The sequence below is a fragment of the Schistocerca serialis genome, chromosome 1 (assembly GCF_023864345.2).
Source record: "Schistocerca serialis cubense isolate TAMUIC-IGC-003099 chromosome 1, iqSchSeri2.2, whole genome shotgun sequence".
NCBI lineage: Eukaryota > Metazoa > Arthropoda > Insecta > Orthoptera > Acrididae > Schistocerca > Schistocerca serialis.
This window is the reverse complement of record NC_064638.1, coordinates 332,745,144-332,817,232: the sequence shown is the minus strand read 5'-3', so window position 1 is coordinate 332,817,232 and position 72,089 is coordinate 332,745,144. Positions and strand designations below refer to the sequence as shown.

Sequence of the window (72,089 nt, the reverse complement as noted above, 5' to 3'; positions counted from 1 at the left end):
TACTAGAGACTATGAGTGAACTCGTGGCTAGTGTAATGTAACATCTGTAACTGTTCGGTTGCTGTGCTGACAACAATGGATTTTACTCTTAGAGTTTTCACCACAGTTAAAATTTTTTGCAAACTCCAGAATTCGTACGAAACTTACGCTTCTTTACAAGGAATCTTAGGTTAGGTGAACAAACTTTTATTTCAAAGGAAATAGACAGAAACGAATACAAACCATGCATGCTTTACGCCGTCAGTCCAAACAGTTACGAAACTGAATTAATAAAATATAGAGAAACGTTAAAATGGTGATTTCAGTGCGTCTTGTTTTCTATATAGTAGCCTTGAGCTTTAGAAAAGGCCATAATACGTCCACAAAATCATATGAAACAGTAAGAAAAGTCCTTCTTTTGTATGTTATTCAACTCTTGCTTCTCATTGCATTGAATGTCGGTTATGTCGTCAGTGTTGACCTTTCATTCGAATTTCTGAAGTACTTTTTTGCAGTAGGTTCGCCTAGATAACACCAAGTCTCGTCACCTGCGATGATTATTTTCCAGAAAATAATTGTAGGCGTTTTCTATTTCCATCATATGGCAGTAGGCATCCGCGTTTCGTTATTCTTGCTCGAGAAACAAGGTGTGCGGGACAAATTTTGGACACACTTTCCTCTTCTTAAAAACATTCTGGAGAATGTCTTGAATATTTGACTTAGAAATGTTGTTCCACTGCTATTTGTAACGCAACAACGTTGACACTTAAAGATCGCACGTCCATTGCTTAACATTGCTCACAACTGACTGGTCGAATGCACATCAGCTACATCTACAACTACAGTCTGCAAGCCATTGTGAAGTGCATGCATTTCTCCAGTTATTAGTGATTTTTCCCGTTTCATTCGCGTATGGACGGGTGTGGGGGTGGGGGGGGGGGGGGAGAATTACTGTTTAAATGGTTCCGTCCGTGCTGTAGTTAATCTAATCATGTCCTCACGATCCAAACAGCGGCGACATGTAGGGGGTTGTTGTATACTCCTAGAGTTTTTTACAGTTGTCATCTCAAGTAACCATCGTAGTTACTGCTCTGACGTCGCTTGTACTCTAGAAGAAAAATCATATACTGAATTTTATGGACGGGCGGTGTAAGACGATGTAAGATGAAGCCTCCAGTTACAATTTAACGTTTTGTTGATTTGCTAAAGGTGTCATACAGTACACTGAGTTTATGTTAGGTTAGGGAATATAAACGAACCTGAGTTTCTACAGAAATGGTTTCGGCATTCGCCTTGATGAGTTCGGAGCTTCTGCAGACAGGATGTTCTTACTGTCGAGGTTCGAACCCCATCGTCCTAAATTGGAGACAGTGCTCCATCATTGCGCTCGTCTGTCACGGATACATCTGCTCTCTTTCAAAAGCTAGAAATGCCATTTCTTTTTAGTGTGATTATACTCTTTATTCAAAGACCACCTAAAACATGCACCACCGAGCGATGTGGAGCAGTGGTTACCATACTGGACTTACCTTCGGGAGGACGACGGTTCAATCCCGCGCCGGGCATCCTGAGTTAGCTTTTCCGTGATTACCCTAAATCGCTTCAGGCAAATACCGGGATGGTTCCTTTGACAGGGCGCGGCCGACTTCCTTCCACATCCTTCCCTAATCCAATGAGACCGATTACCTCGCTGTTTGGTCTCATCCCCCAAATTAATCCAATCCAATCTTGCTGCTGAGCACATAACAATATTTTGAATGAATTCGATTTGGATTGGTTTCATTTTGCTACTGTGGGTTTATGTAATTTTACAGCTACATTGCTTTTGATAGTTCCCAGTTGCTGTTACTGTGAAATACCTAGTATATCTTATATTATCTTAGGATAACGATAAATTTCCAGTAATGTTAAGCTGACAGGAAACCTTTCCCGACTTTGGTTCTCATAAAGAGACTGAAACTAAAGAACTACACTTATTTTGTTAAAATTGGTATTACTGTGATACATTTACCCACTTCTATATACAAAAAGGCGTCACGCATTTGTATAAGTAAACTTATTAAGTGGCAGGACATTCTTAGTATAAAACGACATTTAAAGCAACTTCGACTGAAAAGGATTCCTATAAACTAAAACTGAATGCCTGCATTCTATGGTGTCAAGCACTAATTTGATACATTATTATTCATTGCTTAGTGTGCGTCATACATTGGCGTTTATGATAAGAGAGTTAAATAATTACAATTATTTATTGCTTACGTCTAACTAAGCTCAACAGTGCTATTTTATGTCTGCAGATTTTAACAACCAATTTTGTCCTTTCCATTGCGAATTTTGTGACTGAACGGTAAAGACAGAACAATTGTAACAGTAACAGCAACCAGTCGTCTTGAAATGTTAGTTTTATTGAAGCAATCTTTCAGTCATCAACCTGTCATAATGCGTTGATTGAAAAACTACACACTAAAAGCAAACTGTGCTGCAGATACCGTCATCAAAGAATAGTTCTCATGCGACCAAAACAGCGAATGTGCTGTAAATGTCCCATTGTGGCGATAAACCTGCTAAGATCTGAACTCTAGCTTACGGACAATAAAAGTTTCTAGATATTGCATCACGACAAGTAGTTATCTCTGTTACAATTCCTTCTGTGTATTACAACATACTGCATTAAAAAGTTGTATGGTTAGTTCTAAATCCACTTAATTGGTGGAGAAGTAAGTGCGCATATACCTCTTGCCCTAGTACAGTATTAGTCGTCTTCTCGTACGCCGACTCCATGTTCGCTGCTCCATATTTACAATTTATAGATTTTTTTCGTACCACTTGTGCAGGCAGCATTGAATTGCTCTCTTCTATAGTCGCAAAACGTTTACACGACGATTGACTGTTAATAAATTTGGAACATTGTTGTATTACTGTAACTCGTTGCTGTTTTCCTTCCATTACATTTTAAACTTAATGTCGAGACCTATGATATTTCTCATCTTCTTCAGTTTATGTGGCAGACTTAATTCCACTGCATTTTCGCAAATAATTTATCATGGGTATGCATCTAAAACTGAATTTCCCCACCACTCATTCATGTAATTGATTCACCTCGTTGGGCTATGAATCCACAACCTTCAATGCAAATTAACATGTACCGTACATTTGATTTCCAGCGTGAATCTAAAATTAGCGATCATGGAGTGCATGGACAGGGACTGTGGGTGAGCTGGGAGTCAGCCAGGGAGCGTGCCGCGATACTTGTTGGATTTGCGATAAACACTATGTCCTATTGGAGCAGTGGTTCAACCAACTGCCTAATAAGCATCAGATCCAGATTTCGAGATCCGGTCCAACACACATTTTCACTGTTGGCGCTGATTCCACACGCGGCTCATGTTATTAGTTCCTTCCCTTTCCTCCCATCTCCCCCTTCCATCTACAGCTGGCATAATACGTATCACAGCTGCGGATTCCGCGCGGTGTCTGTTCTTTTGGACATGACTGAAAGAACACACACCATTCATTCATATAAACTGGCACCAAGGTAAAATTTTAATTACGATGCGTTACTTAAATCTGACCTCAAGTTTCAAGCTTCATCCACACAGAAACTGTGCTCTTGTGAAATCGTGTGCATCTTTCGGAAACTGCCTGTGCTACAATACCTCAGTTGGTTATCGAATCGGTACTTGCTCGTCCTGCAGTCCGTTCCTGAACACTGTACAAATATACAGGGTACAACGAGTATAACTGCCGATATATCTATATGTGGTGCCTTAAGATGTACACACATCATTGTGATGGTTGCTTTTTCTCTGCGTCCAACTGTCTACACACAAACACGTCACAGACTTTACGACTGCTATTTTCTGCATAATCGTCACTGCGCCACTAGGTGGGCAACGCGTATCGGGGATACACTAACGGTTTTGTGCCCATGCGTCCTCACTGTAATACCTGAGCCGCTGCCCAGGGGAAAATAAGCATTAATGGCTTGCTCTTGCCCCGTGTACTTGGAGGTACTAATCAGCCTAAAAACATACAATTTGCAATACCTACAATTATTAGTCTGCAAATGATTTAAATACTGTTGTGTTGTTATTCAGCACGCTATCCTCCACCTATAAAAAAATCTGCACTTACACCAGATACATCTTGCGTGTGAGTAAGAAATGTGTAGAATACCTAATTGGTCGTTAAACAGCAGAAATTCATTGCTAGAAGCCCATGCGACATACGAGAAGGTCGTGGCTACATGTAAGCTTGTGTGCGCTCAATTGGAGTTTGTTTACAGAAACACAAACGGAAAAATACTTGGAAGAATGTTGGTACTGAGTCATGCTATATTATTGATTTTGTCTTTTCATCCACGTCATGAAGTTCTCTCTTGGTTAACGATTTCAGTAAGAGATGACGTGATAATGATAATGGAACACAATGTAATATAGATCCGGAACTGTAGCTAGCAAATGTTTCCGTTGAATAAACTTCGACAGTCACCCAACAACTGACTGCAGCGCAATGTAAGTATGAAGGCCTAAAAGTCGCATTACTCCAGTCAGTGTCACTGGAGGTACACGAAAAAGCGTTACCTATCAGAATGCTATATATTTCTAGCACTGGAACACTGCATGGACACAAGAATTCACTGCAGCTGCAATCCAGACTTACACTGACGGTAAAAACATCGCAAAATTAAGGATTTGTGCGAAGTAAACGACAGTTTGTACGCATGTTACTAGATCTCGAACATGATGGCAACAGTAGCGCCACTGTAAGGATGCAAATCAAGTCTACTTTAAATACAAGCTATAGCGCTCATGCGAGTTAGTTACCTGGTATGTTAATATTAATGAACGACGCCTTTAAGGCCACAAACACGCCAGTATCACCACCTGACTGAGTTTGAACGAGGTCATGTAACAGGGCTACGAAAAGCTGGATGTTCCTTCTGCGATACTGCAGAGGGGCTTGACAGGAATGTAGCCATGTGATTGTTGGCAGCGATGGTTACGAGAATGTACGGTCGCAAGAACACCTGTCTCCGGACGGTCACCTGGTACTACCGAGAGGGAAGACCATCGTGGTCGGTGTATGGCTCTGGTGCATCGTACTGCATCTGCAGCAATTCGACCAAGAGTTGGCACCACAGTGACACAACGAAGTTTTACAAATCGGTTACTTTGAGGAAAGCTCCTAACCAGACACCCTGTAGCGTCCATTCCGTTGACCCCAAACCATCCCCATTTGCTACTTCATTGGTGTCAAGCGAGAGCTCATCGAAGGACAGGTCGGAGATCTGTTGCGTTTGCTGATGAAATCTGGTTCTGTATCTGTGTCAGTGATGGCTACGTGTTGGTTGAGAAGGAAGCTAGTTGAGGACTTGTAACCAATTTGTTTGCGTGCTAGACACACCGGAACTACACCTGGAGTTACGGCCTGGGGTGCGATTTTTTATGAAAGCAGGAGCACTCTCGTGGTAATACCATGCAGCCTGACTGAAAATTTGTGCGTCAGTCTGGTGATTCGACTAGCTGTGCTCCTGTTCATGAATAGAATTCAAGGTGGTGTTTTCCAACAGGATAACGCTCTCCCACATTTAACTGTTGTAACCCAACATGCTCTGCAGAGTGTCGACTTGTTGTCCTGGCCTGTTCGATCACCTGGAGTTACGGCCTGGGGTGCGATTTTTTATGAAAGCAGGAGCACTCTCGTGGTAATACCATGCAGCCTGACTGAAAATTTGTGCGTCAGTCTGGTGATTCGACTAGCTGTGCTCCTGTTCATGAATAGAATTCAAGGTGGTGTTTTCCAACAGGATAACGCTCTCCCACATTTAACTGTTGTAACCCAACATGCTCTGCAGAGTGTCGACTTGTTGTCCTGGCCTGTTCGATCACCTGGAGTTACGGCCTGGGGTGCGATTTTTTATGAAAGCAGGAGCACTCTCGTGGTAATACCATGCAGCCTGACTGAAAATTTGTGCGTCAGTCTGGTGATTCGACTAGCTGTGCTCCTGTTCATGAATAGAATTCAAGGTGGTGTTTTCCAACAGGATAACGCTCGCCCACATATAACTGTTGTAACCCAGCATGCTCTGCAGAGTGTCGACTTGTTGTCCTGGCCTGTTCGATCACCTGGAGTTACGGCCTGGGGTGCGATTTTTTATGAAAGCAGGAGCACTCTCGTGGTAATACCATGCAGCCTGACTGAAAATTTGTGCGTCAGTCTGGTGATTCGACTAGCTGTGCTCCTGTTCATGAAGAGAATTCAAGGTGGTGTTTTCCAACAGGATAACGCTCGCCCACATATAACTGTTGTAACCCAACATGCTCTGCAGAGTGTCGACTTGTTGTCCTGGCCTGTTCGATCACCTGGAGTTACGGCCTGGGGTGCGATTTTTTATGAAAGCAGGAGCACTCTCGTGGTAATACCATGCAGCCTGACTGAAAATTTGTGCGTCAGTCTGGTGATTCGACTAGCTGTGCTCCCGTTCATGAATAGAATTCAAGGTGGTGTTTTCCAACAGGATAACGCTCGCCCACATATAACTGTTGTAACCCAACATGCTCTGCAGAGTGTCGACTTGTTGTCCTGGCCTGTTCGATCACCTGGAGTTACGGCCTGGGGTGCGATTTTTTATGAAAGCAGGAGCACTCTCGTGGTAATACCATGCAGCCTGACTGAAAATTTGTGCGTCAGTCTGGTGATTCGACTAGCTGTGCTCCCGTTCATGAATAGAATTCAAGGTGGTGTTTTCCAACAGGATAACGCTCGCCCACATATAACTGTTGTAACCCAACATGCTCTGCAGAGTGTCGACTTGTTGTCCTGGCCTGTTCGATCACCTGGAGTTACGGCCTGGGGTGCGATTTTTTATGAAAGCAGGAGCACTCTCGTGGTAATACCATGCAGCCTGACTGAAAATTTGTGCGTCAGTCTGGTGATTCGACTAGCTGTGCTCCTGTTCATGAATAGAATTCAAGGCGGTGTTTTCCAACAGGATAACGCTCGCCCACATATAACTGTTGTAACCCAGCATGCTCTGCAGAGTGTCGACTTGTTGTCCTGGCCTGTTCGATCACCTGGAGTTACGGCCTGGGGTGCGATTTTTTATGAAAGCAGGAGCACTCTCGTGGTAATACCATGCAGCCTGACTGAAAATTTGTGCGTCAGTCTGGTGATTCGACTAGCTGTGCTCCTGTTCATGAAGAGAATTCAAGGTGGTGTTTTCCAACAGGATAACGCTCGCCCACATATAACTGTTGTAACCCAACATGCTCTGCAGAGTGTCGACTTGTTGTCCTGGCCTGTTCGATCACCTGGAGTTACGGCCTGGGGTGCGATTTTTTATGAAAGCAGGAGCACTCTCGTGGTAATACCATGCAGCCTGACTGAAAATTTGTGCGTCAGTCTGGTGATTCGACTAGCTGTGCTCCCGTTCATGAATAGAATTCAAGGTGGTGTTTTCCAACAGGATAACGCTCGCCCACATATAACTGTTGTAACCCAACATGCTCTGCAGAGTGTCGACTTGTTGTCCTGGCCTGTTCGATCACCTGGAGTTACGGCCTGGGGTGCGATTTTTTATGAAAGCAGGAGCACTCTCGTGGTAATACCATGCAGCCTGACTGAAAATTTGTGCGTCAGTCTGGTGATTCGACTAGCTGTGCTCCTGTTCATGAATAGAATTCAAGGTGGTGTTTTCCAACAGGATAACGCTCGCCCACATATAACTGTTGTAACCCAACATGCTCTGCAGAGTGTCGACTTGTTGTCCTGGCCTGTTCGATCACCTGGAGTTACGGCCTGGGGTGCGATTTTTTGTGAAAGCAGGAGCACTCTCGTGGTAATACCATGCAGCCTGACTGAAAATTTGTGCGTCAGTCTGGTGATTCGACTAGCTGTGCTCCTGTTCATGAATAGAATTCAAGGTGGTGTTTTCCAACAGGATAACGCTCGCCCACATATAACTGTTGTAACCCAACATGCTCTGCAGAGTGTCGACTTGTTGTCCTGGCCTGTTCGATCACCTGGAGTTACGGCCTAGATGCGATTTTTTGTGAAAGCAGGAGCACTCTCGTGGTAATACCATGCAGCCTGACTGAAAATTTGTGCGTCAGTCTGGTGATTCGACTAGCTGTGCTCCTGTTCATGAATAGAATTCAAGGTGGTGTTTTCCAACAGGATAACGCTCGCCCACATATAACTGTTGTAACCCAACATGCTCTGCAGAGTGTCGACTTGTTGTCCTGGCCTGTTCGACCACCAGATCTGTCTCCAGTCGAGCACATATGGGACATCATCGGACGTCAACTCCAGCGTCATCCACAAATAGCAACAATCGTCTCTTTACGGACCAACCAAGTGCGACAGGCATGGAACTCTATCCCACAGACTGACATCTGGCGCTTGTACAACATAATGACGCACATTTGTTTATTTGCATTCAACATTCTGGTTGTTACACCGATTATTAATGTACCAGAATTTCCCATTTACAGTTGCTTATCTCTCGTTTGCATTATCCTGCGATCTTGCACTGTTAATAATGTAAATGCATCCCGAAATTCCATTGTTCTACATTTATTAGTTTTAGGTGTTTTGGTTTTTTCTATCTTTGTATTTCATTTCGTTGGTACACTTTCGGTAGTAACGAATATAGAGTGCCAGTTTATCTACGGAAATGTTTTATTGAAAGGTGGTGGCCACTCCATTTCATCTGGCGGAAAGATGGTGTCTCTTGTTTCCCATGATGCAAATGAAATTGTGAGCATTGATTGATTTCTTATTGCTAACAAAATAACTTCAAAATGTCTTGTTAGCCTTTAGCAACGATATAATGAAAAAATACTTGAGAACAATGCAGGTAATGAATGAAACAAGTCATTTTATAGCACGAAGGCGAATCAGGTAAACACAGGCACTTTAAATACGGATTTTTTGAACATTCATACTTGACATCAGAACTCGTGCTATTTGAAGTCCGCCTACATCCACATTTAAAGTCGTTTGTGTGACAGGTATGTTTAGAGCTCGCTGAAGAAGTTAGAGCGTCCAGAGGTGGGTAGCTCGCAGACCACCCACGTGTGAGCGAAGGAATCTGAGCACTGGGGAGGCACTGCACATAGTACGCTAAAGGAGGGGGTGCCGATGAATTTGTGCATGTCTTAATAATAATAATAGTAATAATAATAATTACAGGCAGTAAAAGCAACGTTGTCCCTAATTGTGCCACGAGCGCCCAAAACGATACTTATCTTTGTAAGTACTGGTTATAACACAATGACTTGTACACCTTTCAAGGAAGAAAATTAAAATGTTGACATCCAAAATTTCAATACTCCCCACTTTTTTATCAGAGCATTTTAGCAGTCTAAATCTTTTCCGTCTCCAGCCTCACGTAAAATCTGGGTACTTGGTTACTCTGTTTGCAGAGATTACGCAGAGCGTTGGTGTTCTGCGCAGCCGACATCATGCGAACCATCCCTGCTGTGCTGTTGCTGTTTCTGGCAGGGAACACCGCCGCCATGCCAACCAAGCAGCAAGGCTCCTTCCTAGGTATGCCGCTGTAACGTACGTTACCTAATTGCTGATTATATCTTGTTCTGTTTCATAATGTTTCGTCTTTCAGAACATATCACGCGCAGTCAATTATGAATTACACATTTCAGTATCACACCTTCACGGGGAATGAGGTGGTTCATTTAGTAGATAACGGTACCTTTCATTTAGAAGCGGCACTCGTTGCAGAATGAATCGGAAATTATCGTGTACATCCTGGAAACCAAATACATTCTAATTGAAATTATTCTATGGATCCATTATATGAAAAAAGTAGCTGTTTTTTTAATGCTAACTTACTCCCGTAATGTGTAGAGTTCTATTTTTACACAATTGTAAATCACTGAAATTATGTCCACAAAACAATTTTTTTAATGAACATGCTGTGTTTTTGTTCGAGACCTGATAAGATGAAATGTGGCGTCTCGGAAAGCAAATCCATTTTAGTGAATCGAAATTCTTCAGATATTGCAATATGCTTCAATTTTTTCATAGATCCAATCTATGAAACGAAGTAGCTCCTTTTTAATGCTAACTTATTCCTGTAATTTGTAGAGTTCTATTTTTACAGAATTATAAATCATTGAAAGTATCTCCTCAAAATAATTTTTGTAATGAAATTGCTATGTTTCTGTTCGAGATCTGGTAAGATGAAATGTGGCGTCTCAGAAAGTTAACACTTACAGTGAATCTAAATTCTTCAAGCATTGCATACTTTTCATCTAAGTGATGATAAATGTCTTTAGCACAGGTCGCAAGCCATTAACGTTAAATAATGTTTATTTGAAACAGATCAGTAATTTGTTCATGAGTAAAGCTAACTGCACTTCGTGAAAGTAGACGTTCTCGTTGCAAAGATCCGAATCAATGGTATAATTATAAGTTTTGTCCAAATCTCCCGTTTTTTAAAACTTATGTATTCAGTTTTTGCGTTTTAAATATAGTATCAGATTCAAAGTATTGAATTTAATGCCATGTGAGGATACAGTCTTCTATTTATATGGTAAGTATAGGTTAAACAACACAGAAGGGTTTTTTAAATCGTAAATAGAGTTGTTGCATACGAATGTGAACGGAATCCTGTGACGTAGGTTTTCCTAAATCTGCCACCGTCCCATTTCGGTAGTTTCATTAAACCATGCGATAGAAAACAAGTTCTTAACTGGTAGTTTACATGCAAACACCAACACACTTGTCTGTTACTGCTTCCTTATAAATTTATTATTGTCACCCTACGTCCAGATTAAATAGTGTTCTTTTCACCCCATGTTATCACTCTCGTTGGTTGTTAGTGAAGACCTCGGAACATTTACATTTAGAGCAATATAAATGACTATACGGCTTGAGTTTCGGCAATTTCACTCATAGTATCACGTTGGACTTCTGTTCGCAGCTATTGAAGAGCCCTTGAAGACAGCTCTGAAGAGTGCTGAGCCGCGCTTTAACGCTCACATTATTGACGTAAGTGCTATTGTCTCTTATGTATACACTTAAAATACAGAAATAGTCATGATTGAAATATTCATATTACTTAGATTCATTTAGTAACATCGTTGTTGAAGAATTCTTGCAGAAGTAGTCATTCCACTTGGCTTCACTAGTATTACTAGACAGAATACTGAATACCTGTACTAGTACAATGGATATCCGTCAAATAGTTTGTCTCATAGGTTCAGCAAGAGCAAATAAAAAAAAACGCTTTATTTTAAAACTGAAACCAGTTTAAATTTTGATGCATTCTAGAGAAATGTATTTCCTTATTGTCCATTTTGTGTGGGTAAAAATAGATAAAACAAGTTGTCGATCTGTATGAACAATAATACTGCACTACGTAACACATATTTTATTTCTCTGGTTACTTAGTCAGAAAATTCATGGTAATAAGTAGAAAATGTTTCGATTAACATCATGATTAGTGAGGTGTTTTCACTTCTTGAGGTGGGACAATGACAGGTTTTTGTTTCTGTATTTACTACAGGCGTCCAAGACTATGCCACCCGTGCCCGCCTTTAGATCCCTGCAGGCTATCCTCAAGGACATCTTCTTCCAGCCTACTAAGGAAACGTCGGTGTAAGTAGCTGCTAAATATATGAATACTTTAGATTTCACAAATGTCCTATTTCAGTTCGTTGTTGGTTACATTCCTTGACGCTCTTGTGGTCAGCTTGTTCCCGCTCCACTCATTGTTATAAATCCTGATCATGACCTTTATGAACAGTACGTAATTACATAAAAATATTGAATGAATCTTCAACAAGTCTGGCTCAACCACATACAACACCAACACACAATTTTTTGCGTAGCAGAAGAAATAAGTGTCTTCAGCATCATAAATATGTTAGTACAATAACTGTATTTCCGGGAGGGTATTGACGCACTTTCACCTAATCATAGATAAAATCAAAATTAAAATCAATATTGCGTTTAGTAAAGGTGTTTCTCATGTTAAAAGCTAGTATTCATCGTCAGAGGTGTTGCTATAAAGGTCATGTTAGCTTCATTCCACATTATCAAATTTCTGATTTCCTTGTAAATTGTCAGACTATGTGCCAAGAAAGGGAGGGCACTACTCTGAGAATGTTATCAGTTTCTGTACGTTAGCCATAAACTGTAATATTAGCTATTCAGATCCTTATATAGCTTAATATGAGGTAAAAGAATGCCTGTGACTATTACACAATTACATTAACACTGCTTCAGGTCGCTAAGTAACAAGAGTTCACATGTTGTAAAAACTTAGGCGACGCTCTTCAGGAAAAACCATTATCAGAATATCTGTCAAACGGAAGATTAGTCCACTCGGGGTAGCCGCGCGGTCTTGGGCGTACTGTCACGGTTCGCGCGGCTCTCCCAGTCGGACGTTCGAGTCCTCCCTCGGATATGGGTGCGTGTGTTGTCCTTAGCGTAAGTAAGTTTAAGCTAGATTACGTAGTGTGACAGATTAGGGACCAATGGCCTCAGTAATTTGGTCCCATAGGATCTTACCACAAACTTCCAATTTCCAGAAGTTTACAATTGTAATGCAAGCACAAATTACATGTCCATATTAAGTACAAACCTACTCAAATTCATAGACAACCAAATTTATGCATCAAAAACAAAATTATTACAAAGTATCATTTCAACTGAATGTGTATAAGTGGAGTTATCACTTGACAAGTTTCAAATGGTTCAAATGGCTCTGAGCACTATGGGACTTAACATCTGTGGTCATCAGTCCCCTAGAACTTAGAACTACTTAAACCTAACTAACCTAAGGACATCACTGCCGGAGGCAGGATTCGAACCTGCGACCGTAGCAGTCGCGCGGTTCCGGACTGAGCGCCTAGAACCGCTAGACCACCGCGGCCGGCACTTGACAAGGTACTGTGTATTGTATTGGTTTCTTGGTACGTCAACTTGGATGTCTATGAACATGTCTAGGTTTGTATTTAAAATGTCATTTGTAATTTGTGCTTTTGACAACTGTGCCGGCCGCTTTGGCCGAGCGGTTCTAGGCGCTTCAGTCCGGGACCGAGCTGCGGTCACAGGTTCGAATCCTGACTAGGACATGGATGTGTGTGATGCCCTTAGGTTATTTAGGTTTAAAGGTTTAAGTAGTTCTAAGTCTAGGGGACTGATGACCTCAGATGTTAAGTCATATAATGCTTAGAGTCATTTTGACAACTGTCGTGTAGTTTTTGACATGCATACTGGAGATGAGCCATGCCTGAAACGCGACAACATGGTTTTGATAACAAGTGCATAGGTAATGGAACATGCGCTAGACCCCTCACTAGACTTTCGCTCAGCTTTCTTCGCGATGTCTGCTGCAGAGACCATCCTGTTTCAGGGAGCTGAACGGTATTGAGATCATATCGACACCAATTCTCAACGTGACGTCGTGCAAAGTGGACCTGCCGTTCCTCAACATGGTCGTCGAGGGCAGCATCGGCACCATCGCCATCGCGGGCAACTACTCCATTGTGTCGCACCCCATCCTCAGGATGCTGCCTGCCTTCAGCCGCGGGACTTTCGGGTAGAGTGCCTCCTTCCTTTTTTCCCGCTAATGAATGCGCCCACAGAAAATCACGCTTGTTTCAAAGTAATTCACATTGTCTTATGTTTCAAACAACGGTGAAATTATTACGATGGACTAACTGGCAAGCAATACTTGTTATCTTACCATTATTTTGATAAATCATAACGTTTACGGTCTAAGTGGAACCACCAGTCTTTCGACGTAAATATTAAGAATCGAAAATAAACACAAACGAGGTTATGTCATCGTTTGTGGTAAGTTAAAACTGTATGTCGGTCAGGACTCGAGCCCAGACACTTGCCTTTAGAGGCCATACTCTTCCAGATGCTAGTATGGAGCATCCTCATTGGCCTACAACAAGCTGAGCTCTCGAGTGACTTAAATAGTAGAGCAAAGTCCACTGAAGGCAAAGGCAGCTGTGCACATTCGAGTCCTCTGCCGACACACAGTTTTAGCTTATCGCAAATGATCGCAAGGTCGCAAAATGTGCCAGTAGTAAAACATTTTCTGTGCAAATGAGGTTCCTGGGCAACACAAAAACCAAACACATGTTATGCTACCCACCTACCACTGAAAATTTAAATGAATCTAGATGACATTCTGCAAAAGAAGCGTTCTTCGCAAAATGAACACATACTTAAATTCTGTGTACATAAAGTGATCGGAAAAGTTTATTCTTTTTTCATTGGAAAAGTATTTGAATTTGAAAGAAGTTATTTGATTAACAGACTGAGAAACGTGTTTCACCTGATTGATTAAATAACTTGCCAAATCTTCTTCACTAATCTGCGCGTATTAGAACATAAAAAACGATAAGTGGCATTGATATCTGAGATCATTTCATTTCGGATTTCATCTGGTGACGTCGACTTTCGGTTAGACCACCGGATCGATTGTCACAAAGAGTTCCCGTTTGCTCCCAAATATCGCAAATGAATTTACGCTAGGAAGTCAAGTGTACGCAGATAAAAGATTGGCAGTCAACACACTACGGTTGAAACTGTACTTTGCGAATGAGTACACCCACGTGAAATGCATAGACGTAGCACACTAATGCAACGAAGGTGACTAATAGGAGTGCTTCTAGCAACCCAAGAAATTACCATGTAGAAAGTTAGGAAGCTCTGTAACATGGTCACTGATCAATTGAAAAAAGAAATGACTACTCAAGCAAATCACATCGTTGACAGCAACAGCACAGTTTTCCTTCCAGGACGGCGGCATCTGTTGATTTTCGTACTCTGATGTCATACTGCGTCTTCGTGGAGACTAGTAACCATTCTACAAAGCGTTAGGAAAGCTGCGGATTATCTCAATACCACAGACATTGAGAGCGACAGTGATGCTTGTCAAAAGAACACGATATTACTGTGATTTTGAGAACACGACTTTAAATTCCAGTGCTTGCCGTAGTCCTAAAACTTGCGGAATATGGAGTTAACCATCACACTTCACAAATAGCTTCCTCTGAATTCTTAGAAGTTACATCGACATTTAATGCCACTTGCGCCTAGCCTGGTATTAAGTACCTATAAACGAGTTCCAAAGGTTGTTTTCAACCATTTTAGAACGATGCTTGTAGTAAAACGCCCTGTCGAATATTTTACACATACTTCGTATGTATTACGACTGATCTCTCGTACATGTGATGACACATGTCTGTCGAAGAATACGGGTGAAGTGAAAAATTATCGAAAACAGAACCTGCAGAATAATCATGAATGTATTTAACGCAGAATCTAATGTAGTTCCTGTTTAGTGTTTGCTTAGATACAATGGAATTCTCTAGGTGCAGCGATTTCGGAACATGCAACGTACGTACCCACAGTATCTTCTAAATCAGCTGAATTTCAGTGTTAAGTTAAGACTAGTTTTGGTTTGACCAAAGAAAAGTGCCTCTCTTCATATGAAAATATATTTGATGGTGTGTTTGTACAAGACACAGAAACATTCAGCGTGCACAGTGACAGATTTGAAATTGTATGTGCTTAACAATAAAACGTCCCCGCGGTAAAACCTCAACAAATGGTTACCAGTAAGGCTAGGCACAGGAACGAGATACAGTTTTGATAAAAAATGTTATATATGTTCGTAAACACAATAGTATACAAAATATGTGTATGTGACGACGTTTGTGTTGTTGTAACAGGGTGTCCTTGCGGTCGATTGGATTCAAAGGGCGCATTGGTCTCAAGGTGGACGGCGACAACTTACGCTCGCAGAACTACGACATTGAATACTCGCCCGTGCATACTGCAGTGACAGTGAGTAAACCAGCATTTTTCTCAGTGCATTAATGACGTTCCTCGTTGTAGTTCTCATCCAGCACACCAACTGGTGCATGATGTGCCACACACGAGGCCCACTTGCTTCCACAAATTAATTACGTGTGTAATGTACTTTGCGCTTATTGGTAAAGGTGTAAATTGAGGCTAAGAGTCAGCCAGACAGTTCTGAAGTAGTCGAAACTAATTTTAGCTAATTAAAGATTCATACTAGCTTTTTAGTGATGAACGCAAAAAAAAACAATTGAAAAAATTATTACGAAGCTTATTTCTGCTTTCCGCTATATTTACGATTGTTCCTGAAATTTATAGTCTGTACGCTGTCAAATTATTGTTTCAGGTGGAAAGCGACACACCCAGTGAAAGCACTCAGATTTCAACAACATTATTTGGTGAGTTCTGACTGAGAGACACCTCCGATTCTTTATTTGTAGTGCATAAACACAAAAATGGTCAGATTATCGACTTACTTCAGTAGTAACTATCTTTAGATCAACATGATTATTCTGCATTTCACACTTACGGACTTTGCACAACCACCTTAAGACTATGGCTCTACCGTGTGGAAAATGAACGTTTAAATCTTTCTGCACAAACTCTGATTTCTCTTGTTTAATTCAGACGATCATTTCCCCCTATGTAGGTTGGCGTCAGTAAGATATTTTCTCTTTCAGAGAAGAAAGTTGGTGATTGAAACTTCATGAGGAGATCCTGCGCAACGAAAACGTCTTTATCTTAATGATTGCCATCCCACCTGGCTTATAACATCCATGACTCTCTCCCCCCTATTTCGCAATAATACAAAACGAGATGCCCTCCTTTCAATTTTTTTCGATGTCCTCCGTCAAACCTATCTAGTAAGGCTCCCATGCAGTACAGCAATTCTCTAGCAGACAAAAAAACAAGGTAGTCTCTTTACTAGACCTGTTGCATGTTCCATGCGTTCTGACAGTAAAACGTAAATCTTAGTTTTCCTTTCTCACTACATTATCTATGTGATCGTTAAAATTTACACTATCGTAACTGAAATTTCAGGATATTTAGTCTAACTAACAACCTTTAAATTTGTGTGATTTATCATGTAACCGAAATTTAAGGGATTTTTCTTTTTGTTTTCTTGTTTTTGTACTCTTGGATGACCTCACAACTTATCCTCATTGAGAGACAATTGCCACTTTTCGCACCATACATATACGAGATAACGAAAGTCATGGGATACCTCCTGATATCATGTCGGAACTCCTTTTGTCCGATGTAGTGCAGCAACTCGGCGTCGCATGTACTCAACAAGTTGTTGGAAGACCCCTGCCGTCCCCAATTGTGAAAGCATTACCAGTGCAGAATTTTGTCCACGAACTGACCTCTCGAATTTGTTCCATAAATGTGCGATAGCATTTATGTCGGCCGATCTGGGTAACCAAATCGTTTGCTCGATTTATCGAGAATGTTCTTCAAACCAATCGCGAACAGCTATGACCCGGTGACATGGCGGAGTGTCATCCATAAAAATTTCATAGTTGCTTGGGAACATGAAGTCCATAAATGCCTGCAAAATTTCGCGAAGTAGCCGAACAAGTCGTCTTCAAGTAGCCGAAAGTAACCATTTCCAGTCAATGATCGGTTCACTTTGACTAGAGCAGCCAGTCAATTCCATGTAAACACAGCCCAAACCATTATGGACCCACCACCAGCTTGCACAGTGCCTTGTTGACAACTTGGGTGCTTGCCTTCGCGGGATCTGCGCCGCACTCGAACCGTACCATTAGCTCTTACCACTTGAAACCGGGACTCAACTGAGTAGGCCTGGGTTTTCTAGTCATATGGGGTCCGATTGATATGATCATGAGCCCAGGAGAGGGGCTTCAGGCGAAATCTTGCTGTTAACAAAGGCAGCAACAATTGTCTGCTGCCGCAGTTCATTAAGGCCAAATGTCGCCTCAATGTCCTAACGGATACATCTTCGTACGTCCCACATTAATTTCCGCGTCCCTGTCTGTTAGCACAGACAACTCTATGCAAACGTCGCTGCTCTCGGATGTTAAGCGAATGCCGTCGGTCACTGCGTTGTCAGCAATGAGAAGTAATTCCTGAAATTTGGTGTTCTCGGCGCATTCTTGACATTGTGGATCTCGGAATATTACATTCCCTAATGATATCCAAAATCTAATGTACCATGCGTATAGCTCCAACTATCATTCCTGTTCAAAGTCTATTAATGCACGTCGTTCGGCCATAATCACGTCGGAAACCTTTATCACATGAGTCTCTTGAGTGCAAAGGACAGCTCCATCAATGCACGCCCTTTTTGTACCTTGTGTGCGAGATACTCCCGCCATCTGTATATGTGCATATCGCTATCCCATGATATTTGTCACCTCAGTGTACAGATTACGTGGCTTTTCGATTAGATTTTTCGATTGGTTTTGATTTTCTGGTGACTTTACTAGACGGTAAATAATAGAATCATTTGCAAACAGGATGTCTTCTAAATCGTTTATGTAGATAGAAACAGCAGAGGCTTTATAACAAATTCCTGGGGAACGACGGATACCATTTCAGTTTTATGGGATACCTCCTAATATCATGTCGGAACTTCTTTTGTCCGATGTAGTACAGCAACTCGACGTCGCATGTACTCAACAAGTCGTTGGAACACCCCTGCCGTCCACAATTGTGAAAGCATTACCAGTGCAGGATTTTGTCCATGAACTGACCTCTCGAATTTGTTCCATAAATGTTCGATAGCATTTATGTCGGCCCATCTGGGTAACCAAATCATTTGCTCGATTTATCGAGAATGTTCTTCAAACCAAGCGATACTCCCTAGGCACGCAGTTTCATTAGAATTCTCTTGTGAGTACCGGTGGCAAAAGCCTTCTGAAAATCTAGAAACATGCAATCAATTTGAGATCCCCTGTCGATAGCACTCATTATCTCGTGCGAATAAAGTGTTACCTGCGTTTCACAGGAATGAAATTTTCTCAATTCAGCTGTTTACTGTTATTTCTTTTCTTGAATATTAGTGTGACCTGGGAAACTTTCCAGTCTTCTGCTATGGATCTTCCGTCGAGCGAGTGGTTGTATACGATTGCTAAGAATGGGTGTATTGTATCAACATATTCTGAAATGAACCTTATTGGTATGTTTTATGACCGAACACTTTCTTTCGTTAAGTACTTTAAGCTGCTTTGTTACACCTAGGGTATCTGCTAAATTACTCATGTTGCCAGCAGCCCTCGATTTTAATTCCAGAATACTTACTTCGCCTCCTTTGGAAAAGGAATTTCGGAAAAATGTGTTCAATACAGTGAGTTGACAGTAATGTGATAGCGATATCCATATATACAGATTGCATAGTACAGAGTACGCGAGTTACAAAATGGGGTGAATTGGCGGAACTGTTACTTATACTTATGTGATTTACTTGAATATGTTTCCGATGTTATTATGGCCGAACGACATGAATTAACGGACTCTTAAAGCAGAATGATAGCTAGAGCTAGTCGCATGGAACGTTCCATTTCGGAGATCGTTAGGGGATTCACTGTTCCGAGATCCACTGTGTCAAGAACGTGCCGAGAATCCTAATTCCAAGCATTACCCATCACCGCGAACAACGCCGTGGCCGATGTCCTTCACTTCATGTCCGAGAGCAGCGGCATTTTCATAGAATTATCAGTGCTAATAGACAAGTAACACTGTGTAAAATAACCAAGGAAATCAATGTAGAACGTGCAACGAAAATATCCGTTACAGCAGTGCGGAGAAATTTGGTCTGAATTGGCTATGGTAGCAGACGACCGACGTTGCATTTCCTAACAGCACGATATCGCCTGCAGCGGCTCTCCTGGTTTCGTGACCATATCAGTTTGACCCTAGACGACTGGCCAATCGTGACCTAGTCTAATGAGCTCAGATCTCAGTTGGTAAAAGCTGATGGTAGTGTTCGACTGACCACAGACCCCACGAAGTCACGGACCGAAGTTGCCAACAATGCACTGTGCAAGCTGATGGTGTCTCCACAATGGGCTGGGCTGTGTTTGTTTACATGGATGAACTGGGTGCTATGGTCAAGCTAAACCGATCATTAAAGGGAAATGGTATGTTCGGTTACCTGGAGACCGTTTCCAGCTGACCATAGACTTGATGTTCCCAAACAACGATGAAATTATAATGGATGACAAGGCACCGTGTCACCAGACCACAGCTGTTCGCGACTGGTTTGAAGAACAATCTGGACAATTCGAACGAATGATTTTTCCAACCGGATCTCCCCAACATTAATCCCATCGAACATTTATGGGACATTATTGAGAGGTCAGTTCGTGCACCAGCTGAACTTTCTTAATTATTGACGACTTTAGAAGCAGTATGGCTCAGTATTTCTGCATGGGACTTCCAACGACTTGTTGTCTATGCCACGTCGAAGTGCTGTGCTACGCAGGACAGAAGAAGATCCGACACGACGTTACGAGACGTGCCATGACATTTATTATGACAGTGTAACTGTTGCTGAGTGTTGCACTCGGTAATATTACCATCAATATTTACATTGTAGTTTTTGATCGTGGATGGCCACTCTTCTACTTTACATACACCAGAGTCTCGTTGTGTTGTCAGTCAGACTTCGAGACAGAGGTTCGTTGTGGAAGCTATAAAAATCATCTCGCACTGAAGTCCATGTTAGGTTTCGAGCGTCAATGAAAAATTGTCTATTTTGGAGATTTTGTGTTTAAATTGGTATGCTTTTTTCTTTGCCTCTGTAACAGAGTTCTGACCTGTTTTGTGTACAAAAGAGATCAGTATCATCTTTTATTACTTTATTCTGTATAATTCTGTCAATAGCTTCAGACACTATTTCTTTGAACTGAATCCACATCTAATCTACACAATCTAATCTTAAGTAGTAGGAACTATTGAACACTGTCTCTTAGGAATCCGTCAAGAGAATTTTTATCCGCTTTTTTTTTAAATAGATATATTGCCGTTACTTTTGGTGGATTTCGATGTTTCGGTAGTCAGTCTCGTTACAACTACCTTGTGGTCACTAATAGCACTTCCTATTTACTCAGAATTACTTGTTGATGACAGCTCAACTATGTTTTTGCAAGCAATTGCAATTCTGCTTGCTCCTGAACTAATTGCTCAAAATATTTTTCGGAGAACATGTTTAATACAATCTATTTAAAACATATCCTACTATAATAATGCCAGATTGGTAGTGTATACTATGTTTTGAACTTGGGCGATTGGAGTCATTCCACAGAGTGTGCGATTATAGGATCGAAATAACAGGCTCAACACATAAAGAAAACGTTAAATGATAGTGCCATACATAAAAACTCTTGTTATCACTGATCCCCTAGCCTGATCCACACGTGGGTTACTCAGTTCCATCTGCAGAAGCATCGAAAAATTACTTAGTGCCGAAGAAGAGGACGCTACCTTAATGATAGGAGTTGACGACTGAGCAATTGCAAGCAACTAGAAGGAATTTGAAGCTGTCTGAACGTTGATAATATTAATGGAACTAACACAATATATAGGGCAAAAATGGCGAAATGGTGTATATGCCATAAGAATCTGTCTTGATATACTTCTCCGTTGCAGACTCGGAGCTGGTAACCAAACTGAAGTCACGCCTTCAAAGCTGGCTGAACAGGCAGCTACAGAGCCAGTTCGACGCCATTCTGGACAAATTCTCTCTGCGGGAGTTGTTCCTTCGTGACGACAAGACTGTTTCCGGCTTCAGGTGATGGATTCAATGTGTTTTCTCCGTTAAAAACTGCTCTGACACTAGTTATTGACGTTGCTTCACCAACTAGAATTTTAACATCCACTAGAAAGTTATTTCAATATAAAAAAATCATAAAACCAGTCGTGCTACTAAATAAAAACGTATCAGCAAACGCAGCGGCTACACATTAATTAATTAAGTAAATTTCATGAAAACATTTTCTTCGATCATTCATAACGCTATGATGAAATTCGTTTATTGTTTCTTTTTTCTAAATATCCAACGGCATTCCACTGACAGTGAATTTTCAACGGTAATGAAATCTGGCTTCTGGATGGAGCGGTCCATACAGGTACTGCCGGGAACGAAGTAATAAAATGAAGGGAACCAAGTACTGGAAACTCTCATCTGAAATGAATGCAAGCACTCCACTGCCCAGTATTTCCTCTATGTGCCTACGCTCTTTCCTGATGGGCTAAATCAAATAAATTATTACGTTTCTCGCCAAAACGCTGATATTAAAATTTATTTTACTGCAGTTAGTTTCGACTATTTCATCATCTTCTGGCAGATCTAAGTCTCCAAGTTTCACAGCATTAATTACGTATTCAACATACTTTACAATTAACTTAACCGTGGTGTATAAATGGACACTTTGAGATTTAAATTCTGCCAGATGATCACGAAAAAGCTCAAATTTGTTGCAGCAAAATAGTCTGTTAGCGGCTTTTTGGTAGTAGGTATAAAAATACCTTCCGTCACAACTGTGAAGCAAAATCCAATGAAGACAATCCAAATACGTAATACATTTTCCACAAACTTCATTGACAAAAAATTTTCGCTGTATATTTAACATGTAAGGAGAATTATTTTGGAAGAGCGATTTCCTACTCTGACTGTTTTAAACGGGGCTTAAATATTGCTATTAAGTAATGTGAATAAAGTTGATGCGTATTCTGTAATATAGTACTCTAGATTAAATACTGACATTCATCTGTTTTACAGATATCTGCTAATGCCTATCAAATAAATATTCACATTTTGAACATCTTTCACAGTTTTGTCATTCTAATTGTTATTTGTTCGGATCTCAGCAGAAAACAACACTGGTCTGTTTCAATGTGTTTCACTATTCGCGAACATATGGACGATGACTCAAATGTCGATGTGTCCTGCAGACCACTTAGGGTGTTTGCATTACCACCGATGATAACGACAGTGAAAGGAAGAAAAGTAAGCGAAACGCTGAGTGGCGGAGAGTCTGTTGACCCACAATAGTATCCAGCTGGAGTCGAGCTGTTGGTAGCTACCCGACGGCGAAATATTGACAACCGCACGTCGCGAACTTATTTCGGAGTATCCTGCTTGAATATTTGTTATTTAATCAAATTCCTCCCCCCACGGTCTGGTAGTCAGAAAGTGTATGATATAAATTATTATTCTTCTACAACCGAATACATATAGTGGCCAACCCGGATGCCTAAGTGTCGACATCGGTAGCACTGGAACAAACTCAAAATGGCAGCGTACAGTCGTATGACAACAAACCGTCGCCTCCAGTAACCGCGAACAGGCGTCAGATTCTCCGAGTCTTGGTCACTCAGTCCAGCATGCTGCAACATCCGCACATGTGTCTGCTCTTCTTCTTGGTCTTCCAAAGCGTGGTCTGTTTTTTGTGGAACGAATTTCAAACAGCTCCTTCTCCCAAGGTAATATTGTTGATTTCGGTAGTGTTGCCATATTAAGTCTGGTGGTGAAACCATTTCGAATCTCTATCAGTGTTTTCCCAGTGTGACGTAACTCTGAGCCCAGGTACTCATGACGATTCGTTGTTCCAAGGTGCAATTGGATTCATCAGCCATTCTTCTCACAAATCAATATCACCTACAACAATAAAAAACTACTAGTAGAGAATTAGATAGGGCCAACTGGTACTTTTGGTACAGCCTGTATTTAACGACAGGAAATTCTCCACATTCGTTATTGAAAAACATCATTTGAATATTGGTTGTTTGTGAGAACATATTATGTCTCGTGTAAGAGGGAGAGACACATACCAGCAATTCTACAACTTCAGGAACGAGCCATCGTGACTGAGTTAAGAGTTCTGCGATAAGATGCCTGATAATGTGAATATAGAATCGATTGATTCAGAACGACCATACTCTACATCACGCAGGATTTCAAAGTCCTTGCATGATCATCATCCTAGAGAACAGACCTAATGTTTGTACCTTGAGGCAAAGTGATTGTTTGCTGCGAGACAAGCAACCATGCGGACAGTGCCGTAAGCAAGGAGCACCAAGGACATTCAGCAAGGCAAATTTATTTTTGATTTATTGTATTTCGGGCCGTGACCATTCATACTCGTGTGATGTCAGTTATGATGATACGACCGAAAGGGTCATACAACACCCAGTCCCCTAGCGGAGAAAGTTTCCAGCTCGGCCAGGAATCTAATCTGGACCTCTTTGCGTAGCCATCCGCAGCGCTGACCGCTTTGCTACAGAAGCAGAAACAGGTATCAACTGGTGCTGCCATTGACGTGGCAGCAGAGGGAATGGCCCCGATGGTGGTACGCCAGGCAGAAACACTGGACACGGGAATGGCACCAGGTCGTTATTCCAAAGGAAATAGCGATAGTGTGTGTCCACTGTTGGCACTGGGAGTGCCTCTCACTCATTGAAACTGGTCGCCATTCCGAAAGTCCGCTGCGCTCCAGACGTCAAGGTACGTCGGTGAAGTGAGATACACGGGCCCTGCAATGAACGCGTGACGTCACACTAGCCGGCTTCTCCGCCACGCTTTGCGAACGCTCAATTCTGTGCAGGGCCCACGGAAAATCAACATTTAATTGGAAAGATGCCCTCTAAAGGTCTCGATTTTGTGAGAGCTATCGAGAACTTGCATACATTTAAAGACGCAGATCAGAATTATTAAACTCGTCTGAAATGGTTACTCGCTGTCCGTTGGAGAAGGCTGCAGGCACTCGTAAGACCTGTTGTAGCACGTGTTGTGACACGCGCCGCGGTCTGTCTTTCTCGTAGGCCTCGAGATACGCTATGTCATCAAAAGTATCCGGACATCTGACTGAAAATGACTTACGAGTTCGTGGCGCCCTCCATCGGTAATGCTGGAATTCAATATGGTGTTGGCAAACCCTTAGCCTTGATGACAGCTTCAACTCTCCCAGGCATACGTTCAATCAGGTGCTGGAAGGTTTCTTGGAGAATGGCAGCCCATTCTCTTCATGGAGTGCTGCATTGAGGAGAAGTATTGATGTCGGTCGGTGAGGCCGGGCACGAAATCGGCATTCTGAAACATCCCAAACGTGCTCTGTAGGATTCACGTCATGACTCTGTGCAGGCCAGTCCATTACAGGGATGTTATTGTCGTATAACCACTCCACCACAGGCCGTGCATTATGAACAGGTGGTCGATCGTGATGAAATATGCAATCGCCATCCCCGAATTGCTCTTCAACAGTGGGAAGCAAGAAGGTGCTTAAAACATCAATCTAGGCTTGTGCTGTGACAGTGTCACGCAAAACAACAAGGGGTGTAAGACTCGCTCCCCCATGAAAAACACGACCACACTATAACGCCACCGCCTCCGATTTTTACTGTTGGCCCTACACGCGCTGACGGATGACGTTCACCGGGCATTCGCCATACCCGCACCCTGCCATCGGATCGCCACATTGTGTACCGTGATTCTTCACTACACACAACGTTTTTTCTGTGTTCAGTCTTAAAATGTTTACACTTCTTACACCAACCGAGACGTGGTTTGGCATTTACCGGCGTGATGCGTGGCTTATGAGCAGCCGCTCGACCATGAAATCCAAGTTTTCTCGCCTCCTCACACCTGACTGTCATAGTACTTGCAGTGGATCCTGATGCAGTTTGGAATTCCTGCGTGATGGCTTGGATAGATCTCTGCCTATTACACATTACAACCCTCATCACTGTCGGCGGTCTCTGTCAATCAATAGACTAGGTCGGCTTTTACGCTTTTGTGCTGTACCTGTCCCTTTACGTTACCACTTTCTACCACATCGGAAACAGTGGACCTAGGGATGTTTAGAAATGTGGAAATCTGGCGTGCAGACGTATGACACAAGTGACACCCAATCACCTGACCACATTCCAAGTCTGTGAGTTCCGCGGAGCTCCAAATTCTTCACTAGTGTCTAATGATTTCTGAGGTCGCTGATATGGAGTACCTATCAGTAGGTGGCAGCAAAATGCACCTAATATGAAAAACGTATGTTTTGGGGTGTTCGGATACATTTGATCACATAGTGTACCGGTACGTGATGTGCCCTTAGAGTCCTGCACGGTCGAGGGAATAGTATTTCTTTCCTCTCGGGCTCTATCGCCTGCGGCCGCTGAAATCCTACAAAGCATTCTATATGGCCCTCCTGAACCCATCGATCCCTTATTCACGAGCCATTTTCCGGATCTCAACCAAAGCGAGCAATAATATTTATTTCATTTAGTTATTGGTTGCTTATTTAGCCTGACCTTATTAGAACCTTAAGTTATAATCGTAAATCTTATCGAAAACAAACCACACTAAAGAAATCCATAACGACCACAGTAATAATAATAATAAGGGTTTCCCTATACTGTTTCTCTGCAAAATATACTGAGGGTGACATGTGAGGACTGATGAGTTCGGGAGGTATGTGTTGATAACACTCACACCGGATTACGAAGCATACCGGAGTATCTCGCCAGTATGCTGCCAGCTAGCATGTAGCTACCACCACATAGCGTGCCCGCTTGTGAGCTGCGCTCTTCTTTTTTCCAGCAAAACAACTATTCACTGAAACTTCCTGGCAGATTAAAACTGCGTGCCGGACCGAGACTCGAACTCAGGACCTTTGCCTTTCGCGGGCAAGTGCTCTACCCCTAAGCTACCCAAGCACGACTTACGCCCTGTCCTCACAGCTTTACTTCTGCCAGTACCTCGTCTCCTACCATCCAAACTTTACAGAAGCTCTCCTGCGGACCATGCAGAACTAGCACTCCTGATATTGCGGAGACATGGCATAGCCACAGCCTGGTGGATGTTTCGAGAATGAGAAGGCAAATGCAAAGGTCCCGAGTTCGAGTCTCGGTCCGGCACACAGTTTTAATCTGCCAGGAAGTTTCATATCAGCGCACACTCCGCGGCAGAGTGAAATTTCTCATTCTGGAACTATTCACTGATTTACTGTCGTCAATCCATCGGCAGTTAACCACTCTCTACGGGATGGCTGTGTGAGCATTCAAATGGTTCGACGCTGGGATTTACAGATTGTGGAACGGCACGAAGATGTGCATGACGAACAGCGCACAGGGAGGCCCACTATAGTGACATATAGTGATGCCACTACTTCATTTCGCAATATTGTGGAGGAAGATGGTCGCGTCACCACTGAAAATATCCTTACGCGGCTACCTGCTGGGGCTTCAATTGGACGTTCAGCATCGCAAACATCCTGACAACCCATCTTCACTGCCGCAAAATCCTTACAAGATGAGTCACGTTTTCACTAACAGCAACGGATGAATTCGGTCAGAATGTTTGTGGAAATACTTCAGAGAGAGGGAGATCTGCTATTCAAATGGACTGTCAATGGGGATCAGTCCTGCGTCAATCATTCAACTCTTGAGACAAATCGTCAGCGCATAGTGTGGAATAAAAGTGGCCAAAGTGCCTCAAAAGTGGCAAATGTCAAACATTCGGCAGGGACACTCAGGGGATTTTGCTCGTTCATTACCTGCCTCGCAAAACTACAATGAATGAAGGTGGGTACTGTAATGTCTTGAAGAATCTGCAAACTGACATCAAAAGAAAATGTCCACGGATTTTGTCCCGTAAAGTTCTCTTCCTTCATGGCGGTGCTTGGTCTCATAAATCTCGAATGGCCCAGGCAGAGCTTGGAAGGTTCAGCTGGGAAGTGTTCCCGCATCCTCCATTTTCACCAGGTCTTGCCACAAATGATTTTCCCATTTTCCCCCAACTCAATGGTCATCCTGGGGGTAAGCACACCAGCGCGGTTTGAAGCCACATCAACAGTGAACAGCTGGTGACGAGCGTAGGACCAGAGCTGAAACACAACACTGATTTCGAAGACTTAGGTAGCATTACCAAAAAAGCTTGGAAACCATGGTGGCTTCGTAGATTAGCAACAGAAACATCACATAATTTCAAGAACCTTATTTTTATAGGACAAATTTTGTGTAATTTATTTTTATAAAATAGGGAAACTCAATTATTGGACGCCCCTAGTAACGTTCACTAAGAAGCATTGATTGCTTTAGAGTATTTGAAGCCGTGTTTAGTGCCAGAAGTGGAAGGACTAATGAAAGAGGAGAAGATTGAAACGCAAATGACAATGTTTCTTAGGAGAGACAAGGGAGAGCGAAAAATGGCGCGAAAGATATATACATGGTGTATACAGATATATACAGGGTGGTCCATTGATCGTCACCGGGACAAATTTCTCACGAAATAAGCGTCAAACAAAAAAAAACTACAAAGTACGAAACTTGTCTAGCTTGAAGGGGGAAACCAGAAGGCCCTATGGTTGGCCCGCTAGATGGCTCTGCCATAGGTCAAACGGATAACAACTGCGTTTTTTTAATAGGAATCTCCATTTTTATTACATATTCGTGTAATAGGTAAATAAATATGAATTTTTAGTTGGACCACTTTTTTCGCTTTGTGATAAATGGCACTGTAATAGTCACAAACATATGGCTCACAATTTTAGACGAACAGTTGGTAACAGGCAGGTTTTTTGAATTAAAATACAGAACGTAACAGGCAGGTTTTTTGAATTAAAATACAGAACATAGGTACGTTTGATCCTTTTATTTCGGTTGTTCCAATGTGATACATGTACCTTTGTGAACTTATCATTTCTGAGAACGCATGCTGTTACAGCGTGATTACTTATAAATACCACATTAATGCAATAAATGCTCAAAATGATATCTGTCAAACTCAATGCATTTGGCAATTCGTGTAACGACATTCCTCTCAACAGCGAGTAGTTCGCCTCCCGTAATGTTCGCACACGCATTGACAATGCGCTGACGCATGTTGTCAGGTGTTGTGGGTGAATCACGATAGCAAATATCCTTCAACTTTCCCCACAGAAAGAATTCTGGGGACGTCATATCCGGTAAACGTGCGGGCCATCCTATGGTGCTTCAACGACCAATCCACCTGTCATGAAATATGCTATTCAATACCGCTTCAACCGCACGCGAGCTATGTGCCGGACATCCATCATGTTGGAAGTACATCGCTACTCTGTCATGCAGTGAAACATCTTGTAGTAACATCGGTAGAACATTACATAGGAACTCAGTATACATTGCACCATTTAGATTGCCATCGATGAAATGAGGGCCAATTATCCTTCCTCCGACATTGCCGCACCATGCATTAACCCGCCAGGGTCGCTGATGTTCCACTTGTCGCAGCCATCGTGGATTTTCCGTTGCCCAATAGTGCATATTATGCCGGTTTACGTTACCGCTATCGATGAATGACGCTTCGTCGCTAAATAGAACGCTTGCAAAAAATGTGTCATCGTCCTGTAATTTCTCTTGTGCACAGTGTCAGAACTGTACACGATGTTCAAAGTCGTCGCCATGCAATTCCTGGTGCATAGAAATATGGTACGGGTGCAATCGATGTTGATGTAGCATTCTCAACACCGACGTTTTTGAGATTCCCGATTCTCGCGCAATCTATCTGCTACCGATGTGGGGATTAGCCGCGACGGCAGCTAAAACACCTACTTGGGCATCATAATTTGTTGTAGGGCGTGGTTGACGTTTGACATGTGGCTGAACACTTCCTGTTTCCTTAAATAACTTAACTATCCGGCGAACGGTCCGGACACTTGGATGTTGTCTTCCAGGATGCCGAGCAGCATACATAGCACACGCCCGTTGGGCATTTTGATCACAATATCCATACATTAACACGATATCGACCTTTTCCGCAATTGGCAAACGGTCCATTTTGACACAGCTAATGTATCACGAAGCAAATAGCGTCCACACTGGCGGAATGTTACGTGATACCACGTACTTATACGTTTGTGACTATTACAGTGCCATATATCACAAAGCGAAAAAAGTGGTCCAACTAAAACATTCATATTTCTTTATCTACTGCATGAATATGTAACAAAAATGTGTGTTGCTATTTAAAAAAACGTAATTGATATCCGTTTGAGCTATGGCAGCGCCATCTAGCGAGCCAACCATAGCGCCATCTGGTTTTCCCCTTCAAGCTAGACGAGTTTCGTTCTTTTTTCTTTTGATGCTTATTTCGTGAGATATTTGGCCTGGTCACTATCAATGCACCACCCTGTAGAAGATATAGCTATTATGATAGGTGGACCGTTACCTTTCTTTTGAAGTAGGAAAGGAATTTCATACCTCTGGTACTATGAGGAATGTCGTTCCATAGTCGTGTTTCTGATACCTAAAATGATTTAGAGGACATGGCAGTGTTATGTAGTGGTACAGAGACGACTCTACTTTGTTGAGAACGAGTATTTCTGCTGTGCCGTTTACACAGTTGTGTGGGTTGAAGATAAATAAGAGAGAGTGCAACGATTGAGAAGGCGATAGAGCAAACAGAGGATGTGATAATCTCTACGGTTATCGGCACGTAGCCATGTCAACAGTCCTCTGGCAGGAGTGATATAGTCGAAGTAGCGTACGTCATGAATGCATCGCACATAAGCATTCATCGTCAGTTACAGCCGGCGTGAGCTCTCATAACAAAGTTCTTGGAGAATAGGATCACCATAATCAAGAATGGGATGTATTAGTAAATCTATGAGATCCTTTTTAAACTTGAATGGAAATGCTTTCCTAGCGATTGAGCTTCGAAAGACGAGCGTGAATGAGACGACGGTTCAACTCCCGCTCAAACTTGATTATTAATCAACTTTTTTCACCATTGGACACATCATTTAATTTATATGAAGTTCGAGAGGTAATGAAATGAAAAAGCACCTGTATTTTCATGATGTATTTGCGTCATATTTTAATTTATGTTTCCCATGTCTGTACGACAAATACCATCCTGCAACGTGTGATGTGGAGGAAAAATCCGACGAGTAATTCTACGTTACTCTTGTGGTCTGGCATATTGTGAGTTACTGTATTACTGATTGTGAATAACGTCATTCGCATCATTATTTACCGAGGTTTGACTTTGGCTTTCCAAGTCTGTCCACCGCCCATGAAACTTTAATTACAAACAGTAAATAGTCAGAGAACATTACTTCTCAATTATCATATAAATTAAATAAGGTGACCAGCAACAGATAAAATATAGATTACAAATTGGTACAGTGATTCGAATTGCGGCCTCGCCAAAGACGGTCTTGCCACACGCGAACGCTAACAACTTGATCATAATGACTTCTCAAAGCTGGTACCGTCACATAAGTACATCAGAGGCATAATAGAAGCGTAAAACTTCTCTTGCAAGTTTCTCGGGATCCCCAGACTAGTGCACCTTCTACTTGCACATTATGTTGTTTTAATGGCCTGCTTAAGGTGTATAAGACTTAAAGTAAGTCCATGATCCCAACGTCGTGGCCTTCCATTGTGAGTACGCTGCGTGCCCTTGGCCCAGAGACACGCAAGACGCCGACGTGACGTCCTTGAAAGACTTGCACTGCGGTGTTATTGTTAGTAAGTTCGAGCATCCCGAGGTCCGTGGTTCATCCCTCAGCTTAGTAAAGTTTCTAATTATTCAGCTTATTTCCCACATGTGACAGGGTAATCTATTGTCAGGAAATCGCTCTTCTAAGTTTCTGTCAGCATATTCTCTTCCCGTCTCTACAAGAGAAATTAAGTGAAAAAAAATAAATGTTAGATGCACCATCGGCAGGCCGGAGTGGCTGTGCGGTTCTGGGCGCTACAGTCTGGAACCGAGCGGCCACTACGGTCGCAGGTTCGAATCCTGCCTCGGGCATGGATGTGTGTGATGTCCTTCGGTTAGTTAGGTTAATTAGTTCTAAGTTCTAGGCGACTGATGACCTTAGAAGTTAAGTCGCATAGTTCTCAGAGCCATTTTAGATGCACCATCTTCTTATGAATCATGTAAATATTCGTCTGTAAGAGTATATATATTCAATCTCAGTACATTACGTTCTTAAACCAGATGCGGGACCGTTATAGTTACATTTACTTAGCATAAACCGCATTAAAACAATGAAAACTAACAGCAACCTGTTTCAATAGTAAAATTGGTGGATACGATCTTTGTGTTACCTCCCTATCTTGCAAGACAATGCATTGCACGGAAAGGAGTAACATAAGAGTAAATTTTTAATATGTTCTTTCTAACGCTTGCGCACAACTCGTTGTTTTTCAAGGTCAAACAAATAATGTACTGTCGAAAGACCGTCCTATTTCTGTGTAATTTGTGATATGATACTGAACTATATCCAAAATACCTTGAAGGAAAAGTAATCGCATCACCAAAAAATAGTTATTGTAGAGTAATGAGACTTCGAGAATGTACTTCTCTAGGTAATATATTTAAGTGATTAACATTGCAAGTTAATGGGTTAACGCAAGCACAAGATAAGCCATTGCAAACGTCAGATGCTGGTACACTAATAACCGGTGTATTCGATAGAATGTTTAATGCAAGCACGCAAACGTGCATGCATTATATTGTACAAGTTGTAGTGTAACTACGTAAGTTTCTATAACCGATTTTCGTTTGATATATGACCATGTGCAGACTTCGTCACCTACGTCAGTTAAACCCACTTCAAAAATGATTTATATGCCTTTTAAATTGTCATAGAATTGTTCTTGAACGAAACTGTAAAACATCAGTTGAGTCCTATGCAAAAAATTACATCACTTGGGCCAATTGGGTTTTGTAACTTTTTCGATTTAAATGTCGTTTGTTTCTCCTCAGAAATTATATTGACACTTGTTATCTTGATCTAATCGATATCAGAATCACACATTAAATAAACTTTTGAGATTCAAAGTTTCGGTGAACGCTGTCAGAATCACTAATCTTGTCAAATATATTATTAATCCGTTCACATAATTCTTCATAAATAAATCTTCAGAACACGTGTTTCAACTTTAGTAGCATACACTATTTTATTAGCTTCCTACACATACAGACGTGAACTTGACCGTTGAGAGACAGTGACTGACTTTTCAATAAGATTAAGCTCTATATGACGTCATTGTTGTACAAAAAGAGTATAAAAAATTCATTTTTAATTTTTAGAAGCACGATGCAATAACTCGGTTCCAGGATCTTCTGTTGCTCCTTGGCTGTCGACCCGCGACGTATAGCGGCCAGCAATTTCCTCTCTGGTCGCGGCAACGAAGATGCTGTCTCCGTTCGTTGCGCCGCCCTCTCCGTACATGAAACACATAAAAAAAATACAAAACTTTTAGATAATTCACATCTATTACAAATAATAAGAAAAATACATAAACAAAACTAAATTAAACTTATAGTCACCTGCAAACTGGGCTGACATTGGTGGATGGGTGACGCTTAATTTCGTCCCACTACATACCCCACCCACAAGCTCAGTTTGTCAGGTTTTAACCGAAAATAAAACTTTTCAATATACAATATTTAAATGTTAATACATTTTCCTCACATTTTACGTAATCTAGAGTCCTTGCTCTTAGATAGATTTAATCCTTTTAATACGATATTGTTGTGACTATTTGTCATTTACTCTTAATTGTGCTATTGTGGTAATTCGTAACCGAATATAGGGAGATTACTCCTCTTCATTTAATAGTTGCCTATAAATACTAATTTAGTACGTTCTTTAACGTTGTTACATTAGGACAGAGCGTTCAAATTGTGATAGATTAGTTTCAGTTTCATTTATTTACTAGAGTTATTCTTTCCAATAATGTATATTACTAATAAGTTTCTCACAATAACTAATAGTACTATTTACGTCATTCTTTTCCCTAATGCCTTATTTATGCCTGAGGTCAAGAAGAAATCAAGCAAAACTTTCTTTAGAATCTCGGCACGGCTTTCTTTACCGTCGGACACCTTGTTGGATAATGGCAATTTATTTAGGAGAAACAAGCGAGAGAGCCCCGTTTGGTGTGTTCTATATTAACACTATTACAAACCTCTATTAAAGACACTCTGCTATGTTCTCGTGAGCCATATAGCTATGGACGCCCATGGTCCCTAAAACTATTAACCATCCCCTTTGGTTCCTACTATCCGAGTAAATTTAAAATATGCAAAATTCCTTTTGACCTAAGAGCAAAATTTCTTCCATATAAATCCCCCTTTTGGTTGTCTTTCTCTTTTTGAAGTACCAGTAGATTATTGTAGAACACTTGTTTAAGCTTTCTGTTTCATTCTTTAAAATAATACGTAACTATCACGAAAAACTTCACATGAATAAACTACGAACGCTCTTCCGTGTGTAACATCTACTAAATATTAACTTATTTAGGAATGAAGGGTTTCATCTGATCAACACTATATAATCCTTTAATTACACCTGATGAAGGTTCCATAAGAAGTAATGCTTTGGGATGTACAATCTTATGTACAACATATGGACCTTCAAAGATAAAGAAGAATTTTCTACATTCCTTACCGATCTTAGAACTTTTAGGATGAGATCGTACTATCACAAGATCTCCTACCTGAAATGAGGGTTCTATAACCTGTTGATTATAACTTTTAATTCTCCGTTCGGCATTTTTTACAATCTGTTCGCAAACTTTTTCGTCTGGAATGCATTGTTGGATCTCATTTACCGGTGGCCAACGTAGAGCAGCTACTAAAGGCTCACCTATAATTCGTTTGCCTAAAGTTTCTATAGGTGATAATCCCGTCGTTAGGTGAGGCAATTCATTTAATATCTTTTCGAATTCAGGCATTAGTTTGGCCCACCGAGTATGTTTATGTGCACAATAACATAATCGTCCTAATTCTTTCATGACTCTTTCTACTAAATTACTTTGAGGGTGATATTTCGAAATTAAGATATGTTTGATTCCATATTGTTTTATCATATCTTGAAATCTTTGACTAATAAAGGCACTACCGTTGTCAGACATAAGTCGTTTAGGAATGCCCCAGTTAACAAAGTAACTCCTCTGTCAATTAAACGGTTAAACAATTCCCGTAATATCGTTACGTGTTCTTCCCACGGTTTAGTAGCTACCAAAATATCATCTACATATAAAATAATCTTTTGTAACAATTGCTGACCCAAAGCAGAATCTAATGCCCTAATGAAAGTTGACACTGATATATTAAGTCCAAAAGGTAAAACTTGGAACTGATATGATCTGCCTTCAAAAAGAAAGCCCGTATATTGCCGTGAATCCGGGTGTAATGTTACTTGATGGTAGCCGGCGGTTAGATCCATTGTACTCATATAACGAGAACCAGCAATCTTAAGAAGTACGTCCTCCTTAGGAATAGGTCTGTCTCTTTCCATCTCTATAATTTTATTTAATTCCCGGGCATCCAGAACTAGTCGTACCCCACCAGTAGCTTTCTTAACTACCCACAACGGACTGTTAAAAGCGCTACATGATCGTTCGATAATGTTTTGTTCTAGCATCTTACTTATTTCTCTACTAGCCGGTTCTTTGAATTGTACTGGAATGGGATAAGGTTTCTTAAAGAATGGTTTTTGATCTTTAATCTTAAGTTTACAAACGTAATCTTTAATTCTCCCCGGTTCATCTGAGAAGACGGCTCTAAATTCTAACAACAAAGATTCCAACTCTTCCTTTTCTTGTTCGGATAGACAATTCGTAGAATAACATTTTTCTTTCACTTCGGTTTCGATACTATTACTAGCCTGACATTGATATACTGCATACTCAAGATCACTAAAATCTGTTAATAGGTTCATGGTCGGTGCGTACTTAATCTGTAAGGATTCGTAGCAATTTTCAGGTACTTGATTATTAGAAAACCTCACTTTAAAAGTACATGCCTCCTTATGGATGGTTAAGGAAGAGTCTTTAAAATCTAATATAGCTTTATATTTACACAGCCAATCTATACCTAAAATTATAGCCACATTTAAGTTGGCTACGACGAGTACAGAGTGAGCAATTAATTGTTTACCAATTTCAAAAGTTAAATAAACTTCCTCAGTAATATTTTGACATCTTTTACCAGTAACTCCTATAATTTTCACCCCAGTTACAGGTAAAGTTGGGAAATTCCAATATTTTCTTTTAAGCTGAAATAATTCTTTAGATAAAATACTTACTTCGCTACCCGAATCAATTATAATATTTACTTCGGTATCTTTAATATAACCTTTAATAACGGGTTTATAAGTTATATTCTCCCTTATCTGATTGTCTTCCTGAAGTAAATCTTGTTGCCAGTCACCGTCCTCTTGGCAGCTTAATGATAAATTGCAATTGGTTCTTGTATAATCTTGACTAACAGTTCCCTTTAGTTGACCCGTACTAAAGGACTTTACTAGTTTTCCGAACTTTCTATGATGACGTCACCTACCACTTGACCTTCATTAATTACTTGAGGATGATTTATCTCATGATCTTTATTGTGTAATTTCCGCACTTTAGAGTTATTACCATGATTTTGTTGGCTCTCTTTATCTTTAGATTGACGCTTTATATAACAAAACCGGCTATGATTGTTGTTATTAGCTTTTCGTGGTTCTGAATTTTTATTATTATTTCGAGGATTGTCATTTCTACCAAATCTAAACTTCTCGTCTTCCCTTTCTCTATTAAGTATATCTAACTGCTCTAAATATCCTAACAATTCGCACGGCTGTGACCATTCTCTTTCTATCATTCTTTCCTTTACATAATACGGTAACCTACTAATTAGGACTCGTATTAAATGACTTTCAATAATTGGTTCTTCAATTAATTTAGCACGGTTTAAATGCCATTCAAAATAATTCCTATAACCTCCCCACCGTTTAGAATATGGAGGAGGGTCTAACAACTCTAAAGTTAAGTGTTGTTGTTTTCCTCTTGACCAATAATTTTGTTTAAACTGCTTAACAAAATCATCCCAGTCCCTAAATTCAGTTCTATGCAGTACTGCCCATTCCGCAGCTTCTGCTTCTAAATGTCCTATTACAAATTGAATGCGTTTTTCATTACTCCATTTAGGAGATAATGATGTTTCAAAAGCTTTTATAAAGATTATAGGGTGAAGTTCGCCTCCTGGTTTGAATACAGGAAATAGACTTGCTACATTTGAATTTGTCGTTATGTCATCCAGACATTCTGCGAGAGAAATAGTCGGATTTTGTTTAGATTGCAGAGACGGAGTTGCATCGGATTGGCTTGCCGTGATTTCTTTATTCATATTGTTGTCGTCCGAGCTAGCAAATTCGATGCGACTGTTGTCTCTGATTATGTTGTTACCTCTACTACCTGAAATGTTTTCATTATTATCTAATTCCGATAACCGTTCAGTAATTTCCTGTATTCGCATATCTGTATTGGATACGCGATTAGCTAATATCGCGTCTTCACTGTGTTCACGATGTGAACGCTCTGTACCTTCGTCAATGTTATTATCTTTGGCAGTCTCAAGGTTACTGCATATTTCAGTAATCAAAAATTTCATGTTTTCGATTTCGGTATGATCTTTTTCTACTTGATGAGTTAATGTCTCTAATTCTACATTATCTATTGAAGAAATCTCTTCAGGTTTGGTAGAGACCTCTTTAATAGATTTCAATAATTCTCTGCGAACAGTTTCTGTTTGCATAGAAAATTCATCTCGTAACATATCGTTATTTTTCTGTATTTCATTTACAACTAAGATATTGACACTATCTAGTCTCTCGGTTAAGTCAGTAATATCGTTTCGCATGCGAGCTTTTTCCTCGCGCGATTCCTGGATATGTTCTTCTAACCTTTTACAATTATCAGCAATCTTATTACTAAGTCCTACTAATTTTTCCTGCATTTCAACTTTAGAAGACTCTATTTTATCACTTAATTCTCGACTGGTTTCATTAAGATATTCCTGTAACCTGTCTGTAGATTTTGTTAGCTCCTCTTTTAATCTAGCAGTCGATTCTTCGCTAGACTGTTTTAATCTAGCCGTAGATTCTTCGTTAGACTGTTTTAATTCCTGTTTTAGTTCCTGTTTTAATCTAGCAGTAGATTCCTCGTTAGACTGTTTTAATTCCTGTTTTAGTTCCTCTTTTAATCTAGCAGTAGATTCTTCGTTAGACTGTTTTAATCTAGCCATAGATTCTTCGTTAGACTGTTTCAGTTCCTGTTTTAGTTCCTCTTTTAATCTAGCAGCAGATTCTTCGTTAGACTGTTTTAATTCAGCTAGAAAATCCCCGTTAGATTGTTTTAATTTAGCGATCGCCCTAAAAAGGGATCTCATGCTCCTATCGGACATAGATTGCTCTTCATCTGACATTTCACTTCCCGACATTATTGTAAGATATTAACTATTTACACACGCAGACTTGTAATCAACAATCCTATAAAAGCACACTTCCTATATACAACACTCCACTTCCAACTTGAAACAAACTCACCGGACACTTAATATTGTAATTTGTAGTTCTCGATGATCAGTGTGCTGCTATGGGCTGCCGATGTAACAGCCGTCGATGCAGTCGCTGAGATGCTGCGACCCCGCTTTTGCAACCGGCAGGACGCTGAGTCGAACACCGGAAACGTCACTGGCTGCAACCACGCCCGGCACCGCCGTAGACAGGCGAAGCCCTCAGCAACACCTCTAATACCAGCCGGAGGAACGCCCCGCAGCTGACGTACTGGGCCTATTAGTTTAGGGAGAAAAAGGGTTGTCGGGTTTTGCAGCGTTCAGCTGCTGCCCAACAGATGCGCCTTCTCGTGGAACAACTGCGTGACCATACTGCTTGGCTGCGCTCCGTCAGATGCCCACACCCGCGAAGTCGCCGCTTGCTGGTGAAGGCTCCACAAAAACTCGCGTTGACTTCCGAAGGACTCTTGATGCTTTGTTTCGTACCTGTGTGCCTTAGTTGCACACAAGTCCTGTCACGGTCGCCACGGTGTAGTGTAACGACGTAAGTTTTTTATAAATGGTTTTCTTTTGATATATGACCATGTGCAGACTTCGTCACCTACGTCAGTTACAACCCACTTCAAAATGATGTAATTCTTTGCATACGACTCAACTGATGTTTTACAGTTTCGTTCAAGAACCATTCTATGACAATTTAAAAAGAATATAAATCATTTTGAAGTGGGTTGTAACTGACGTAGGTGACGAAGTCTGCACATGGTCATATATCAAAAGAAAACCATTTATAAAAAACTTACGTCGTTACACTACAAAGTGCCGGATGCCAGTTTGTGAAATGGAGTTCCGTGCCAGGTGCACTTGGTCGGTCAATACACGGACGACTAATGCTGTTTGTGGAAGGCACTGGGGTTGTTATCCAATGAAGTCCCCTATGAGTTCGACTGGAGACAGACCTGCTGATCGAGCAGCAAAATGTCGACAATCTGTAGAGCATCTTGGGTTACAACAGCGGTATTTGGGCTAACTGTTATCCTGTTGCAAAAGACCCCCTGGTATGCTCTTCATGAACTGTGGCACAAGTCGAATCAAGAGACTAAAGTAAAAATTTACAGCTAGGGTGCGTGGAATAACGACGGGATTTCTCCTGCTGTCATGCGAAATTGCACCTCAGAGGACAACTCCAGGTGTAGGTCCAGCATGTCTAGCACGAAGACGGGTTGGTTATAGGTCCTCAACTGGTCTCGTTCCAACCACCACACGGCCATCACAGGCACCGATACAGAAACAGCTTTCATCATAAAACACAACAGACGTCCATCCTGCCCTCCAGGGACACCACTGAAGTCGCAGGTGGTTGTCGTTTGGGGTCAGAGGAATGCACGCTGCAGGGAGTGTCGCTCGGAGCTGTCCTTGAAGTAACCGATTTGTAACAATTCATTGTGTCACTATGGTGCCAACTGCTGCGCCAAATCCATACGCCGAACAGGATGGCCCTCCGGAGCCCGGTCTTCTTGCTACAGTACATTCTCGTGACCATCGCTGCCAGCAATCACGTACAGGGCCACATTCCAGCCAGGTCTTTCTGCTATGTAGCAGAAGGAACTCGTAACCCTATTACACCACCTCGTTCAAATTCATTGTTTATAATGTCATCTCCGTCGCCACAGAGGTATTCTTGACAAACATCAACTCTCCACGTCCAGTTTCAATGCTCACGACTGTTGCAGCGTGTATTAAAAGCAAACTTGATTTGCATCCTCATAGCTGCGCTATTAAAACAACTCTAATGCGACTGGCGTTAAATTTGTATAGATGTAATCTTTCAAATGTAGAAACAGCCTACCAACTTTCGTTTACGTCGCACAGTTCCTTCTTGGTGTTTTAATTTTTTTCGTAAGTGTAACAAGCAGAAATGGTAAGGAAAAATCAGAATATGTATCGTTAGTGTATTAATTACTGTTGATAAATCATAATGACGGAGGATGAATTTTTACGGGCAGTCTTAATACACTAACCTGGTCCACGACAGGGCCCGCGCTCTCTCGCTGACTTTCAACGCTAACGCGTACGTGGATGCAGTGCTGGAGCACGTGGCGGCGCTGGTGAAGAAGATGGGCCTGCAGAAGCTGCCCATACCGCTGGACCTGCAGTTCTCTTTCTCCAGGGAGGTCAGTGCCAAATATGCTCACTGTGCCGCTATCTCCATACGGTAATTTTGTAGCCTGCATGTGTCTCACAATGTTCAAATGTGTGTGAATTCCAAAGGGACCACATTGCTGAGGTCATCGGTCCCTAGACTTAAACGCACTACTAAAACTAACTTAGGCTAAGAACAACACATACACACACCCATGCCCGAGGGAAGACTTGAACATCCGTCGGGTGGAGATGCGCAGTCCGTGACATGGATGTGTCTCATTCAATTACAAATAGACATGTTTATTATCACGTTCAGATAAGAATGTAATTTCTTTAATTATTTTATTTCTTACACTGCATAACTAGTCTAGTTTCATTTATACTAGTCTAGTTTCATATATAAGCAAAACCAAAATACGAAAACTGATGACATAATATATGAGGGGTAATCAAGTGAAAAAGAGAGAGATAGAAAAAAATAATTTCGCTACTTACAAGAGCTATTTTGTTCCAATCTCCGATCGCTCACAAAATTAAAACGGTAGTGAAAGTCCGTTAAAGCTCAGCGCAGATGCATTGCGCAGTGTCTCTAGTAATCCTGTCACCGCCTCACGTGTTTGTTTTCAGTTTTGAGCGCACAGTGAGCTCGCAAAGATGCCTGGAAAATAGTGTCCGCAGCCATGTGTGCCGTCTGCTCAGCGGTTTCGCCTGCTTTCAGTAGCACACATAACGTAACTGTCACGCGTTTCCTTCTTTATCAGTGGTAATTACCCTGTTTCCTACCGCCCACTAGTGGGCGTTCCTGCTTTCGTAGTGGGCGGAAGGCGTTAAGAGTTTTGAAAGCTTTTTCATTAGATGCCAGAAAATTTTGACGCAATGCATATTGTTTGTAATTATTGTGATATACTGTATCTTGCTGTAATTTTGCTTCCTAAATTTTATAAAGTAAAGTTATTCCCTAACTTTATAATTCACCACTGCGGCGGAAAAAGGGGCGGTTAAAAATTTTGCTACTAACAGGGACACAAACTTCGGCCGCTGGTAAAAATGTTTGACTATCCTTGTTCCTCATGACAATTCACGGTCGCGTAATGGAGGTGGCTAAAATGGTTCAAATGGCTCTGAGCACTATGGGACTTAACTTCTAAGGTCATCAGTCCCCTAGAACTTAGAACTACTTAAACCTAACTAACCTAAGGACATCACACACATCCATGCCCGAGGCAGGATTCGAACCTGCGACCGTAGCAGTTGCGCGGTTCCGGACTGAGCGCCTTACCCGCGAGACCACTGCGGCCGGCTGCTGATCATGAGAACGACCATTTGGCACAGACAATGAGCTGCAGATCAGCCTAGGGAATTAGGATTACAGGCGGCTGAGGTCTATGACGAGGGCATTCTAAAGTTTGTACCACGCTACGACAAATTAAGTCGGAGCTGAGAATAAGTAGAGAAATGTATGGTAGGTGTAGCTAAATGTAGCAAATAATTTTTTTTATTTTCACTGTGGTTCCCATTTGGTGACCAATCGGAGGTTGAAAACAGCCCCCGTATTATTTTAAGAGTAATAGCCAAAACTTTTAATACATTGTTCCCACTGTGAGAGAAGAGGGTCAATGTCTTCGTGGAAAAATGTTTGGGTAGGCCCACATGTTATCGAAGTTGTTTCTGCTACGTTGCAGAAGTCTCGCTGGGAAGTCCTTACACATCCTCCATACAGTCCCATTCCTCTCTATGCGATTTCCACATTTGTGGAGTCCTGGAGAACGGTGTTTGTGGCTGTCGATTCACTTCGGACTAAGAGGTGCATACCTCAGTGCGACCATGTTTCCGTAGAAAACGTCAAACGTTTCTCCTTGAAGTTATGAATGTCTTTCTCACAGTGCGATACATATATTATGTTATGCCAATTCACTTTTCGATAAGCAGTTAACTTACTTTTCCTCTTTGTGTCTCGTTTCCATTTTATTGCTCCCTATACAAACAGGACAAAAATGGGTTATTTCATAACACCGGATGTAAAACATCTGACACAGAGTTCCTCGTCAGAGATATACCATGCATAAAATGAAGGTGCTGAAGTAGAAACGATCACGGATGCCGGTCAGCTGGCAGATTTCCGGAAAAGATGAAAACAGTGACCCCTACAGACTGTCATTCATAAGTTGGAGCATATGGGACAAGTTCTCAGAACTGGGTCCCGGATTTGCAAACATTTTCCTTAGATGTCTTATACTGTCAGAATGTTTTGGAAACTTAAGTTTCCAAAGAGTTCCTCCGTCGTCGTCGTCAGTAGTTAACTGTCTTACCACAAGGCTGTGTGGTACTTTCGTATGTAGTTTGTCGAAAGAGGTGATGGAGACGTCATGAAGTCACGGAATTTCTATGTCTTAGCAGAGGCTGTAATGATGACGACAAGGAAGTCGTTGAAAGCTTAATTTTACAAGAAAATCTGAGGTGCCACGATATCCGAGAAATATTTACGGAAGAATGTCCCTGTGTGGTTTCTGGGCTTTGAGAGTGCACGTTGTCCTCGATGGTGAGTGATCACCAATTACAAAGATATCATCAAGAACGCCCCAAGAAAGTGTCGTAGCAGCTCTCGTGTTTCCATAACCAGACAAATCATACGTGTAGCCGCCTGAGACTTTCTGGTAATGACGACGTTGTGTATGGGAAAGGGACGACGGCGAATGACTGCAGAGGGGTTTAGGATGATTTGGCCATTGGTGCCACATATTTTCTTTAAAACTTGGTCAATGTTGTAATAATAAAAATGTGGGAGCAAATACTATGTATAATTTCATTGTATATTGTTGTATCAACGAACTGCAATCTCAGATGCTCCAGGATAGGCGTCCTGAATGACAATGTAGTTTATTGTTCAAGTTCCGCGAGAGCGCTATCCTAGAAGAAATATATTGCTTACTCCTACGAATATCGCTCGAAAGACGATGGATGCAAAAATAGAGAGATTCGTGCCCACACGAAGGCTTACCAGCAAACGTTCTTTCCACGAACTCTTCGTGAATGGGACAGTGAAGAGGGATGCGACTGTGGTATACAAAACATCCTCCGTCACACACCTCAAGGTGACTTGCGGAGTATAGATGTAGATATAGAGTGGACGTCCATCGGTGAATTATTGCTATAGGTTCAAACAGAAGATTAGTATAAAATCAATTACAGACTAAGAGCTCAAAAATTATAGTATTATATGTACACAACTGAAGTATAAAGTCGAATTATTATATTAATATCAGCATCTAGCCATCAATGTTTAAAATGAATAGCAATCCAGTAAAGTAGATGACGCTCGTCGACAGTCACCTTGGGGACATGCTTCTTTTTTTCAAAAAAAAAAAAATGCCCAAGGCAGTGTGTGAATTTTCAAATTTTCAACAGCACACGCGTAGGTGTTACAGGAGTCAAAAGCTCTCTCTCTCGTAAAATATGGCTTACAAGTAACCATCGAAACTTCTGGGACATTGGTGGGGGAACCAGAGTAAGAACTGCGGTCTTCATTGTTCAGAATTATTAATCTGCGTATTTTCATGAATTTGTTAGAATAATCACTGTTCAGGAATCACCAGACAAACGATCTATATGCATCGAATGGGCAACTGCAAGCTGTACTTTGATTAGCAGCTACGTGTTCCAAAATTTTTTGTTAGAATTCGAGGTTCTCCTTGTCCTCCGTTGATGTTCAAAAATGGTTAAATTGGTTCTGAGCACTATGGGACTTAACATCTGAGAACATCAGTTCCTTAGAGTTTAGAACTACTTAAACCTAACTAACCTAAGGACATCACACACATCCATGCCCGAGGCAGGATTCGAACCTGTGACCGTAGCGGTCGCGCGGTTACAGACTGAAGAGCGTAGAACCGCTCGGCCACACTGGCCGGCTTTCGTTGATGTCCTTTCACCTGAAATAGTTCCTGCTTCCCTCAGTCTACAATAAATTTTTAGTGACTTTTGGTTTGATAGGTAGTCGTCTGTTTGGCCATGTTTCCACCCATTTACCCTCCATAAGGACAGACGTTTTTCAGATCAGTTGATAATGATCTGCCTGTACAATTATACAGAGCGCAAGAGCATCACAATAAGAAAACAGCTGTGCAATTACTCAGGTCTATCTATGTAGTTGCATACTTCTCTGGGCCATCGTCCCTCAGTCTGCAGCATAGTGTTAATGGATGGAATGGGAGCTATCGAAAGGATAGGAAATGAACCATCCCACAATGCTGAAAATACGAACACTCCACTTAAAATTTAGGTCCAGTTTTCTCTGGCGAAAAATGTACTGAGCAACCGCCCGAATTTCGAAAACTTCGTTCCGCAACACCCTGCATACTCACCTGAAAATACTTAGAATTCACAAACCTCCGCAGCACAGTCCCGAAGTATGCGAATGGACTGCAATCTGAAATGCTGCACATCATCATAATGAAGCCAGATAATGAGTTTTATACAGGGTGGTCATAAAAAGTCTGAACAGCTTGCAAGGATGTTGCAGCGTATGTCATACAGGCATATAATTGTTAAGACAAAAAAGTTCCGTACAACGAGTTGTTTCAGAGTTGATTAGCATTGAAGTGTGCCAATCAGGTCGTCGCGCGGCCAAATTCAAGCGGCCCCATCAGAGACGGTACCATCAAACGTTTTCTTCCTTTGGTTTCCTAAGTCAAAGGCTGAGCAGTTTCGTGCGTTAACATCTGAGCTATGAGAACAACTTACACTAACTGTATCTGGAGGGCCGTTTGAATTTGCGCACGCAACGGCCTGATTCGTTAACTTCATTGATAATTAACTCGAAAATGGCGCAACATATTGAATAATTTTCTCAACAACTGCTTTTGAACACATCCTACCCTGCAATACATTTACAAAACCTTTCAGACTGTTGCTCACCACCCTGTATTTAACTTTTACATCGGTTTCATTTGGTAACTGCAGTCGCAGGTTTAAGAGTCAAACAGTACGATCAATATTTAGTGGCCTTGGGCCAGGTATTACAAGATGTGTAGAAGTAACACATGTATCACATCACTCGTCACAGTCACAAAAAGAGCAAGTTAGAAGGAAACGAGTTCAATCGCAGAACAGATTTGACGTTAAAAATCAGTATGTTGCGTGGTTACTGAAGCAACACGTTTATGTTACGACAGATCACAGTTCATTAGTGAACAGCTCTCGGAGAAGTTAAATACGTCCAGTCTGCAAATCTACTGGGGCATGGAGAATACATAATATTTTGCACATATCCGTGTAGTGTCTTAGGTGGGGTAAAAATAATACGTCTGAAGTGACTTTTAAGGCATGTATAGTAGGAATTTATGAGCACAAAGTGGGCATTCTTAATATAAAAATATTTTCCGTCCTTGTTGTACAAGACACGTCTTACGAAGTTCAGTAATAAGTAACGTTTTGGGTACTGTTGGTAGAAAAGTGTTGAATGGGACAATACACTATCTTCTCATTGTGTTCTGTGTTAAGACACCTATCTGTAAGACAGAGTAGAATATTCCGTATCTATCGTGAAACACTGAATTATAATAAGGTAAAATGGATACCGAAAGTGAAACAATCAGATACACTCTTTGGAGAGGGAATAATCGTAATCAATGTCTAACCCTTTTTTCTGCGCTCAAAAACCTGAACAATGTTGAAGCAGAATAAACGCAAAGTTTACAAGTAAGAACTCACCTTTAATAGGAGAGCAGGTGAAAAATAAAACTGTACACTGACATCTACACTAACAGCTCCGGTTCAGACGTGAGCAAAAAGCTTCTTAAATTAAAAATTCTCCTCAGAAAACCATACAGAACTGAAATGTGAAAGCTGAGAATTCCTTCAAAGAAGAAACCGTTAGTATTTCTATCGGAGTATAATATAAGCATATTAATTAACCTCTGATGCTGAAGCTTATGTGTCGAAATACTACGAATTGTTAAAATTAAGTAATAAGTTCAGTAAGATGAGACTGTTTATTACTACGAAAGTCTGTTGTAGCCATTTCAGATAATTAACTGCACCGATAATATTTGAAATTATAAGTTCCAAAACAGAAATATGTCACAGAAGCACAAGGATAGTACATAAGAGAGACATTGGTGAGACGTGTAGCCATCTGTGTCTACTCGTAGCTAATTTTACCTGAGCCATAGATGCGAGGATCGAAAGATAAATTAAAATGCACTACACAGACTACTGAAAGTTTTTCTGTGGAATGCATGAAGAAATAGGGAGATGCCGCAGTAACAAAACGAGGAAATCAATCTAGTCTTATGAGTAGTATGTGAAAAATGTAATAGTAATAAAATAATTTGAAACAAGTTTGTTACAGTGTTTTTTAATTTCCAGATTCTGTGGATTACTTGGCACGGTTCGCTAGCTGTTGACGGTCTGTGGATCAAGAACCTCGTGAACCTGCGGAGGAAAGACGACATCAGCCTCGCCTATGAGGGGCTCGGCGTCACCGTCTTTGGATCTCTGGGCATCGCTGACCTGCAGGTACGGTGGAGGGCAATGTCCTGCTTTCAGTAACGCACGGATTTTGGCTTCTCTTTGTTAGTCCCACAGACTCGCAGAACTGAAATGTTCTAATCGAGGGCCGGCTGCGGATTGGATCCACTTAGTGCTGCAAAGACGGTGGATGCTGTAATAGCAGAGACATTGTGTCTACTTGCGCACGCTGTTTCTCAGGGAACATGAAACGCGACGGGGAAGGTGAATACTTTTCATCTGGATATAATCAATCGGTTCACATTTCATCAACTTCTCGAACTTAAAGAACAGGTACCCAATCACTTTGCCTTAAACGCGTGACAGAGTTACTTATTGTTAAAAATTGTAATCTGCGCGTTGTCTTGGCAACTACAACATTTAACTGAGCCTCAGACTTTCGCCCTACAGTTATTCTTGTATGAGATTATGTCATCATGATTTAGAGCTAACGTTAGATTCAATGTAATCGACACACTGGTGAGATGGTTTGTAGACCTGGGAAAGGCAAAGTTCTTCAGTTAAATTATTTGTGTATATAACAAAGCACTGTTTAGTGATACCCTGGTCATACCACGCCGACTTCATAAAACGTCATCATGTGCAGATTATGGGTTAAAAATAATTGCCAACAAGGGGAGTTGGTTGATTATCAGTGGATTCGTGTAGACTGTTTGTGAGCGAAATATAAACTGCGTTTTCTTCTAATATCAATCAGCTTCATCTTTGAACACAATCCAATGTGTCATGATGACTGGAGCGAAGCGCATCTTGTCTGTTGAGACTCAAAGGGGCATCTAAACCCATCAACAAGGGGGACTAGAATGGCAAATAAATTTCCGAGTGACTACGTGCCGATGGAATTTCAAACAGTATTTATAATTATCAAATTCGAAGCGCGTGTGCAACAGTACAGTTTGTGACGTAGAAATTCATATTTTAAGTGCAATTAGTTACAAATGGCTTTCAGTAATGGATACTATGACGAAACACTTAAAATAAAATCGGTTAGTCTGGTAAACAACAACAATTCTGTCTGCCTTAACTACGTTTTACCTTTTGTAAAATAGCAGTGGGTGCCTTAAGGTGGAAAAGCTCTCGATGATAATATTCTATTACACATTAAATCTTACTAATATTTTTTCTCCATGGTGGTATTATTGTAGTTCTTTTTCCTTGAGTCATTCATCTTTTTATTGAAAACTTCTGGTTTACTGAAAACTTTTATTCATTCGAGACCATTAAGTTCCCTTTACTTTATTCCATTTACATTCTACGAAACGAGTCCTACATCATCTTGACCCTAAAATTTGTCATTCTTCAAATTTTCTACTGCTATCTGACAATCACACAACAGTATATTTTTCCTTTTTTTAATAGAAACATTGTTTCAGATATAAAAATCAAAGAATGAGCGTAATTTTTTCTTAGTAGCCTCGAGGTGCCGTTGTGATTGAGACACTCCTGTTCGAGAAGTCCGGTTACCTGCCTTCATTACAGCGGTTTGCATAAATCACCTCATTGTTATGCCAGTATGGTTTGCCCAACAACATTACAGCTTCCATAATGAGTTTTGCACTTCGTAGGTGCTAGGATATTGTAGCAAAACGGTTTGACAGATTGCGTCAGTGGAGCAGCCTGAATGCTCACCTTGGATGATCGAGCCAGCCGGAGTGGCCGAGCGGTTAAAGGCGCTACAGTCTGGAACCGCACGACCGCTACGGTCGCAGGTTCGAATCCTGCCTCGGGCATGGATGTGTGTGATGTCCTTAGGTTAGTTAGGTTTAAGTATTTCTAAGTTCTAGGGGACTGATGACCACAGCAGTTAAGTCCCATAGTGCTCAGAGCCATTTGAACCATTTTTTTGGATGATCGAATGGAACAAGGTGAATCCTAATCTGTGCGTGGATAATTCAGGCTGCAAGATTCTCGGTCAAGCATACAGTTTTAACGTAAAGAAAGACTAAGGCTGACAACCTATTCGTAAGTAACAATACCAGTGCTTCTTATCGTCCTTTCTTCAGAACACTAAATAAACTCTGTTCTTTTTTTGTACTCCCTCTTTCTATTAATATTTTGTTCATTGTTATCACTGTCCCTGAAGCATTATGCAGAAATAGAAATATCTATAATTAGTAGATGATCGATCATGGCAACGTGGAAGAACGACGTTAGTAAGCTGTTAATGAATCTGCTTTTGAATTAAGCCAGAGTCGAACATGCGATGATACGTGTCATATGTGGATTCTGTTAATGTTCTAGTTGAACACATCTGTTTTGTATCATTTACTCCTCTTCTACCAAATCACTAATGGAAATTACACATTTTCATTAACGTTTGGCAAGTGATTAAAGTTTATACAGAAACCATTTGCTTTTTGCAGAATCGTCACTCCATCGAGATTCTATACAGTAACCCTCGGCTTTGCTCACTAATGACGATCACAGCACGATCACAGTCTTAGAAAAAATATGTTTTAGGAACACAAATCCTTTATGATCAGTAGCGCTGCTGTCCTCCTTATGTAGCTATAGTCCATTTTACGAAGACAGTACTGCTATTGTGCAGACGGTTTTCTTTAGCTTCGAGACTGATACGAAGTTATTTAGGAATTAAAACTATCTCATGTTATTTTAAGGCCTAATTGGTACTTTCATTTGCTCTGCAGGTGGGCCTCGACCATTACGAGGTGGACTTCATGGGCCTGGGACCCAACGGCTCCATATCGGCCACCATCGGCTCCGCCTCGGCTTCACTCAAGGCCAGCGTCAACCTTATGTCGGGCATCGCTCCCACGATCGAGAAGCTCAGCATCGACTACTTCGAGTAAGCTTGTTGGCCCGTCACGAATTCCTGCTCTGCGCTAGCCTCTTCATCTCAGGGCAGCATTTGCACCCCATGTCCTCAGTTACTTGTTGGATGTATTCTACTCGCTGTCTTCCATAGTTTTTACTTTATACAGTTCTCTCTGGTCCCATGGAGGTTATTTCGTGATGTCTTAATACACCATACCCATTTTTCTTGTGAATGTCTTCCATATGTTCCTTTCTTCGCAGATTCCGTGGAGATACTATTCATTCTTTATCTTGTCATTCAATCTAATTCTGAACATTTTTTTGTAGCTCCATGGCTCATACTCTTCTATTCTCTTCTGTTCCGGTTTTACCAGTGTCGATGATACACTGCCATACAATGCAGTGCTCCAAATGCATATTCTCAGAAATTTCTTCCTCAAATTAAGGCATATGTTTCATACCACAATTTTTATATGGGTACCGTCTTTGATTAGTAATCAAACTGTCCTCGGTCCCGGGTTCGAAATACACCACTGGTTAAATTTTGATTAATAATCAGCATTGGTGGCCGAAGACTTCCGGTATAAGAAATCACCCTCATCCTACCTACGGCCTTGTCAAACAACGTGGAGGAGCGGACAGCAGGGCACTCTCTTCTCCTAGGTGTGGGAAACTGCCCCTAAAGGCGGAACAGTCAGCAATGATCAACGACATGAGGATGCAGAAGGCAATAGAAAACACTGCACTAAAGATACGTAACGTGTATTCTCAGTACATGTGACCTGTAATTAAAAAGGTGTCATGATGATCTCTCCATTCGGATCTCTGAGAAAGGACTGCCAAGGGGGACGTGACTATGACAAAAGGTTTAATAACCAACGGAGGGATAACGTTCAGCGAATTGGGGCGTGGAAAGTCAGAAGGTTGAACGTGATAGGTATACTGTCTCCCTAAACAAAAAGACTTATTTCCGACAGTATACAGTACGACTTTATAATATAATAAAAATATATAATAATGAATGTTAATATACACTCCTGGAAATTGAAATAAGAACACCGTGAATTCATTGTCCCAGGAAGGGGAAACTTTATTGACACATTCCTGGGGTCAGATACATCACATGATCACACTGACAGAACCACAGGCACATAGACACAGGCAACAGAGCATGCACAATGTCGGCACTAGTACAGTGTATATCCACCTTTCGCAGCAATGCAGGCTGCTATTCTCCCATGGAGACGATCGTAGAGATGCTGGATGTAGTCCTGTGGAACGGCTTGCCATGCCATTTCCACCTGGCGCCTCAGTTGGACCAGCGTTCGTGCTGGACGTGCAGACCGCGTGAGACGACGCTTCATCCAGTCCCAAACATGCTCAATGGGGGACAGATCCGGAGATCTTGCTGGCCAGGGTAGTTGACTTACACCTTCTAGAGCGCGTTGGGTGGCACGGGATACATGCGGACGTGCATTGTCCTGTTGGAACAGCAAGTTCCCTTGCCGGTCTAGGAATGGTAGAACGATGGGTTCGATGACGGTTTGGATGTACCGTGCACTATTCAGTGTCCCCTCGACGATCACCAGTGGTGTACGGCCAGTGTAGGAGATCGCTCCCCACACCATGATGCCGGGTGTTGGCCCTGTGTGCCTCGGTCGTATGCAGTCCTGATTGTGGCGCTCACCTGCACGGCGCCAAACACGCATACGACCATCATTGGCACCAAGGCAGAAGCGACTCTCATCGCTGAAGACGACACGTCTCCATTCGTCCCTCCATTCACGCCTGTCGCGACACGACTGGAGGCGGGCTGCACGATGTTGGGGCGTGAGCGGAAGACGGCCTAACGGTGTGCGGGACCGTAGCCCAGCTTCATGGAGACGGTTGCGAATGGTCCTCGCCGATACGCCAGGAGCAACAGTGTCCCTAATTTGCTGGGAAGTGGCGGTGCGGTCCCCCACGGCACTGCGTAGGATCCTACGGTCTTGGCGTGCATCCGTGCGTCGCTGCGGTCCGGTCCCAGGTCGACGGGCACGTGCACCTTCCGCCGACCACTGGCGACAACATCGATGTACTGTGGAGACCTCACGCCCCACGTGTTGAGCAATTCGGCGGTACGTCCACCCGGCCTCCCGCATGCCCACTATACGTCCTCGCTCAAAGTCCGTCAACTGCACATACGGTTCACGTCCACGCTGTCGCGGCATGCTACCAGTGTTAAAGACTGCGATGGAGCTCCGTATGCCACGGCAAACTGGCTGACACTGACGGCGGCGGTGCACAAATGCTGCGCAGCTAGCGCCATTCGACGGCCAACACCGCGGTTCCTGGTGTGTCCGCTGTGCCGTGCGTGTGATCATTGCTTGTACAGCCCTCTCGCAGTGTCCGGAGCAAGTATGGTGGGTCTGACACACCGGTGTCAATGTGTTCTTTTTTCCATTTCCAGGAGTGTATATGGAAATAATGAGATTAATTTTTCGGCGCTAGGACAAGCAGAATAAGTTGGGCTATACCTGCGAATGGGTTCATACGTATTGGTTCATATTAGTTCTGTATGGACGAAATATTCTTTCTCTTGTTGTTGGTTTATGCTTACCAATTAATAATACGAGTACTACGTTCCATCGCCGTAGCCACCTACAAATTCTTGACCGTGTCCATCATTCCCTTTGTAATCGGATCCTCTATGTAACTCCGAAGCATACAGGTGGGCTTCTTGAATTCTTCTATATTACTGTACTACTTGGAATAATAACTCAATTTTTCACTGGTGAAAATACGAATGTATTACTTCTTCTACACAGATCAAAAATACAGATTTTTTACTTGTACTCTCAACTTAAAATTGCTCCCGCTGATCACGCTCTAAATTAACGTGCGTTCCTCTTACCGAGGAACAGGAAAAACGTCTTATGCTTTTTAACATTTTAAATAAAAAATACGTGACGGTAGGCGCAGGCTCTGCGCTGAGCTACCGCTTCTCCTTTTGTCTTCGCCTTTAAAGAAAACGAAAACATAAAAGCAAGAAATGCAAAAGTTGCATAACACAGGGAAACTAGCAAATCTGTGAAGTGAAATGGAAAGAAGACAGGTATTTCTGGTCGAATGAGCACAGGGTAATGTCAACAGCAGCAAAAAATGGTATAACGGGAGTAGAATTCGTTATGAACAGGGAGGTAGGGAAGAGAGTTTGTTACTGTGAACAGTTCAGTGATACCGTTATTCTTATCAGAATCGACAGCGAACAACACCGACAACGGTAGTTCAGGTACACATGCCGACATCGCAAGCTGAAGATGTAGAGTTAAAAAAAAGTATGCCGGCCGGAGTGGCCGAGCGGTTCTAGGCGCTACAGTCTGGAACCGCGCGACCGCTTAGGTTAGTTAGGTTTAAGTAGTTCTGAGTTCCAGGGGATTGATGTTAGTTAGGTTTAAGTAGTTCTGAGTTCTAGGGGATCGATGACCTCAGAAGTTTAAGTCCCATAGCGCTCAGAGCCATTTGAACCGTTGAAAAAAGTATATGAGGATATTGAAAGAGTAATACAATACACAAAGGGAGATGAAAATCTAATAGTCATGAGGGACTGTAATGCAGTTGTAAGGGAAGGAGTAGAAGAAAAGATTAATAATTAGCGAACTAAGAGAATTAAGAGAATTTGGGCTTGGGACAAGGAACGAGATAGGAGAAAGATTAATTGAGTTCTGTAATAAATTTCAGAATCACAAGAGGAGGAGGTATACTTGGAAAAGAACGGTTGAGACGGGAAAATTTCAGTTAGTTTCCACCATGGTCAGTCAGAGATTTAGAAATCAGATACTGTATTGTAAGGCGTACCCAGGAGCAGGTACAGACCCAGATCACACTGTAGCAGTGATGAAGAATGGGCTGAAGTTTAGGAGACTACTGAGGAAGAATCAATCCGCAAAGAAGTGGGATACGGAAGGACTAAGGACTGAGTATATGACCATAGGAAGAAAGATCCAAAACTCTCAAAATTTTTGAACCACACCAGGCATAAATATGTGAAAGAATTCAAATATCTTGGATCAATTTTTACAGAAGTAACATCAACCAAAGGAGAGACAAAAGTACGGCTGCAGGCGGGAACCACATACTATCACTCTCTAGACCCTATATTAAAATGTTTAAATGTTTCTGAACAACTAAAGCTACGATTGTATAAGATATTAATAATGCCAGTAGTACTTTATGGTTCTCAAACCTGGAGCGCTGGAAAACAAGACCTTATCCGCCTGCTTATATTTGAAAGGAAGATCTTCAGGAAAACATTTGGAACAGCCCGAGATCAGATTACCATAGAATGGAGAAGACGCCAAACCACACAATTAGAAGACCTGTACAAGAAGCCTAACATCTTGGGAATGACGAGAAGCAAAACACTGCAATGGGCTGGACATGTAACTAGAATGGAGGCAACAAGCGACCCCATAATTGCAATGGACTGGGTCCCATCAGGTAGCAGACGAGTGAGGAGACTTAGAAAGAGGTGGATCGATGGAGTGAGAAGACTTGTTGCAGCTGGGAGTCGCGGAAAACTGGAGACAGATAACAGGAGACAGAGACAGATGGAGAACTCTAACTGCGGTGCCGCGTGGTCCATTGGGCCTGATCACGTGAATCAGTGAAGGAATGACGAGACGCGCTTGAAGTTCTCTAAGGATATAGATACAGCAGTAAGGAATAGCTCATTAGGTAGTACATTCATTTTATGAGGAATGAACATCTCTTAAAAGAGCCATCACAGAAGTTGGAAAGAGAAACATATGTACAACGAATATAACTGCGAATAAATCATAACTAACAGAAGAAAAGCCGGCCGAAGTGGCCGTGCGGTTAAAGGCGCTGCAGTCTGGAACCGCAAGACCGCTACGGTCGCAGGTTCGAATCCTGCCTCGGGCATGGATGTTTGTGATGTCCTTAGGTTAGTTAGGTTTAACTAGTTCTAAGTTCTAGGGGACTAATGACCTCAGCAGTTGAGTCCCATAGTGCTCAGAGCCATTTGAACCATTTTTTAACAGAAGAAATACTTCGGTTGATCGATGAAAGGCGGTGGTACAAAACTGTACTGGGAAGCTCAGAAGTACAATTCGCTGAGGAATGAGCAATTAGGAAGTGCAGGGAAGCTAAAACGAAATGGTTGCATGAAAAATGTGAACAAATCGGAAAAAAATGATTGTTGAAAGGACAGTCTCAGCATACAGGAAAGTCAAAACAACCTTCGATGACATTAAAACAAGGGTGGTAACATTAAGAGTGCAACGGGTATTCCCCTGATAAATGCAGGAGAGAGAGCGGATAGGTGGAAAGAGTACACTGAATTCATCTACACTCCTGGAAATGGAAAAAAGAACACATTGACACCGGTGTGTCAGACCCACCATACTTGCTCCGGACACTGCGAGAGGGCTGTACAAGCAATGATCACACGCACGGCACAGCGGACACACCAGGAACCGCGGTGTTGGCCGTCGAATGGCGCTAGCTGCGCAGCATTTGTGCACCGCCGCCGTCAGTGTCAGCCAGTTTGGCGTGGCATACGGAGCTCCATCGCAGTCTTTAACACTGGTAGCATGCCGCGACAGCGTGGACGTGAACCGTATGTGCAGTTGACGGACTTTGAGCGAGGGCATATAGTGGGCATGCGGGAGGCTGGGTGGACGTACCGCCGAATTGCTCAACACGTGGGGCGTGAGGTCTCCACAGTACATCGATGTTGTCGCCAGTGGTCGGCGGAAGGTGCACGTGCCCGTCGACCTGGGACCGGACCGCAGCGACGCACGGATGCACGCCAAGACCGTAGGATCCTACGCAGTGCCGTAGGGGACCGCACCGCCACTTCGCAGCAAATTGCGGACACTGTTGCTCCTGGGGTATCTGCGAGAACCATTCGCAACCGTCTCCATGAAGCTGGGCTACGGTCCCGCACACCGTTAGGCCGTCTTCCGCTCACGCCCCAACATCGTGCAGCCCGCCTCCAGTGGTGTCGCGACAGGCGTGAATGTAGGGACGAATGGAGACGTGTCGTCTTTAGCGATGAGAGTCGCTTCTGCCTTGGTGCCAATGATGGTCGTATGCGTGTTTGGCGCCGTGCAGGTGAGCGCCACAATCAGGACTGCATACGACCGAGGCACACAGGGCCAACACCCGGCATCATGGTGTGGGGAGCGATCTCCTACACTGGCCGTACACCACTGGTGATCGTCGAGGGGACACTGAATAGTGCACGGTACATCCAAACCGTCATCGAACCCATCGTTCTACCATTCTAGACCGGCAAGGGAACTTGCTGTTCCAACAGGACAATGCACGTCCGCATGTATCCCGTGCCACCCAACGTGCTCTAGAAGGTGTAAGTCAACTACCCTGGCCAGCAAGATCTCCGGATCTGTCCCCCATTGAGCATGTTTGGGACTGGATGAAGCGTCGTCTCACGCGGTCTGCACGTCCAGCACGAACGCTGGTCCAACTGAGGCGCCAGGTGGAAATGGCATGGCAAGCTGTTCCACAGGACTACATCCAGCATCTCTACGATCGTCTCCATGGGAGAATAGCAGCCTGCATTGCTGCGAAAGGTGGATATACACTGTACTAGTGCCGACATTGTGCATGCTCTGTTGCCTGTGTCTATGTGCCTGTGGTTCTGTCAGTGTGATCATGTGATGTATCTGACCCCAGGAATGTGTCAATAAAGTTTCCCCTTCCTGGGACAATGAATTCACGGTGTTCTTATTTCAATTTCCAGGAGTGTATGAGGGGGAAGATTTGTCTGATGTGATACAAGAAGAAACATGAGTCGACTTTGAGGAAGGGGATGCAGTATTAGAATCAGAATTTAGAAGAGCTTTGGAGGTCTTAACATCAAATAAGGCAGAGGGGATAGCAACATTCCATCAGATTTCCTAAAATAGTTGACGTTTGTGTGTAGAGTCTCGCGACATACTATCTGACTTCCGGAAAAATATCATCGATATAATTTCGAAGATGGCAAGAGCTGACAAGTGCGAGAATTATCCCTCAATCAGCTCCGGCTGATAATGGAAGCAAGACTAAAGAAGGTCAAGACACATTCATAGAAATACTGAGATCCACACAGAGTGCAATGGGTGGTCACAACCATGAGACACTTAAAGTATTAGATGAGTTTTGATTTATGGGTAGCACTCTGTGTGGATCTCAGTATTTCTTTTGAATTGTTTTAGCGTTTTGCTGGATGCAGAATATTCATGCTGGTGCAGCGGCAAGACGATGTAATAACTCAGGGAAGTTCGAAGTAGAGAGGACATAAAATGTAGACTAGCAATGGTAAGAAAAGCGTTTCTGAAGAAGAGAAATCTGTTAACGTCGAGAATATGTTTGAGTGTCAGAAAGTCGATTCTGAAAGTATTTGTGCAGCCATGTACGGAAGTGAAACATGCATGTTAAATAGTTTAGACAAGAAGAGAATAGAAGCGTTCGAAACGTGATGCTACAGAAGATTGCTGAAGATTAAATGGGTTGATTGTGTAACTAATGAGGAGGTACTGAACAGAACTGGGAAGAAAAGGAATCTGTGGCACAATTTCACTAGAAGATGGGATCGGTTGGTAGGACACGTCCTGAGGCATCAAGGGATCATCAATTTAGTATTGGAGGGAAACGCGAAGAGTAAAAATCGGAGACCGAGGCATGAATACACTAAACATATTCAGAAGGATGCAGGTTGCAATAGTTACTCGGAGATGAAGAAGCTTGCACAGGATAGAGTAGCATGGAAAGCTGCATCTAACCAGTCTTTGGACTGAAGACCGCAAAAACAACAACAGGTAGTGCTTGCTTGTCTACAGACTTTTATATCTTCATGTACATACTTTCTTCATATATACACTGACTGCACGAGTTCTAATTTCTCTTATATCCACGTCCCTTACGCGATAATTGCTTTGGAAGCAATTGAATCATTTTTCTGTCAGCTGGAGAAGCTGGTTCTCTAAATGTTCTCAGTAATTCTTTTACCTCACAATGAATTACATCAAAAATATAAAATATTTCTAGCAACTGCTTCGTCAGTGTGACGTAACGTCTTTTAGTTTCCTTAACCTGTCGGATATACCTGGGTGCATAATTTAGATTCTTCGTACCGACCCATGACCCTCTTGCTATCTTCCCGAACTTCGCAACAGATTTATGACACCTGCAGGCGTGTTGCGTATACAGGCTGTTAATATAAGTGTCTATACTTTTAGAGGTGGCAGTAACCACCAAAAGCAAGAAGAATGGTCTGATAAATATGGGCTGTAGATTGTATACGGTAAGAGCTATGGGCACTTGATGATTTTCGATACTGTGAGACGCATCTCTTCCACTGCAAGTTCTTTGAGTTCCAAAGTTTAGGGGATAAGAAACATAGACCAGAGCGAGGAGAAATAAACATGGGCTCTAAATTACATACCTTAACAGCTATGAGCACTTGTTGAATAGAAAATGTTTGTTTCATAGTATCGAAGAAGAACGAGTGCCGATACCTGTATACATTTTAGAGCCCTTGTTTACTGGACTTTTTTCTGTGTTTTCGTGAGTACTACCACCTCTCAAAATGTTCGACACATCGTGTGTGTGTATGTGTGTGTGTGTGTGTGTGTGTGTGTGTGTGTGTGTGTTTGTGTGTGTCTATTAAAGAATACTGCCTACTCACTACACTTTCTGAAGATGCAGTCACAACATTCATAAGACAAATGTGTCTTTGTGTCCACAGGAACGTTGAGGTAGAGATAACAGGCCTGGGCATCCTCAACTGGCTGGTGTCCTTGATCGCCTCGTGGCTGCTGGGATTCTTCAGCGACAGCGTGGTCACCATCATCAATGATCAGCTGCACAGCTTGGCTTCCATCAGCCTCAGCGCCATCGACGCCACGCACTACTTCTACTGAGTGGCCAAGAGCTAACTCGCTTGATATCTCCACGTTACCAAACTGCATCCAAAAGACACCTTATGATACGTAATACTGTGAGCGAGAACTCTACCAATCCTGCGTCACTAGAAAACGCTGTTTGTAACATTTCTTTGATTATACGCTAGTGTCGACTTCTTCAACTTAAAAATAGATTTTATCCCATTTGTCATACACACTTCTGTACATACACATGAGAACGTCTTGTAATAATTATTCCAATTTCTTTTTTTCTTCTTTGTAAAGAAATAAAACAACGTTAGCCATTTCATTGACTATTAGTTGAAACCTCTGTCTATAGTGAAAAATATTATCATCTTACTGTTCATCACATAACGGGTATCAAATAATTAAACTTTAATATAGTTGAAACTGATGTCAGCATTTTCAGAACGCAGAAACTCCGATGGAATTGTTACTTTCCTCGATCATGTCCAGTGTTCAGCAATGTTGTTCCAGCACAGAGCATGTGAGTAAGTAGACTGGATCTTGTGCTGTTCCCCACTCTCAGTGACAGAAATGTTCAGGCTTAGATACGTTGTAATTTCCACTTAGAAACGGCCTCCGGACGCTGTGACCGAGCGGTTCTAGGCGCTTCAGTCTGCTATGGTTTCAGGTTCGAATCCTGCCTCGGGCATGGACGTGTGTGATGTCCTTTGGTTAGTTTATATATATATATATATATATATATATATATATATATATATATATATATATATATATATATATATGTGTGTGTGTGTGTGTGTGTGTGTGTCTGTCTGCGTGTGTGTGTGTGTGTAATAATGTGCCGGGTATGACTACCACTCGCACACTGAGGTTTCCGAACAAACTTGATTATGTATACAGACAGTTGATCGATTTCCGGAATCGAGGATATTGACAAGTATTGCCTGTTACGGACATTGATACCGCCAGGATGACGGTCCACAGGGATTCCAAGACTTTAATGAAAGTTTAAATTTTAATTTGGAAGTCGGATAATAAATGAGAAAAAAAATATTTTTCGTGTCACATGTAGTTACAAATAACCGTTGTTTAGTTGTACTGTAAATCACTGCTTCTTGCCAAATTTCGTGATTCTAAGTCAACGGGTTTTTTTGAATGAGTTTCCCCGTTCCAGAATACTTTATATGAACTGCCGTAACTTTTCATTGCATTGACTCATAAGCTTAAAAAATTTATACCGCTAAGGTACAGACGAGGTCACAGAACCCTAAAAATATATAAAAAATTTGTCACTAATGTCAGAATAAAGCTAGCTTCAAGAATGTGGTGTGGTATAGTAAAACAACTATAAACACTTCAGAAGTCTCTTGTTTAAAACTTGCTTAGAGGTTTCTTTGCTATCAATTTCAACTTCAGACATTATCAAGAGATTGCTCACAAAGCATGCGCTGGTGGATGAGGAGTTAAATGCCGATTTGGCGGCCAGCCGGGGCTAGCCTCAGGTAAGCCGAGTGACCGGTGGGCGCGCAATTTTCGCCGGCGGATCCACAGAGCCATGAGCCAGATGACGACCACTACAGAGACGAAAATATCAGTTGGATATTGTATTTTCAGGGAAATTACGTTACAGACACAATAAAAATAAATATACCATAAAAATCACGGTGTTGAGATGAGCTCATTACAACACTAGGCTTTCTTCTACGATAAGTATTAAGGAGTTCCAAATAGTTTTAATTATGAATAACACAATGGACAGTAGAAGTTAATATTAATTTATCCATGTTAGTGATCACATGATATGAAGTATCAAACGAAAGCTGACACAGTCAGCAAACACCAGTCTACCTTTCGAATACATGATGTGTATCAAAAGTTCCAGACTTTTTTTTTTTTTTTTTTTTGTAACATACAGGTATGCAAATGCGCCACGGCAATAAGTCCTGCACAAGCTACACGTGGTAAGAAGGCAGCATCAGTCACATAACCGAGATAAAGACAACCTATCCCTTAGCAATCGGATACTCTTCAAATGATTATGGATGTCAAAGGCACTTACTAAAAGTTATATTAAATCACTACTGAAGTGCGAATAATAAAACCATGTGCACGAAAAAACATGTATCTAGAGGGCAAAAGGAAGAAGTTTCTTCCGCCTGATCACATACTTATTTTGTAATTTTAATGTAACTATTTCATATTGTAAAACCAAGTAAAAGGATGTTTAGAAATTCTTTTAGTAAGTTAAGTAATATTATGTTGTTTTGTAACGAGATGTCACAAATTAATCGCAGTAACCGTAGTTTTATTGTGCCATTATGTATTTTATTTTGAAGCATAATGACTTTAGTCTTAAAAAGCAAACATATCAACATTCAGGTACTATATTAATGTAGACGTCCAGTAAATAACAGTATTAACTTTATCTACACAACACCGAGAGAGTGACGCAGTGGGTAGCACACTGGTTTCGCGTTCGGGACGACGATGGTTCAAACCCGCGTCTGAAAATCCCGATTTAGGTTTTCCGTGATTTCCCTAAACGCTTCAGGCAATTGCCGGGATGGTTCCTTTGAAAGGGCACGGCCGACTTCCTTCCCCATCTTTCCCTACTCCGAAGGGACCGGTGACCTCGCTGTTTGGTCCTCTCCTCCCAAATCAACCAATCAATGTACATAACTTGTAACAGCGGTTAAATAGTACGATGTGAAATTTAAATAAAACGCTGGCCTATTTTCACTTTACGTTAATATTCGGGTAGTTGGCAATGAAGTACTTGTTTCGACCGTTTATATTAAGTTACTATGAGCTAGAAGGCAGTGTTTGATTCCAAGCGCGGTCTACAGTCCAGGCGGTTCAATGTCACGCAAAAGTAATACCCGTTTTGATACATCAAAAATTGTAATTTTTCACGCGAAAAGTAAACCATGTAGACAAACTGCTGCCACGCTCAATATGAGTGAGAGTACAGTAGGAGATACCGTCAGATGATTAGAAAACGAGACTCTATACCTGAAAAGGCCCAACCTAAGCAGCTGGAGTCGAGTACGAAAAGGAATGTAATATGAAAAATAAAGAAGGATCTTACACTCAGAGCACCCACATTACCAAGTGAACTTCTAGACAAGACCAGAAAGAAGGTACATCTCAGAAGATTCTCAGAGCATTGAAAGATAGTGGGTACAATGGAAGAGTGGCTAGGAAGAAACCGTAGGGGAAGAAGCAAAATCGAAAGAAGAAATAGCTAAAGAGTTTACTTTTTTTTTTTTTTGGTCATCAGTCTACTGACTGGTTTGATGCGGCCCGCCACGAATTCCTTTCCTGTGCTAATCTCTTCATCTCAGAGTAGCACTTGCAACCTACGTCCTCAATTATTTGCTTGGCGTATTCCAATCTCTGTCTTCCTCTACAGTTTTTGCCCTCTACAGCTCCCGCTAGTACCATGGAAGTCATTCCCTCATGTCTTAGCAGATGTCCTATCATCCTGTCCCTTCTCCTTACCAGTGTTTTCCACATATTCCTTTCCTCTCCGATTCAGCGTAGAACCTCCTCATTCCTTACCTTATCAGTCCACCTAATTTTCAACATTCGTCTATAGCACCACATCTCAAATGCTTCGATTCTCTTCTGTTCCGGTTTTCCCACAGTCCATGTTTCACTACCATACAATGCTGTACTCCAGACGTACATCCTCAGAAATTTCTTCCTCAAATTAAGGCCGATATTTGATATTAGTAGACTTCTCTTGGCCAGAAATGCCTTTTTTGCCATAGCGAGTCTGCTTTTGATGTCCTCCTTGTTCCGTCCGTCATTGGTTATTTTACTGCCTAGGTAGCACAATTCCTTAACTTCATTGACTTCGTGACCATCAATCCTGATGTTTTCTCGCTGTTCTCATTTCTACTACTTATCATTACCTTCATCTTTCTCCGATTTACTCTCAAACCATATTTTGTACTCATTAGACTGTTCATTCCGTTCAGCAAATCATTTAATTCTCCTTCACTTTCACTCAGGATAGTAATGTCATCAGCGAATCATATCTTTGATATCCTTTCACCTTGTATTTTAATTCAACTCCTGAACCGTTCTTTTATTTCCATCATTGCTTCCTCGATGTACAATTGAAGAGTAGGGGCGAAAGGCTACAGCCTTGTCTTATACCCTTCTTTACACGAGCACTTCGTTCTTGATCGTCCTCTCTTATTATCCCCTCTTGGTTGTTGTACATATTGTATATGATCCGTCTCTCCCTATAGCTTACCCCTACTTATTTCAGAAAGTTTACTAGGAGGGGAGAAACATGACAGATTCTTCTGTATGACGAAGCTCACGGAAATCGAAGAGCTGCTCGTCACCTTCATCAAGGTCGCTGTGCACGTCTGTTCCATCGATTACCCTTTTCAGCACAATTACGTAATGGTTTCGAGAAAGAGGTACCTTCACCGGCAGCAGACGAGACTGTGGAGTTCGATGGAGACGTCGAACACCTGGACCGTAAGAGACTGTACTGCATCATATTGAAGAGAATCCGTCAACGAGAAGACGGGCAAATGCGCGCGCAATGGACGGTACTTCCAGCACCGTCTGCTATGACCAACAACTACATCTATACCACCTCTAGCACTCCATACCACCTCACAGACACATCAATGAGGCTCGAACCAGATGAGAGAGGTATGATAGGCGACAAAAGACAGTACCTAATCTGACGTTAAGACCCCCCCCCTCCCCCATGACTACCCTGTTGAAAACCTACCTAGTAAACATGTTTTCAGACGGCTGTAACACAGAAACAGTATATTTCTGGACATGGTTTCCTATCCAAAGTAATATATACTCAATCCCCTTAACAAGTCCTAGAAACTTGTAACGGGAATTTCCGAACACCCTTTATATATTTGTCACAAAAATTTGTCTTCAAATTATTAACTGTGAAAAGTGTGCGAATATTAAAGCAACGTGAAAACAGAATCGAGGTTCATTTAAATGTTATTATTAAAGAAGTTTTATAAGTTATGTCAATAAAGTTTATGTAATTATTTACAGGATATATAACTTAATATAATAGGCCTACTTGGTTATGTTTTAGTTTGTTTTATTAAGAATAAAGTTATGATGCTACAAAGTAGTGTCGGAATATTATCGTTTTTCACTGTATATCCGCGGAAATAGCCTTGATTTACGATGGTGGTCATTGTTCCGACATTTAACGGGCACTCAGTAGTATGGGACCTCACAGAAGCATTTAAGGAAGAGTAGCAGTGTGCATACCGTCTTTAGTCTTTTCTTGGTTGCCTGTCATTGTTCGGCGTTGTCGTCTTTTACGAGCGGATATTCTCGACGGCAGTCGAGATAGTCTGGGCGACGAAGGAATTGCGCAAGTGAAATACTTTAACTTATCATCGAACTTAGAATATTTGATAGTGGTTTTTGGTCACTGAGTTTGAGTGCTTATACGAAATTTAAGTTTACTTGTGGGTCTAGAGGAAGCTGAAATTTTTAATTATTTTGCTCCGGTTAATGTTGAAACTTCCTTGTAATGGACTTCTTTTCCATTTTTTTTAGTTGATTATGTAGTTTTATATCGCAGTTAATCTCAGTCAGACAAGGAGCGTTTGTTTTCGAATCTCATTATTAGTGGGCTGTTAGATAAACATTGCTGCCACGTGTTCCATTTCGTTGCTCTGCTGCACTGTGCTAACGCTTGTTTATCTTTGTTTTGATTTGAATCGGCGGTTGTGTTAAATATTTTCAATATATACCGATGGGCCAACACACTAGGACCACCTGTTTAACAGCGCATGTGTCTTTTTTTTCAAACACAGTATAGCAGCGATTCTGATACGCATGGATTCTAGAAGTTCTTGATAGATTTCCAGAAGCATGTGGCGCCGCCCGAGCGGTCTCAGGCGCTGCAGTCATGGACTGTGCGGCTGGTCCCGGTGGAAGTTCGAGTCCTCCCTCGGGCATGGATGTGTGTGTGTGTGTTTGTCCTTAGGATTATTTAGGTTGGGTAGTGTGTAAGCTTAGGGACTGATGACCTTCGCAGTTAAGTCCCATAAGGTTTCACACACATTTGAACATTTTTTTGAAGTATGTGGCACCAGATGTCTACTAACAGGGCCCTAAATTCCCGCAAATTACGGGACGGCGGTATGTGGGCCTGCAGCTGACGCCAGATATGTGTTGCAAAGAGTACCGATCACGGACATTTTCTGGCTAAAACACGAATGTGTGTTCACTATCACGCTCCTCAAACCACAGCAGCACGATTCCGGCCTTGTATCGCGGAGAGTTGTCGCTATCAGAGAAGACTTCAGCCATGTCCACAATAACGTTCACGTAGTTCACCACCTTCATGGTGTCTTCTAGTAAAACCAGAATCCCAACTTGATGTACCCTAAAGCATAGTTACATTCTCTCCGGCCTTCATCTGTGGTGCGGTGCATGTTTAAAGCAGCTATTTCCCTGGATGACAACGTGTTAGGTCCTCAACCATCGACCTGGTGTATCAATAAATTCGATTCATTCGACAGGCGACACGTTTCTATTGATCCACGGTGAAAACTCAGTGACGCTGTGCCCACTGAAATCGTGACTGACGATGTCGTTGGGTTAATACAGGGACACGTAAGGGTCGTGTGATGTGAAGCTCCATCGTCAACAATGGACTTTGAACTGTGTGGTCCGAAACACTTGTACCTGTAAGAGCTCTAAGATCTGCCACAGAAGGTATCTATCCTGGATTACACAGTGACAGGACGCTCAGACCTCTACGTTTTGCGATGAGACTTGGACGTCCACTACCACCTGGCATTCGCCTTATTCCATCACTTTCCGTAGGTGCTCACGACAGTAGTACGCAAACAGACGACCATCTTCGCTGTTTGAGAGATTCTCATTTCTAGCGGAAGCGCCACAATAATGTTTCCTTTGTTAAAACCGCTTATGTCAGTGCATTTCCGAATTTGTTGCCCGTAACTTTGCTATAATGACTGCCCATTTGTCTCTCTTCCGCTTACATTCTTTCCTTACTGCGTCATTTTCCCGCAGCATCACCAGAAGGCATTCAACCTCGCGGTCGGCAGTGGTCCTGTGTTATCGGTATTCCTTTATTCCATTTAAGCAACAGGCATTTAGTTTTGACAACATTATTAATGCTATTTCATTTACCTCCGCATTTTATTTACCTGTAAATTCTTTGTCTACCCTCTCCTGTGTTTCAGAAATAATTTGTAAGCATATCAAGCTAGAAAGTCACAAAACTGTACCAGCAGTTGTGGGAAAGAAATCAAACTGAATTAAAGTCAAACCCCCGGAATTTTGCAGATGATTTTGTAGTATTTTAAGAAAATGTAACAGGAGCAATGAGTGAAATAAATATTCTGGGAAGTACAGCGAAAAGAAAGGCTCTCGGAATTTAAGGTTACAGAGCAGAAGTTCATGGAAAATATAAAAATTATATCAAAATACATAAAAACACAAATAAGTGAAATACAGCAAGTTAGTTAATTAAAATGGAGAAGTCAGTAAATTAAAATGGAGAAACCATACATCAAGTTGAACTGGCAAAATTAGCAATAGATGTAAGAGTTAATAGAATGGAAAGAGCATCTACAACGGGAAATGCATAATTAGAAGTATGTAACTAAAACTCTGTGCCACAATGTTTATATGCAGCTGGAGAGGATAGAGATACATGATACCGAATTGTTAGAAGAATAATGGGTGAACTACAGACTATAGATGGTTATAAAATGAAAAGAAATTATGACATCTACCAGGATAGAGAGAAAATATTACAAATAATGGAAAAGTGAAGGTTAATCTTCTTTCGACCCCTCTAGCGAATGAATGAAAACAGGCTAAAGAAACAAATATGCCCGTATTTCTGGAAAAATAAGTTAAGAATAGCGCACAACACAGAAATAAGAAACTAATTAGAAGAAGAAACATCAGGAAATAGTAAATAACATGAAGAAACATTTCTAAGAATAAAATATTTGCTTTAGAAGACTTTCAAGGCAGGAGAAATAAGACATCAGGTACAGCATCAACAGGAGAATGGAAAAGACAATATTGGGATAAGATGCAGCACTTAACATGTGAAAGTCTCTCTTAACAGGAGGAATAACGTCTCAGAAATCCGTGACCATTTGTCATTATAACTGAAGAAAGACACCGTCTGGATCACTTCGCACGTTTACTACGATTATCAGATACAGGTTATGCTCGGATCCAACACCTAATTACTGCGAAGCCCAACTATTAGCAGCGTGAAGATTGATTTTATTTTTTTGTCACACTTCGCCGTACTGACGAACTGTGCATCCCAGTAATTAGACGTTGCATCCAGTAATAAATATCGAAACTGATAATCCTAAAAATCCTTCGTTTACTTGTGAACGTGCTTAGGTGGGCATTTATAAACTGTTTTAAACTTGTGATGCTTGAGACAATGAGAACCTGTGTTCTGTCTACGTTTTTGGGGTCTTACGATGTTATTTTGAGAATATCTGTGGGTTATGATGCCTGAAAACCGAAAATTAAAAAACTTTATAATCATCAGCATTGGGCGCTCTCAAGACATCTTTTACGGCATGACGAAAAATCTTCAAATTATATTTTCTTGAAGCCTGAATCCTCTATGGACACATTAAAAGGTTAGAAATCGAAATCGAATGATATTCATTACAGAGAACGAAAATTGTATAAGTAAAATTCTGGTACTAGATATTTTGTTAATAACTTTAACGGCGTCAACACTAAAATCGTATCATAGGTTATTTTTGAATGGGTCAAAAACTTAAATGATTCCAGCCAATCTCATCGGAAGATCCGATTACGTATTTATCTTGCTTTATAAACTTACTTATGACTGCTCTGCGGCAAGCTAAAACTGTGTACCAGACTAATCTCTCAACCCATAATCTTGTCTTTTGCCAACATTGGTCTGCTATCAGCCACTCTGACCTCGTGTATGGGGGAGGGGGGGGGGTGGACAGTCGAGGATTCAGCTTACTGCCAATTCCTGCCCATACTTTGCGCAGAAGCTCTCCTACGATCCTTCAGTACTAGAAACCGTGAGAGGAAGAATATCATGAAGAATTAAGCATAACCACTGGTTCAGAGATGCTGGTAAAATGTGATGTATTGCTTTTTAGCTGAGAGTTCTCTGCGATAGACAAGCTGAGACATCTTGGTGGCGTCCTGGAATACGTCCTGGAATACTGCAATTGTTTGAGCGATGTCTACTGATGTCTGGGCCATGATTTCGATTGTCGATCTGTTACGTTGTCACTAACGTTAATTACATGGTGTACTCCGCTAAAGAATTTAAGTAAATCATACATAATCTACTATCTATGTGTTTTCGAGTTATTGTGATGCCATCATCAAGTCAATGCCCGAGCGCCCGGAAGCAGAGCTACCTGATTTATTATATCGTTCAGTGCTATTGTCCTACGGCAATGCCATGTAGTTATCTAGTGCGCAGAAAGCGTTGCCTGGAAATACCAAGCAGATACGAGGAGCACGTGTTTGACCGTGGCGTATAGACGTCCGTAATTCTCTTGGCATTGTCTTCTTTATCGCTCTAGTTAAAATCACGCCTTTATCATTTAGTCCATCGGGCAGCTGGAGAAACTCTTCCTCAAGTAACAAAAGATTCTTGTGCAGGAGACACGGCACCAAACCTACACTGGTGACAGATAATCTAAAGGGCATTTACTTTATCGTCCTTTATTCGACATTATGTTACTGACAGCTGACTCTTTCATCGCATCGTTTGGGTTATCAAGTCGAGCCAATAGAAGATTGAAGTTTACAACACAAAATAAAAAGCTATTTACATTCTACGGTCACTGCCTCCACATATTTCGCCAGGCATAACAAATACAAAACGAAAATCTTATTTCCAGATAATTTCACAGAAACGGCTTTACTGTATCCTACTTCCTCTGTATCTATTGAAGTACTTTTTGAGGCACTTGTTTCAACTTAGTAACAGTATGTATTACATTTCAGTATTTAGACTGCGACAACTAGTTCGTCGTAGCTATCAAAACATCCTAACCGAAATTGTAGTCGTACTGCTTTTACGATATTCAAGAAATTGGAGATTTCTTGTGACAGAAATCTGGGAGTATGTTCTCTCACAATGTTCAGTTTTAATAAAATTATTGTACCTTTCATTTATTATTTCAGAGTAACTTTTCAAATAGTTAAGTCTTAGTAGTGGATATCGGTTAACTTCTCCGAGTCTCAAATTCTACAGTCCTTTTCTTGGCTAAACATTTGAAAAAATGTATCTGTGGGCGAAAATCTAACGAAAAAAATGGAAAACCGTATAATTGCTAAAGCATGAACGGTCGACGGCATATACAAATAATACTGATAAATAATTTTTTTGTTGCTTTTAGAACACTCGTAGAAACGTCTCTCACTATCCACAAAAACAGTCTTTCTTGCATGTGCTGTGACTGTTAGCCGTTTGTCTGTTCATATTCCAGTGCATAGTCTACTTCCTTCATCACAATGGGTTTCAATCTTTAAACAAGCCCTTCGCCTTTAAGGCTTTTTACATATGAATTTCAATCATGCATTGTTTTCATACACCGTATCTCAACAAATTCGTGCTATTGGACTACAAGAAATTTAAATTTTCTTCTTCGTAAAATTGTAAACGTGGCTGCGCTTCAGTTCAGGCGCACGTAGAAACTTGACAGGAACGGAAAATAACAGCCAACTAGTTGGAGATATAAAGGTTTATTAAACATTTACCATGGTTTTGACAGATGTTAATCTGCCTTCTTCAGAAGGAAAGTGGACCTATTTTACAAATTATAAGTGCTACTAAAGGCGCTTAATTGATTCTGGACAAGTTCCTTACCTGGAATAAACAAAGTGCCTACATAATTGGACGCCTTTCAAGCGTAAAACGAATTTAAAAAAAAATTTCGGAGGTATGTACCGCCTATGCAACCAATTGAAGACAGTTTGTTTGTTGCCATACGCGTTTCGCTTCATTTATTTGGGAAGCATCATCAGTGGTCTGTAATACATGTTTCCTTTTTTTACATACAATAAACGTATTATGTGGTAGATATGCTGCTTTATTACACTTTGTCGTGAGTTTCTCTTGTTTTTTTACGTTAAAATCAACTTTTTAGGACAAAGTTCGTAATGTGTTACTTGCGATTTCCAGCGCAGTCAACTCATGTGTGTGGTCGTGGAGATGTATTCGTTAGTTTCCATATTCCAGCTGGCCAATTTCTGGCGTTCTTTCACCCACGCTTGTCACATCGCATGTATCACTTGTACTTTCCATTTTGTGAACAATATATGTGTGTTTTTGCTGTGTAGTGTTGCCAACTGCTGTTGTGTATTTGTCTTTCTTTTGTCGGCCTACTGGAGTATGGAAACTAAGGCATACATCTCCACGGCCACACACATGAGTGTGGAAATTGTAAGTAATACCGAACGATAAGTACACATTACGAAGTTTGTGCTAAAAAAGTTGATTTTAACCTAAAAAACAAGAGAAAAACAGGACAAAATGTAATAGAGCAGCATAATATATCTACCACATAATATGTTTATTGTATGTAAAAAAAGGAAACATGTATTACAGGTCAATTATGATGCTTCCCAAATAAATGAAGCCAAACGCGTATGACAACAAACAAACTGCCTTCAAATGGTTGCATAGACGGTACATTCCTCCAAGGAATTTAATGCAACTAAAGGAAAGACGGAAAACAGAAGAAAATGACGAATTTCATTAATTCTGTACATGTTTGCTTTCGGCCGTTAGTGATTCATATACACGATGATTCACATAAGACGTAACACATCTTTTATTTACTCAACGATTCCAGTTATCAAAACAAGGTTCTTGGCAAATAACAGTACATCAGAGGCATGTAGTTTTGTTACGTAATGTAGAATCTTAACTGCTGTATAGATCGAGATAATGAATCAATTACGATGTTTTAAATAGAACAATATTTTTTTGGGCTTGCTCGTTAAATTTTACGTTCAAATGTTTCGCAAAAGAATCCGAGAAGTATTCTAAAATTGGTAGGCAAGTTCACCGGAATCGGCTATTACATTACAAAGTCGGGTTTTGGCAGTAAAATGAATTTTGCGCCCCTCGAAAACGACGCAGAGCTTTGGAAATGAGGGGTCGCAAGACTTAAAAACGTTAGGCATTTCTGTTTTCCCAGAAAATGAAACCTCAAATGCATAGACTATTCAGCCCATATTTGCTATCTGGGAAGTTCATCATGTGGATGCATTCTTTGAGTGGCAAAATAAACGCTTCGCAAGACTGTAAGACATAACAAAAAAGTCAGCTATACCCAACCACAAAACAATTTTCACACATTCCACTTATTTGTATACGTAAGTAATTAAACTATACAATCTCCTGTTCTATACTATCTGCATTACTTGTTGTTGCCCTGTTAGTACAGCTGATCAATAAGGTCATTTAATGAATAACCGAGCGTTTGAGTGACAATGTCACTTGTTTGAGTAACTACAGTAATAGACGTTGTAAGAATATCAGTGATGGACCCGAAGAATGATACTGACGAGTGGTGCGAGGATGAATGACGGTTGGTGAACTAGAGCTACATTAACACTTACCTCTGACAATACGGAAGACTACAATCTTTGGTGTGGACTGAAAGATTTTCATGGTCGTAGCCTTGCCTTTGACGAACATATTTGCTCAATCTATTCTGGTGGTGGATTCGGGCAGTTTTTAAAGTATCGTTAAGAATTTAATATAGGCATCATTTTATTTCCTCTTTTTGATCTTGGCCAATTATTTTGGCTAAAAGAGGTGACTAAAATGTCTAATAAGATTTTGGAGAAAGTAGTTCATACGCAGTTGTTGCTGCAGAGGCTATTACTGGGTTCCACCAACATATCAGTGCCATTTTCCGTATTTTCATTGTGGAATATAACATTTTAAAATGTTTTCCTTTCATCCTCCAGACATGCTAGAGAGCTCAACTATACCAGTACCAAGCTCTCCTCTTATTATTTTTTTTTTTTTTTTTTTGAGCAGACCGCGTCAAACTTATTTTCTTTTCTCTCTCTCTCTACTGCACTGATCACAGATATTCTTCCACCATCTTCGGCACTCATTCACTAGAACGCAGCATACAAGGCGTTAGACTTGTCCAGAACCATCTGGCCCGTCACGCCCGACGTGAGGTGCTGATGCACTATGTGCATCATGTACTACGCGGCGCAAAATTACTGCTCCCAGGAAAACACGGTTTATCACGCTCTTGCCGGGCGACGTCGTTGTAGCAATCCTTTCGAGTATTTACTTGCCTGCACTGCAGAGCTAGTAGGAACTGTGACGTCTGTCGACAGATCATTTCTGCTTGAACTTCCCTTGCATGCAGACGTATGCACCATTAGGCAGAAGTTTAGACATGCTGCTTTTATATGGTGACTGTCAAAGAAATGCTGCCCGCCACGAATTTCTCTAATGTGTCAACCTCTTCATCTCAGAGTAGCACTTGCAACCTACGTCCTCAGTTATTTGCTGGATGTTTACCATTCTCTGTCTTCTACAGTTTTTGCCTTCATCA

At 41.5% G+C, this 72,089-nt stretch overlaps 1 protein-coding gene across 1 annotated transcript; it reads left to right on the top strand.

Annotated features, from left to right (window-relative positions):
* The first annotated feature begins 11,524 nt into the window (after positions 1 to 11,524).
* Positions 11,525 to 58,503, top strand: LOC126471071 (uncharacterized). The gene is made up of 9 exons (XM_050099176.1): positions 11,525 to 11,604; positions 13,367 to 13,552; positions 15,705 to 15,819; positions 16,181 to 16,232; positions 21,451 to 21,592; positions 40,161 to 40,299; positions 46,637 to 46,786; positions 49,447 to 49,604; positions 58,329 to 58,503. Exons 1-9 carry the CDS (start codon positions 11,525 to 11,527, stop codon positions 58,501 to 58,503), a joined length of 1,197 nt encoding a protein of 398 aa, XP_049955133.1.
* Positions 58,504 to 72,089: the final 13,586 nt, after the last annotated feature.

Excerpts from the sequence above, each read along its gene's own strand:
- LOC126471071 (XM_050099176.1), top strand. The coding sequence starts at position 11,525 with ATGCCACCCGTGCCCGCCTTTAGATCCCTGCAGGCTATCCTCAAGGAC. Across the intron at positions 15,820-16,180 it reads CCGTGCATACTGCAGTGACA|GTGGAAAGCGACACACCCAG; the intron begins GTGAGTAAACCA and ends TTATTGTTTCAG. Across the intron at positions 49,605-58,328 it reads CTCAGCATCGACTACTTCGA|GAACGTTGAGGTAGAGATAA; the intron begins GTAAGCTTGTTG and ends TTGTGTCCACAG.